The sequence below is a fragment of the Glycine soja genome, chromosome 18, assembly GCF_004193775.1.
Source record: "Glycine soja cultivar W05 chromosome 18, ASM419377v2, whole genome shotgun sequence".
Taxonomy (NCBI): Eukaryota; Viridiplantae; Streptophyta; class Magnoliopsida; order Fabales; family Fabaceae; genus Glycine; species Glycine soja.
Window position 1 is genome coordinate 49,106,868 of NC_041019.1, and position 71,338 is coordinate 49,178,205.

At 32.1% G+C, this 71,338-nt stretch overlaps 4 protein-coding genes and 1 pseudogene across 4 annotated transcripts; 4 read left to right on the top strand and 1 right to left on the bottom strand.

The window, feature by feature from the left end:
- Positions 1–16,576: 16,576 nt before the first annotated feature.
- Positions 16,577–19,264, bottom strand: LOC114395690 (annotated as a pseudogene).
- Positions 19,265–20,350: 1,086 nt separating this feature from the next.
- On the top strand, positions 20,351–25,070 carry LOC114396105 (protein LURP-one-related 15-like). The gene is made up of 4 exons (XM_028358005.1): positions 20,351–20,484; positions 21,156–21,334; positions 22,470–22,697; positions 24,818–25,070. The coding sequence occupies exons 1-4, from the start codon at positions 20,424–20,426 to the stop codon at positions 24,947–24,949; spliced, it is 600 nt and encodes a 199-aa protein (XP_028213806.1). The 5' UTR covers positions 20,351–20,423; the 3' UTR covers positions 24,950–25,070.
- Positions 25,071–30,324: 5,254 nt separating this feature from the next.
- Positions 30,325–33,632, top strand: LOC114397574 (protein LURP-one-related 10-like). Its single transcript, XM_028359674.1, has 3 exons — positions 30,325–30,846; positions 32,504–32,731; positions 33,257–33,632. Exons 1-3 carry the CDS (start codon positions 30,568–30,570, stop codon positions 33,398–33,400), a joined length of 651 nt encoding a protein of 216 aa, XP_028215475.1. The 5' UTR covers positions 30,325–30,567; the 3' UTR covers positions 33,401–33,632.
- A 987-nt stretch (positions 33,633–34,619) lies between these two features.
- On the top strand, positions 34,620–37,944 carry LOC114395089 (protein LURP-one-related 15-like). Its single transcript, XM_028356788.1, has 3 exons — positions 34,620–34,906; positions 35,172–35,405; positions 37,287–37,944. Exons 1-3 carry the CDS (start codon positions 34,706–34,708, stop codon positions 37,443–37,445), a joined length of 594 nt encoding a protein of 197 aa, XP_028212589.1. The 5' UTR covers positions 34,620–34,705; the 3' UTR covers positions 37,446–37,944.
- A 6,437-nt stretch (positions 37,945–44,381) lies between these two features.
- LOC114395090 (protein LURP-one-related 15-like) lies at positions 44,382–45,641 on the top strand. The gene is made up of 3 exons (XM_028356789.1): positions 44,382–44,609; positions 44,877–45,110; positions 45,249–45,641. The coding sequence occupies exons 1-3, from the start codon at positions 44,415–44,417 to the stop codon at positions 45,408–45,410; spliced, it is 591 nt and encodes a 196-aa protein (XP_028212590.1). The 5' UTR covers positions 44,382–44,414; the 3' UTR covers positions 45,411–45,641.
- The last annotated feature ends 25,697 nt before the right edge of the window (positions 45,642–71,338 follow it).

A 71,338-nucleotide genomic window follows, 5' to 3' on the forward strand; every position in this document is an offset into this window, starting at 1 on the left:
CATCATTATCATGTTGATATATTTAATACTTTCATAAATTATCAGTGAAAGAGTTGAATAGTAGATTTAATGAGCAAGCAACTAAGCTTCTAAAATTGAGCACAACTTTAGATCCTAAAGATGCATTCAAGTCATTTAATGCTAGAGACATTTATACTCTTATTGAGAAATTCTACTTTTTAGATTTTTCTAACGAGGAAAAGATTCAATTGGAATATGAATTGTGACATTATGAATTTGACTTGCCAAAAGATGTCAACTTCATGAGTTTGTTCACTATTAGTGAATTATGCCAAAAATTAGCTAGAGACTGGGAAATCAATTTGTTATCCTTTGGTTGACAAATTACTACAACTTGTTTTGACTCTTCCAGTGTCACCAACAACCATAGAACTTGCTTTTTCAGTTATGAAAATTATAAAAACAAGGTTACCCAACAAGATGAAAGATGATTTTTTTCACTGATTACATGATTGTTTACATTGAAAAAGAGATTGTTAAAAATTTACCACAAATATAACAATTGATTGTTTTACATCTATGGAAAAAAGACAGGCACAACTTCAGAAGTGAAGGTTTATGTTCAATCATTTTATATCTTTTATAATATTAACTATAGTTATATATTGTCTTGATCCTTTTCAAATTCTTTGCATGTTGGTTAATTTTTTATTGACATTATTCAAAGTTCATTTTTTGATGATAATGAGAAAAGTGACTTATTGTTGGTCTTGTATTTGATAGGTTAATCTCTTTTTTCAAAGATAAGGAATACTACTTTTTCTTGAGAAGGATGCTACTATTATTTCGCTACTTTCTCGTACTTTTTTCTATTGATCAATTGATATTTGCATACCTATCACTCTTGCTGGTTAGTATCTTTTATACTTAATACAATTATATATTTCTTCTGCTCCTAGAAAATATGTTAAATTTCTTACATATATTTTGCATGCGAAAATTTAGTTGTTTTTTTTTAAGTTATGTTATTTTTTTTTTTAAGTTAGCTCCCCTTAAATTAAATTCGTGACTTCCTCCCTGGTTAAGGATTCTATATTAACTCGTAATATGATCAAAATAATATGTACAATTGTGATATGGGTAAAATAGCATATATAAATAAGAAATAATTCTCCGTTATAAACTAATTTTTGGATTTTTTTATAATAATTAATTTTTGAAATTGAATTAGATTTAAATTTAATTTATAAGAATTTGTTCATTCTTGACTTGCTCGCGCCATCATGACGATATGATGGTGCCAGTTACTAAACCATAATTCTTTGTTCCAAACTTTGGAAGAAGAAAAAGCTATATTCACACTACAGGGTAGATTATATGAATTTGGGGTTCAATTAGATCCGCACGTTCCCAACTTTATGAAGGCTTATGATTGAAATGTTGCCGATACAAAAGCAGGCCAAAGTTTCCTCCAATTTGTTTACAGTGCAATACTGTTGTAAAAACGTTGTTATTATTGGAGTTATTATTGTTTTTTTAGCAATTGAAGTTAATATTGTAACAATAACTATTTACCCCAGAGAAACACTATTGAAAATCAATAGTGAATATTCTTGATCACGTGACTTTTGATAAGAGTAAAACTAGTCACAAGATGTGGTCAGTAGTGTTCTCCTTTCAAAATATAATTACTTCCCACTTATTAATTAAACTAGTTTTAATTATTCTTTGGCTCCACTATTTGACACTGTGCTTACAAGTGACATGCCCATTAAACAGAGTCCAATGCCACCATACCTACTTTCTTGTTCAACTCCCTATTTTGGTTAACACCAAATAAAGCACTAATCTCATTTGTTAGTTAACTATTTCTTTTTAGAGTGTGATGTCAAGTGTAGCTTACAAAATTGACGTGTCTGGGATTATATATTTGTAAATCCCAAAAGGCCTTCCAAAATCTTACTCTCTTTTTATATATTCCTATACTTTTATATTATAATCTAATAATTACTTTTCATATATCATATATCTATATTTTATACTATAGTATATTCGGTTAATATTGTCTTCTTCTACTCACATCATTATCAATGTCCTGGTGGAGTGGAAAGCCATGTCAATGGGCTGCATCCACATATTATATATCAATACCATCCAGCCAAAAAGCTAGCCTTTATTGTTGGACCTAGAAAGTGTTAACTACATGGCTAATAAACATAATGAATATGTTAGTCATAATTAATATACTACAAGGTTTGGCCATACCATTGCAGTGTGATGCTGCATTCTCTATGATTGGCTTTTTATTATCTAATTTTGCCAAATGTCATGACTTGGGTGGTTCCAAAAATCCAAAAATGTGTGATTTGAGCCTCATGCAGGACCCAAAGGAATAAATTTTACGGACACACTAATCTTTTGTTTTCACACATAACATGTCTTGTTGGAAAAAAATGCCCCACTAATGCCTTTTTACACTTACTATGGGGTCTTTCTTCAAACCAAAAGAGTGGCACCATGTTAATACCTATGCATGCTGTGGAATAGCACAAACTTTTTCTAAATCAAACCATTTTGTAGAGCTAGCTAGTTATAAAACAAATCTATAGGGGTCTAGGAATCATAAAGCTCATATATGTGTCTCTATATTGTTTCTACATGGCTCTTTTTTGACCTCTCTCTACCTTCCATCATAGGTTGCTACATATAGGCATTGCTGCTTCCTGTTTCTGTCTAATAGGTTACTGGAGATTTTCTTGACTATCCTAACTTACTATGAATTGCTTGCTATATTTTTGTTGATGTGAAAATTTAGGAAATTGGCACACTCAGGAGCTAAATATATCTATGCAAACCCCTTAAAAAAACTTTTGCTCTCTTAAAATATTTTGAGATTCAATTTTGGTCCCTATAAAAATTTAGTATATAAATTTTATATTTACCAAAAATAATATGATTTTAGTCCCCTACTATCAAGACCTAAAAATACGTGTTTATGTGAAAATAAAGAAACTAATTTTTTTAAAAAAAATTGTAACTAAATCCAATTTAAAGAAGGATCAAAACTAATATCATCCAAACTTTTTGATATAAAAAATGCTAGAGGATACAATCGAACTTCGCCTCCTCATGACCTTTGGTATGGTGACTCATGGACAAAACTCAAGTGGTGGAATTCCAAAATTTGATACCCTGAATCTCTTCTATCTGATTCTAAAACGTGTTGCATTATCATGAGTTGGCCAAAGAAATAAAAATCTTTCAAGTTGTTGACATTTTGAGAGAAAGAGAGATGTCATTTTCGATCTGCCAAAGTAAATTAAAGAAATCATGTTTCCCTCCCTAAGGTGGGGAACAAACGTTTGGAGCCTTGAAGTTACATTATTATTTTTTCTTCTTTATATATAGCTCCAAGAAAAAGATGAGATTTGATGCATAATCACACTTCAGAGCTTAATACATTCTTCCTTAAACTTATGAGTGAAACACTACATATGGGAATTTGGAAGTTGCTCTTTTCTTTGTACATTAATTCTTCCGTATGAGTTATGAAAGAAAAACTTCTGTGGTCTTCTCATGGGAATGGACTAACCAGGAAAGAGACATGGAAATCCAAAGTTAGCATAGTAAAAAATACATTCAGTAAAATCACGAAGCTTTAAAACCTTAACCATTTTTATCCTCCTTAGAAAGAAGACAAAGAAAAAGAAATCATATAAGAAATTAAATAATAAGCTAATTGCCTCATTATTATTATGTCCTTATGCTCCATAAACTCGCTATTCTATACGAGATATTTTGAATAATTCAATTCAAAAAAAGCAGCAGTTAGCTTGTTGATTGGAAAAGAATATTCCTGACCACAAAAACAAGAAAACAAAAAAAGCTAGCTATCAAGTGATTGATTAATATTGAAACAAAGAAAATTTTTCCACTATGCAAGTACTTTAGATTGTTTGTCAAATCATGGGTTTTGTAAGCATGATAAGCTCATTGTGGATACCATGCACAAGAGCGCTATCTGCAGTTCCATGTACTATAGTACTAGTTAAAGTCACTTTCAAACATAATTGGTGGAACAATAGTGCTAACAATAGAACATTTTGTAATTGTGCCAATTCTTAATCATAATAATAAGGTGCATTTGATGAAGTAATCAACTTCCAATTGCTCAAATGTTCTATGGAGGGAGTTAACCTTACCCTTTTTTTCTCCTTATTTATAGTAATTTTTTTAAGAAAAGAAGTGTCGCCAAACTTGAGACAGCAACATTTGTGATCATGACACACAATTTGGGCATGTTATGTGGCAATCAGCTGTCTGAATGTGTGGACATGAAAATATTATGCTAACAACCTCGTGCTAAAGAATGGCTCATCATATATTGTCCACTTCTCAATGAGGGGAAGAATATGGTTCAGAAAGATTGGTCTATTTCTAAATCCTCCTTCTCCCCACATATTTACTACCTTTCTCATTCCAAATCGATATCAACATAGACAATGACACATAATGTAAAAAAATAAAAATAAAATAAAGGTAAGGGTTTATTATATTATTGTGATTTTCTATATATACGAGTAAGATTCTTGTGATTTTTCATACATATGCATGCTGCAATGTTATTTTCCTATTAGACTAGGCGTGCTGCAACTGGTGAAAATTGCACTAGACCAACACATACATTTGGCAGTTATGATGGTTAAAGAAAGTTTAGCTTTACTACTCACTCGGTTATGTGTATATCATGGTGAGATATGAAAATGACAAGGTTTTCTATTTTGGCCACATATGTATTTAATTGATGATAATCTATAATAGTCGTAGTCTTGAAATTCCAATAAAGAGTGCGGCAAAGAGATTTGTACTTTATAGTGGGATTTCAAGTCTCTTTGCCGCACTTTTTTCTAGGATTTCAAGATTATGACTTCTATAGTTTATCATCAATTAAATATAGGGTCTAGAGAAAGGCTTGACCCGAATGTGCACGATTAGCAGAAGACCTTTAACAATCCTTTGCAGTTTTTCGCGAACGCTTCCATTTTAGCATTAGTGAGCTCGCGACATGCATGGAGCTTGAGGATCTGGTCTTAGAAAATCTCGTAGCATAGTGCAAGCTTAGCACGAGCACGTCGTCACAGTGAATCTGGTCTTGGAGGCTTTGACAGAGAGGTGACCTTGGTTCCTCTCATGACGGCTTGGGAATCCTAGAGGGGAGTCGAAGAGTGAAAATGCAGAGCACAAGAGAGCACAGGGAGCTAGACATCAAATATTAAAAAAAAAAAAACATAAAACTTTTTAAGACGATTTTTTTACAAAACCGTCTTAAAATGACAGTCTTCTAAGATGATTTTTGTAAAATTGTCTTCGTTCAAAACTTTCGTATTTATAAAATTGTCACTGCCTATATACGAGAATCGTCTTAATTTTGGTATTGTAGAAAATATTTTTTTCTAGTAGTGACTTTCTCTTTTAATAAATTTAAAAATTAGAAAATGTTCTAGATTTGAAGTGTAACTCTTGTGTGTGTACGCTTTTCCTTTAGTTCAATGAACAGAAATTAATGATCTTGTACGATGAGTTCTACTATCCAACCCCCTTGGGCCCCCCTCTATTTTTTCTTCTGTTTTTTTTTTATTATTATTACGAGTTAAATGCTATATAGCCTTTGACTAACTCGCCCTTTTCTTTTTCTGTTTATTTTAGTGTGTGTATTTATTTATACATGGTTGGATCCTTCAACCTCAACTTCAGTTCAAACCTTCCCAAGGAAGCTTTGACCTTTAACAATAATAAAATAAATTTCTATTTTGAGTGAATCTCATATAAAATCTAATTAAATTCAAGTCTCTAATTTGATGAATCCCTTGCAAATGGTTTTTATTTATTCCAAATTATTCCCTAGCTGAGATTTAGAGAAAAATCTCTCAAAGTTTTGAAATTTATTTAAAGGATTAACTTTTTCCAATACACATTGTTTCATATACACAAAAATGATGAGAATATAATGAAACACTTGACCAAAATTTACATAATTATCTGTTAACCATATTATACTACGTCAATAAATGATTAATTTATTTTTCTAATATATTATTTGTGTTTGTCTTCCTTGTCCTAAGTATACATGTTCAATATGGTTTAATAATAATTTTATGCCATGGTGTAGTTCAGGTATGGTGTAGTTCAGGTGGTATCAGTATAATAATTAAATTAGATTTGGCATAGTGGGAATATATTTATAAAAAGTACAATTCTCGCACGAATACAAGATTTACAGACAAAACCAATAAAAAACTTAAACTAATATTAAAATAATTTGATCACAGTTTTTATTAAAATAGATTTTACTATTATTTTAAGAATTCAATTTCCATTCATATAAATTCTTTACACAATCAATTAAAAACCATTCTTAATAATTGATATGACTTTTAAATTTAACTTAATAGAAAATGGTTCAATTAAGTGATTTGTACGAGATTTTAAATTCAAGTGTTATTGTTGACATTAATTAGTCACCGAAAGAAAAAAATATGACTTTTAAATTAATTATTATAAAAATTAAAATTAAACAACAACATAATTTTTATGATATATTTTAATTAAATCTTTATTTTAATATATCAGAAACTCTTGATTAGTTGTGTACACTTCAAAAAAAAAAATTGTCTGTAAATCTTGTTGCCACCCTAATTTTGGAGCACTTCGTGGGATATATGAGTAATTCATTGTGTATTGGCCGAGTGATCAAGTGGTGTGTGGTCCTGTTATTTATGACTTGTGACAAGCTGTTTGGGTTAAAAACTCAGGCCCCGCACCCAACTAAAGCTTTTTTCATTTCTTGTTCCCATCTCCCATTCCCACCTTTAAAAACACTCTCAATTCCCTCTTTTGTTATACATGAGTAAGCTTGAAGCACCAAAGTTGCAGTCGGGGGAGTCACAGATTAAATTCACCGCTTCTTTAACCTTTGTGTTTCTCTTTCTCATACCATTTTTTCTTTCCCTATAGCTCCTTTAATTTTCTTGTGAGAGTCAGAAAAGTATCACTATATCAAGTGACATGATCATCAGAATTGAATTAGGTGCATGTTGTGCAAGATGGAGAAGCAGGGCACGTGCAATACTAACTCATGAACACTACACGGGGCGTGAACTCGGAGAATCATATTCTCTTCTGCTTCATTTCACCAACAAGAGAGATCCTATTAGTTAGTTCTTCATGTGCCCCTCTTCCCCATCATGACAACAGCACCTTATATATATTGCATTTGGAAATGTTGAAGGATGAGGTTTTGCTTGGCTTCTGCTCAAAATTCAGCACCGAGTTTTAATGGTTTATGCTCCATATTGAAGGTGAGTAGTTGTTTATCATTAACATATTCTTCATCTTTCCCCCCTTTATTCAACACTAGCATGTCTTCCACTCCACGCATGATGAGATTGACAACACTATTAATTAGTATTTGAAATCAGTGTAAAGGATATATAATAAGTGTGCATAGATTTGGTGACGTTTAAGATTAGAAAAATAATAATTATATATGTTATTTTAAGTTTTCTTAGAAATATTGGGAAAGAAAAAGAACATAATTTCTATATAAATATTATGGTGGATAAACATTGAAGTGAACTATTTTAATTGTGTTTAGTCAAAGAACATGACATATTAAGCATGTATATTAATCAAAATGATGAAGGGTGTTAGTGTGAGTCACATTCTAATTCGTAGGTTTCCCTTTCTTTCTTCCCCCCAATCACTCAACGCACAAAAGAATTTTCTTTGATGTGGAAACTAAACCCAAATCTTGCATAAAGATCACCATGCAAGACTATATATCATGATGTAAAAAACTTATTTGGCTTCAGTTTCATCTTACTTTGTGTCAACTGAAAAGGTCATTCTCAATGAAGCACTAGCTAATGTTAATGACCTTGCCTCGACCTCAATTTCTTATGCTTTTATTGTAGAAATTGACCAAAGTGGTATATGAGTCGGTGCCCGGTTTATCCTTCCGCAAAAGAAAAAGCTCATTTGTTGGGCGCACTTAGGAAGTATTGACATAGTGGCATGCTTTTTCATGGGTTAATGAATTTTAGAAAAAAATTCTAGCACATGTTGCCCTATAATTTTACACCGTTAATTTATGTGCATAGAAAAAAATTTGATCGTTTTGCATGCATATGCAATCATTGTGATGTCAATTGAAATGAAGCCTTTGAACAAGACAAAATGAGGAGAAGGAATTTTAACTTTTGTTTTTGTAATATACCTATAGGAAGTGAACAGGGTTAAAAAGAAATGCAGTTATTCCATTCCACTACTAGTTATTGTGTTTATTTCCGCAATATGGCAAATGCATGCCTAGTTTGTAGTAGCTAGGTTTTTGTCAAGCCTCAGGTTCTTCTTGCTTATAATTGTATTAGTGGTGCTTAATTTTTTTTTTTTTTCTGGTATCATCTATGGCTTGAACTTGCAATCTTTATATGCAATTATGGTTGCAATATTTGCAATTAGAGAGATCTCAATTATACTTCATCAACTCCAATTACTGGTAAATTTTTACAATTTTGGTAGTCACAGTGGTGGATAGTTAACACCTTGTCATAAATTCAGTTATGGAACTTAAGGTTATCCAGTTATTCACTATATCTTCATATTAATTAATTTGTTTATTTGAATTTTGCTTGTTGAGACAATTATAGAAACTCCATCATGAGAGACGGGCAAGATTTTTTTGGCAATACAAGCGAGAAACTTACCAAAATTACATAAAATATAACTTCAATATCACTTTTTGAAATGCAAGTATGATATAATTATCCCAACTTCATCAGTTTTCTAACTAGTAAGCATCTAAAACTGTCTACTGGGTAGTTGGATAGTATGATATTCTGTGATCATAGTCTGCATATTCTTCACATGAAATTAAGAAATAAAAATTACTTGAGCATATTTACCAAACTCATTATTAATAATTATGTAACAAGAATTGATGGTGATGTTCAAAAAAGAAAAAAAAAAGAAGAAAAGGAAATGAACAAAACAATAATGTGTCCAACAGACAGCACATGTAAATGGCATAGTGAGGAGTCCCCATATCATGCTTTGGCCTTACCCTTTCCGTATACCTACTTAAAGGATCTCTCTTTAATTAACCACACAAAAAGGCTTTTGAAAATTTTGGAAATATGTGGTGGTATTTATGTATGTGCTTTGATACCCTATTAATTGTTTCAGTGACTGCCCGTTTTGTTTGCATAAATAGCATCTTAGGAAACATGGGGTCGTGGATACAGCTGAGATGGGATAAGACTCGAGAGTTTTAGCATAATTATTTGCTCATATTAATTGAGATGCCAATTTATGATAATATTCATTAACTCACTCTCATTTTGGAACACAATAGGACCATTCCATTTCCATTAAACCCTAAATTTAACTTCATTTTATGAGCCTTTATTGCTACATTAATGTCACATGATGCTTAAGTCTGCTAATTAGTGATTGACTCGCATGCTTCTGTGGGAAAATATCAATCAAATTTCCTTTTTTAAAATGTAAGAAAATTTGTTTTTTAATTACTTGCCTCGTCCTAGACTGTAATTGTGTTCTAAGAGTTTTCATATTCATACTAATAATTAAGATACGTGGGCCTTGTAATAAAGTAGTTTAGTTTCTTTACACCGACAAGCCCTACCTTCAAATGAGAAACCCAAATTAATTACATTTATTTTCTTTTCTACATCTTTTCTTGGCTTTCTGTGTTTTAGATTGTGGCAAGCATCTTGTTAAGTTTAAAAGTAGCGAAAAAAACGGGTTCAAGTTAAATTAAGTCATACCTTAAATGTGTTTTTTGGTTTAATTACTTATTAAACTCGAAGTTTAAACTTTACTTTCTTGATATAGTTATTACCTTTCTATCTGTTTAAAAGTTTAAGTTCTAAGTTGACCTAAAAATGTAATCAAATGTACGTCTATTTTATAAAGATTTAAAAATACACATCAATTAATTTTATTTTGAATAAGCTAATAGGTTTACGTCTTTGTGTAAATAAATGGACTTCAATTTTTTTAATCAGTTAATAAATATATCATTTCAATATTTATCTAATTAATAGGTTTGAGTGACCTAAAGTCTTATTATTAAATGTTTTACAATAATATTGAACTAGTCAATAGTTATATAAAAATTATCCCGTCGTTGCTACATGTTGACTGAACAATTTTTCAGTTTTTTTGTTCACCCAATTGCTTCTTTTTTTTTTTCTTTGCTTTTCCTTCAATAACAGTACATTTGCACGGGGACCAACGCTAGTTTATAAAATAACTCAAGGTAAAACAAGTTTAATATATGGAGCTTCAGTTTTATCAAAAATAAAAATAAATATGGGACTTCAGTCATAAGCTTTTATGAGAGGGTTAACCTACTCTCATCCGTAGTTGCAAGTCTATAATTTAGTACATATTGGGTCTCACTTAGTACATATAGGCATATCTAGTAAGTAGGTTTGTCAATATATTTATGTCAAACTATAAAAGGAAAGTCTTTCTATGCTTTACAGATAGGTTTAACTAAGTAAATAATAATAATTTATTACATTATACTTTGAAGTATTTTTTATATATACTTATTGACTTTTCGAAATTTTTAATTAAGTATTAGCTTACGCGAAAACTTAAGTCTCTTAGCTTATTTTAAAATAAGCCAATTAACGAAATAAAAAAAAAAGTAAACTTATTAGCTTTTTCAAAATTTATTAAATTTTTTAATATATTTTTGGTTAAATTAACCTGTTAAATGGGCTGTCTTAAAAAAATTTATATATTAAGTAAGTTAGATTTAAATTTTTAATTTAAAGATATAAATAAAATTCATTTAAGATATGCCATTTTACTTGAACATTTTCACTCCTTATCCTTAGAGGTCTCAAGAGACAAACATTTTAACTCCTAATTAAGAGTTTTCTTTGAAAGAAAAAGAAAATAAGCGAATCGCGAGACAATCGTGGGTATATAGTTCTTATTATAAATTCATTAGAGTTGATTTAATAATAAAGAATTTGAGTAGTGAACAAGAAATTTTAATTTTAAACTTCAGTATACATAAAAAGAAAAAAGAATATACATATTGCTTGTCATGGTAGAATCTATACATCATTCTATACCTAATGAGCTTTCAAGTCATATTTAATTGTCTCCGAAAATTCTATTTCCAATTACTCGATCAGTTTTAGCACCCTTTTAACAGAGAGTTAATATTTCCACAAGGTAATATATTAACAAAAATCTTCCCATGAACTAACTACGAGGATTTAAAGAGGATTTCGACATAACTTTAGGCCTACATTTGGAGAACCTCTCTAGTCTATCCCTCCAATCTCTCTCCCACCATTAGAATGATATTTATTCGATCTCCAATGAATGTTCTATCTAAAACCTCTTCTTCCTGAATTCTCATAGTCAATTCACAACAAATCTTAATTATTTATATATTACTACACACAACCTTTTCAAGAAAGTTTAATTGGACGCTTAAATTCCAAGTTCTTTGCAAATAAATGAAAATAATTTTTCGGTGAAATCCTCTTGAATGAGAAGTGGGAACATACATTAACTAAATTATTATTAGCTGAAATTTATTAAAAATTATAAAATTTTATAACATTTTTTTTTTAACAAATTTCTATCTTTTGTAATTTTCTATAAATTTTAACCAGTAATTTTAAGGAAATATACTAGAATGTGTCATTAGCATTCTACCGGGCATTAACCAAAATGTTTTTTTTACATATATATATATATATATATATATATATATATATATATATATATATATATATATATATATATATATAAACATGGATCTTTGTGCCTTAGTTGTGGCATGTGTAAAAATTATTCATTTTTTTATTTTGCATGTAATATGAGTTCTTTTTATTTTTAATAATTTTTACCAAATACTCTTATCAAACCTTATGCACATATGTTCGCTCTTCTGCTATGCTAATCGGCAAATGTACCAAGTCGTACAAGTAATATAAAATGATAAGAACCAAATATCGAATCCACAGGAAATTTGTTTCACTCAGAAAATATATGTTCAATCGCAAACATTTGTACACCATTAAAAACAAAGTAAATGTCAAGTTGGATTTTTGTGTAGAAATCTAGTTAAATACAAACAAAAATATCTAGAGATTGAGAAGTAAAAACAGTCAAGTTAAAAGCATCGGGTCGTTCTACTGAATCTACTTTGATGTTGCTATGTATTTTTCTCTATTTAATGTTATCTTAGTGTTCTTATGTTGAAAGATTACCCAAACCAAGATCCCTCGAGTGAATGAGTCTAACTCTATTTAAGATTACAGCATAATAAGGACTAAATCACTGCACTCTATTCCTATGCATACAGTTTTGTAGCTTGCTCTATCAAGTTCTAAGGTTTTAAAGCACTTCCCAGTACTATACATACAAATGGGTGATCAAGCCACAAGCATGCAAAAATAAGCATAGATAGAAGCAATGAACACATAAAAACAACATTAAATAGATAATAGAAGAATTTTACATCAAAGGTTCAACAGAACTCCCCAACAAGAGGTTTAGGCTTCCATCACAAGTAATGAACTTTCAGCACAAAGGATGGATTTTGAGGGAAGAAAATGGCTAAAAATGGTTGAGGATGTCTCCTTCAACCTCTAGAACCCTAATCTCACTCCTCTAACCTAAACTCTCTTGGAGGCTTGTTTCTGTCGCTCTAGCTTCTCCCTTGGCTCTATTTTTTGACTTCTCTCTTAGTTTCCGTCAACTTCAGTGTTTTAAAAGCTCCTTGACGTTTCAAATTCTGAAGGCTCGCTTAGCGAGATTGGCTCGTTAAGCGCGAGTTAGTGAAATTTGGCTTAGCGATCTGAGCGCGAAAGAGACAAACGACTCACTGGGCGAGCACATCTCTGACTGATCCTCTTCTAAGGTTTCCCATCACGCTAAGCAAGTTGTGTGCCTCGCTTAGCGGATGTCACTCGCTAAGCGCATATGCCTCGCTTAGTGAGACACCAGCTGCAAGAACCTTCTCTTCTTTTGGCCTGAAACTGAAGTGGTTTCAACATTAATTCACAAGATGAGAGTATCTATTGTATAAAATTAAACTAAACATGAAAATATGTATAATTTCTACAAAAAGAACCATAAATTGGGGGGGGGGAGGCTAATTTCATGTAATTATTCAATGCAAAAGTTAGTTGTAAATAACGACTAACAAACTCCCTCAAATTTACAGTTTTGTTTGTCCTCAAGCAAAGAAATAACAATTTACTTGTCCTCAAGTGACAGAATTCACAATGGTTACTCAAAAATGTGTTTGTTTCAAAACATTCAATCACATGACATAAGTGGCAAGCAATACTTCAACCAACAGCTCTTCATAAAGATGTGCAGAATTTCAAAGATATGAACATGATCATTAAGCAGCCCAAGTGAAATAAGCTAGCAAGCAAGACAAGTATTATGGAAGGTTCATCAAGCATAATCCTCACGGTCATTGTTTCACTCATAAGCACAAGTGTTTAAGGCAATTCTTCAAATCAACAACAAACACAAGTCTCAACTTTTGCATTTCATCTCATGCCATACGATCACAAACACACAATTTGAATTTGAAGGACTTTCTTGGCTTATAATGAGGTTGGGCTATAAACAATTCATAGTTTTTCTATGATGCAAAAACTTCGGTTCTAGGAGAGCATTCATCCTTAGATAAACTCTTTCCTTTTATTCCTAGCTTCTATTGAAATGCCACCAACATATAAGACACTTAACTTAAGTAAAAACACACACAAACTTTTATTCTTGAAGCTTCTCTCTTTTTTATATTTTATTTTAGCATTTTTTACTTACTGCTTCTTGACACAATTTTTCTGTGTGGTTGTTACTTGTCCTACCATAATTATCATCACCCAATATCTTCCCCCAAATTTGGGACAAATTTGCTTTGAACCATGATGCTCTCCTACAACCTAAAGAAAGGTCGATGGAGATTATAATTCAACAGGCTTAAGGTTCAACTCAATTAATCATATTTAAGCTCAACATTGGTGCAAAGGATTCATCATTCATGAACAGGGTAAGCTGTTAGGCTAAGTGGCTAATTCAATCAATCACAACCTTCATCATTTCCAAAATCATGCATTCATTCAGTATTCAGAGATTCATGAAAAAATCGGTACCCAATGCTAGTCGTTCTCTCACAATTAAGGTTCACACAACTTATCGGGTTATGACTAATGATTACCTTCACAATTTACCTGTCAAACATACTAACATTTTCACTCACGCCCCTAATTCATGTTTTCTTCTCTTCTAATTACTCTATACTTATTCAAAGCACGTGATCTAACATCGCAATTCACTTACATCATGCAATCAACCAATTTCAAAACCAATCACAAACACCAAAATTTCAAACCAAAACAATCCACTATGCATATAAATGTAAATTGTTTTAAAAACTGTAAAGTTTGCTAAATAAGTAAATAAACTAAACTAATATTGAAATTTAAAAATTGTATCTAAAAAACAGAAAAATAAATGAAGTTCTATCTTCAGTCATCCTGTGTTGGTGTGGGCTCATCATGAGGTGAAGAGGGATCATCCTGGGCTGACAATGATGTGTGCTAAGCTGGAGTGGGCCAAGGATCCTAGGTGCTCTACGCCACCTCCATATCAGTTGCATAATTTGTGTCTGTAGCGCCATCTTCTTCCTCAGTAGCCTCCACAAGTGGTGAGGCAGTAGGGGTGACCTCTGGTGTCTCCTTCATAGTGGCCTTGGGTGATGCCTCCGGCTCTGGATGCGGCTCCTGGGCTGTAGGAGCCTCACCTCCCCCCCAGAGGAGAAGACTAGACTCCTGGTCAGGCCACCTGAGCCCTGAAATCTTCCATGCTCATAATGGGCTGATGCTAAGCCAGGTCGTGAATGCTCTACATCACCAGGCATAAGCCATGGTGAAGACTCTACAACATCGGCACTAAAAATCTTTGTGCTTTGAGCGGAGGTGCCGGAGTGTGCTGGAGGTGCAGGAGTGGGAGTTGGTGGTGCTAGAGCTGGAGCAGGGGGAGCAGAAGAAAAAGCATCAGGTCCTCGAGCCCAAGTCTTATGGGTCCCCAAAAATATGATCGTGGGATCATCCAGGTTCCAATAATTCTTCAGGATATATGCCAAATTAATGGCAGAGCTCAAGGACTCAAAAGTGAGTGAGTTAGGGACCACTCCTCTGGCGATGCATAGGGTTGTAATGAGTGCAGGGAAGCCTAGCCAAGAGGAGTTGGACTGAGCCATCTGTGAGATCTCTCCAGAGATGATGGAGTCCAAGTCCATGTCCATCTTCATCACCAACCCGTATACCAACCTCGCCCTGTATATAAAGATCGGACGTATGAGAGGGGGGGGGGGGGGAGGTTGGAGTATGATAACACACTCCAGGTCTGCGCCAATGTGGTAAGATCCTTCCTCAGGTGCTTTCAGGGTGCTCCCTCAACATTCAATACAAAACCTCGCCCTAGAATACACAATCTGACGGCGAGCTCCTGAGGGTCTGGGTGTGAATGGCAGAACCTGGAGTAAGCGAAGTACCTCTCCCTTGGCTCCAAAACCACCAGGGTCTCCCAGAATGTTAAGCGTCTCAGCATCGAACTTTATCAGCTTGCCCCTCACTCTGACCTGCCTCAGGGACTTATCCTCTGGATCGAACAAATTAGCATAGAATTCCTTGACCAAGGCCACATCAATGCGATCATCAAGCTGCCTCGTCAAGGCCTTTTAACGCTCCATGCGGAACTCATCGTACTCCATGACAGATAGAGTGACGTTCCTCTCCAGAAGGATGTTCCGGGAGTGAACGTTCTGCTTGTAACGCTCCCAAGCAACCTCAGAAATAAATATGGTCGTGTCATATGGTTCCCGAGGTCAGGAGGCAGTTGCTTTTCTCTTCCTAGAGGCCATCTACATCAAAAGAATCACAGGAATTGAAATTAGACAAGTTTTATTCAAAACTAAAAACACAAAAATAAAATAGAAAAATGAACAATTTAATCCAGTATAAAAAATTTCTAATTTAATGGGAGGCAACCCAGTCTTTTTTCGGTATAAAAAGAAAACTTGTCTAAAAAATGATCTAATTTTCTAAAAAATGATCTAATTTCAATTTTCTAATGACAATTTGTAATGACAATTTTCTAATTTCAATTTTCTAATTCTAATTTTGGTATAAAAAAGAAAACTTGTATAAAAATTTTATAATTTAATGGGAGGCAACACCAATGACAATTTAATCCAGTATAAAAATTCTAATTTAGTCGCTAAATGTATAAAATGTGACAATTACTTTGTGTTGTACAACTTAAAGTTCAAATCGGTTCTTGAACTTTAATACCAAATGACAAAATGATCCCATGAAACTTAACAACATAACATAATGGTCGCACTTTTTAGACATCTAGGGATTAAACCGTAATTTTCGTTCTTTTAAAGACTAAATTGTCACTGATTTACCCATTCAGGAATCATTATAGCCATTTACCCATAAAAGATATATTAAGATATAGCAATACGTTTAGAGTAAGGATATTGGCTTCTACTAAAAAGAGTTGTATACTCGTATTCAATACAAAATTCAAATTTAATATCACAAACTTTACAGCAATGAAATAACTTGAACAAGGACAAAAATAAGTTAGCAGACAAGCTCAAAATCAATGAACAATTGGAAGACCTGGGTAACCCTGCAAACACATTTGAGTTGGACTTTGTCAGATTAAGATACAAGACATAGTGAGTGTCTTCCAATATTTTGGTTGCAATGAGAAGTTGTGGAACTCCTTATAAGAGAGCAGAAGAAAGAATATAGCCTTTCCAGGCTTGTCTTCAGATGGCTTTCCAGGAGGCCAACCAAAAGTTCCTCCGCATATTCTTGGTCATCTCTGGGAATTGAATGACAGCCATCGATTGAATTTGATCTTCCAAGGATTTCTCTAATGCCATTTCTAGAAATATCCCCAAATAATTTTTCTCTTGATGCATTGAGTGTGACCATCCTCCTGATGCAGAGGATTAGAGATAAACCTTGAACCGTCAAGACTCGCCCTGATATCATCCAGCTCTAATTGCATTGGACCAACTGCCTCTTGTGAACTTGTCTTAAAGTCATGAATCTGACTACAACCAAGATTGTGCATTTGACTGAGGAGTTATCACCTTTCCCACAGGAGCACCAAATAAGTTTTTTTTTTGGGGTCACCATGTGATTTGATAGCATCTTTGCATCCCTCATAAATTCTATACACTCTTTAATGAATACATCATCACCACCAAGAACCTTTAATCTGAATAATCACCTAAATCCTCCATCAAAACTAATTATATTCTGAACATGAAATCCCGGGTTACATCAAAACTTGTGAATACAAAGGTTTTATGTTGAGTTGTGAAAGGAGCTACCTCATGAATGTTACTCAAATATGGCTTATACACGAAGCATGAAATTAAACAATTAGAGATTTGCTTTCCACATGCGGGTTGAAGATTTCATGTCTCTTTAGTTTGTTAACTGCTGATATGGTTTAGCTCTTCAACCAATAAGAGAGCCTAAATGTTTCAATAACATATCTATCACCTGGACCAGTTTAACAACTGAGATTAATTTGGGCCCAACAAGCGAGAAAATGTGGTTTCTGAATACCCAACTTTACATCCTGAGTTAAAAAGAAGTGCTTCCCAAGTACTGGACCCAGGAACAAAACTTTTTGCAACCATTTTCTTGGTCAATTCCATCGCTTCAGTAAAACAAGTCCTTTTGGCACACAGATGAAGTATGATGTCATCAAATGTTGAAGATCTAGGAAATAAACACTTCTTCAACATTTCCTCCAACAAAAGACAAGCTTCACCAATCTCACCTATCCCAACCAAACCATCAAGCACGATCCTGTATGTATGCAAGTTGTGCCCTACACCCTTCCACCCCATCTCCTTCATTAGCCCCCTTGCCTTAACTAAGTCCCCTGCTACACACAAGGCACCCAATATAGTATTGTAAGTAACCACATTCGGTTTGCATTCTAACTCCTCCATAGAAGCAACAATCTGAAGCGCCTTGTCTACCTTATTCTGCTTACACAGACCATTTATATACACATTATAAGTATAAACATCAGGAATGAGTCCAATTACAAGCATTTCATCAAATAGTTCACCTAGCATCACATACTCCCCTTCTGCTACAATCCCACTCAAGACCATAGTATAAGAAACAATATCAGGATTAATTCCATCCTGTTTCTGCTGGTTCAGAATGTGGAAAGAATCCATGCCCCTCCCTTCCTTCACCAAGAACCTAATCATGTTTGTATAATCCATGACACCAGGACAAAATCCTAGTTTCCTCATATCCCTCCAAACAACCAAAGCCTCAACACTGGTCAAATCCTTTTGCTCACACAATGCAGATATTATCAAAGAACATATCTTCTCATCCAAACCACACCCATCTTCTATCATACAATTCAGCATCTTAACGGCATAACCCACCTTCTTAATTCTAAACAAGGCCCTGATCAAAACCCGGAAAGTCGATTCCTCGACATGAATATTCATATGCTGGCTCTTCAGCAAGATCCGTGGAACCATCTCGAGACACTCCCTCTTCCTACAAAGCAGTGAGAGAACCAAGTTCAATGAGCAAACAGTTGGTGTGCACCTGAACCTGGGGATTCTGAAGAACAAATCAACAGCATCTTGGACCCTGTCAGCAAGACCATTGAACCTAATAAGGTACACCAGGATGGACTCGGGTGTTTCAAACTTCTCCAAGTGTTTAAGGTGGTCGAGGACAGGAGCAATGTCCTGCAACTGAGAGGTGCTGGTTAGGGTTTTGAGGAGTCAAGGTGTAAGCTTTTGGAGTTGGGTCAATGCTATAGGCTTTGAAGGAGTCAAGGAGAGTGGAGAGGAGAAAAGGGTAGGGAAGGTTGGGTCTTTGGGGATGTTGGGAAGAATCCATTTCTAGGGTTGCTTGTTTGAGATTTTTCATGGCTTGTTCTTCACCGAAGTTGTGGTGCCATGAAGTCTTGTAAGGAGAGTGTGGCCATTTCTTGAATTTTCTTAGGTATTTGTTGCCTCTCTTGGATAAAGGGGGTCTCACCATTTGGATTTGACGAGGAACAGAGCAAGAACGGACAAGAATTAGCAAAATCAGAGGTTACGTTACAAACCAAAACCATAAACAGAAATTGGCTTAGACAAAATCATAGCCGTACGATTATATGATTCCTGATTATATGATTCCTGGTCCAGGAATCATATAAATCCTGGTGTGTGTATGTATCTCAGTATCCACGTAATGCACGGATAATATTAAAAATTAAAATCAGATAAATAAGTAAATTAATTTATTAATAACGATACCATATTATTTTAATTATTCATAATTTGTTTTAAAATATTGAATTTAATTTAGAAATAAATATATTAAAAATTATAAAGTAAAAGAAATAAAGAGTTAAGAAAAATTCATAAAAACACTGTTGTTGTTGGAAAAAATTTCAAAAATGTTATATCATTAAAAAATGATAGCTAAAAATTTTATCACTCAAAATAAATATTTTAATTTATATAGAGAGGATTTTAATTATAAAATTTTACATACATATACATATAAATATTTATTTATTATATATTTTAATTATATTGAAAACAAATATCTTAGGCAATCAACAACCTTACTAGAAAATACTTCTGTTGACTTTTGTTTTTGAATTATGTTCATCAAAATGTTTTAGTTATCTTTTAATATTTTTTATTAAGTAAAAAATTTATTTGAGTATTTAATAAATAAAATTTTTTAAATAGCTTTTTAATAGATTTTAACGTTTTTTTAAATGTTACTTAAAATAATATTTTTTAAAATATCAAGGAGTTTATAATCTTTTTTTTTTCTTTTTTATACTCAACATATTTATCAAAAAAATTTATTATATTTTTTTTAAAAAAATAAATCATAATTTTTTTTTTATTATTTTATATTTTTAGTTATTTTAACATATAATTTTATCAAAGTAATAAATCAATTTTTTAACCTTCAAACTACCATCTTCTAACTTTGAGTGAGCATGTGATCAATACAATAATAATAGGACATGTTCCTAGCTTGTTCCTGATTGAACTTACTCAGACGTAAAAAATACATGTAAGTCCAAAAGTGCGGTTTAAACGAGTCATCGTAAGAAGTAGATCCTTGCCCGCTAAGAAACCTCCCTACAACATGGTTGACCATTTCAGACACCATAATAACATATAATTACAAAGCTTCAGCACCCAAAAATATCTGATATGATTCTACAGAAACATTAACAAAGAACCACATTTCCAAATTAAACTCATTTTCTGCCACTCTTCAAACTTCAACGATATCATGGCAAACCAATCACCACCCTTTGGCACCCCCCTCATTGGCCTTCAGTACTGTGCCCCAGGTATGTACGAACCCCTATGCTTTTTGCTTGGTAGCGACAATTGGTGCATGCTCAACAACAAATATTTTTAAAATAATGTTGTTTTTGGGGCTCTAAATTAAGTCCATATACATATTATATAGTTGCAACTTGCCTCTCTCTTCTCTGATTTAATTTCTCATTCTTAGCATAGTTCATATGGATTTTGGCACTATTTTTTTTACCTGACACTTAAGCTTTTTTCAATATATCCATCGAGTATAAAATTATTAAATTTGATACGTGAATAACATAACAGCTAACTAATTAATTAATGGATATAAGGTAGGTTTTTATGATCTATCTTAAATATTAGATTTAGACCTAATTTAACTTAAAAGTTATCTCATAAAACTAAAATTCGTAACACTAATTAATGAATTTAAGGTAGGTTTTTATGATCTATCTTAAATATTAGATTTAGACCTAATTTAACTTAAAAGTTATCTCATAAAACTAAAATTCGCAACACTCATTTAAGTCTATCTTTCTCTATTAATTAATTGCTTTGTCTTAAACTATCTCATCTTTTCTTCATTATTAATTACAATACATCTTGTTCAGCTAGGTTTAAGTCGTGTTTAGATGCATTATATGGTCATTCAGTATCATGATATGTGGTTTATTAGTTAATTATATAACTGCCATTGCAGATCCCGTTGATCTGATAATCACAAAGGAAAGGACTATACGTGATAACTTCACTGTTACAGATGTTAAAGGCAACATCGTGTTCACTGTTCAGAGTTCTCTCGTTACCTTTGTAACACCCCGCCAACACCTCTTCTTATTAGATGCTGATGGAAACCCCCTTGTGCATCTACGCAGAGCGGTTAATTCATCAACTATTCCCATCTTCATTTTCTTCTTCTTCTTCTGTGAATTATGATGTTTTCACTCTATTTTTTTTTATTTTTTTTATCAACAAAGGTTAATTATTAATTTTTGTTGACAAAAGAGATCAAACTCGAGATCTTTTTTTGTCTTAACCATCCAACCAATCTTATATCTCAATTTTATTTCCCCTTATTATTGTTATTAAATTAGACAATCTCATCGTCAAGCCCGACTATATACTCTTGTTCGAGTTAATTTTTAGTTTTGTTTGCAATTCATGTTTCACCTTGTCCTACTAGTTGTTGTCTTCAAAGGCCATGAAAGCTTCTTCATTAGAGGAGAGAAGTGAAACTCAACTTTGGTTTTGTTGCTACCATTTCACATAATTTGGCAAAAATTGCTACAATTTGGTTCTGTTTGCTGTGGCCTCCCACTATGTCACTGTCCTTCTGTTGGTTTTCTTGCCACCTTCAATGACATTATTCACTTATCTCACCTTGGGATCCACTATTTGAGTTTGAGTGTAGCATATGCTTCGTTCTGTCCAAGGAATGGATCTTGCTGCTCTTAGTGTCTTTCCCTTGTTTGATGGTACTTGCAGACGTTGTTGTTGCTGCGCTAATTCGATTAAGATGCATATTCTCCATTGGTTTTAAGTTGTGTGAACGCCAATTTCCCAGTTATTTGCTTCTTTATTGTTTTGTTGTTGATGAGTCTCACTTGGCTTTATTTTTTTCCCTTTTGTCTTTGCTAGTTGGTTAAGCATGTTTACTTCTATTTAGTGGTTAAGTATTGAGTTGTGCCTTTTACTAATGGTTAAGCATTTCTCATGATTTCAGCTTTTGCCTTATGGTAGTTAAACAGCAATCTCATATTGAATATGTGTGCTTCTACTAATTAAGTGGTTAAACTTTGAGATAGACTTTGTGCTTGGTGGTTAAGCTTTTGCCTCATGACTTTAATAATTTCAGTTTCTACCTGGTATGGTAATTGTGAATACCTTCCAACTTGTGGAGACATTAGAGACATAGGTGTTTAGAAATTAGTTATTTTCCTATCCTCTGTATAAGTCATGTAAATGTGCTGACATATATTTGATACTACTTGAAACATTTTTATTTATCATACAGCTACTGGCAGCAAATGATAATTGGAAAGCATTTAGAGGCAGAAGTACTGAATCCAAGGATCTGATCTTTATTCGAAAGCCATCCTCATTTTTTCAGCTAAGGGAGAAATTAAATGTGTTCTTGGCAAATAATACCACTGAAGTATGTGACTTCAAGGTCAAAGCAACTCGGATCGGATACCGATCTTGGAATGTTTACATCGGCGAGTCCGACATTGTTGTTGCCCAGGTAATTTATTTTTAACATTTATTAGCTCTGTTCTTATATATACACACACACACATATATATATATATATATACTTTATTATTTATTGTTTTTTATAACATTCTCTTCTAATTATTTGTTTTCTATAATACTCTTAATTAATTACACTTTCTATTTTAGGATTGGAAAATAGAAGAATTCATGATAATTAATTATGTGAAAAAAACAATTAAGTGAAGAGATAAATGAAAGATAAATTTAGAAGAATAATATAAATTATTGATAATTTTAATGTGATTAATTTTTTTTTTAAAGATATAAATTAGTGGAAAGATTGTTATATACAAAGATGGAGGTAGTAATGATTATTTTGATGGTAAAGAAAAGAATATCATGATTAGGTTGCTGACATTACTTATATTTGTATCTCTTTTTACATTTTAAAAAATATAAAATTAATTTTTTATCAATAAATATTAATAATTAATTTGTTAATTTTTATTAATGGAAGAAATTAAATTTGTAACCATTTTTTAATTTTTTTTTATTTTTTTTAACCACTCAACCAACCAGAAAAATAGTAAATGACACATTTTTTAGTTGAGTTTGATTTAGATGTGTAAAACTAAAAAGGCATGTGGTCAACAAAAAAATTTAAAGAAAAGAAAAAGATAGAAAACTAATATCCATTTTTTTTCCATTCATGTAACTTTGACTAATTTTTTTTAAAAAAAAATTACACTAACTACTTTTATGATTTGATGAAATTATATAAATATTTTTGAATAATCTTAATTTTTTTTAAAACTATACATTGACACCTTCTTATACAATAACCTCCCTAATTGTTTGAAAACGTTACACGACCTCCATTAAGGATATTAGTGTAATGATTAAAAAAATAGGAAAAAATTCTATAACTTCACAATATTTTATAGCTAATTAGTATAATTTACTCAAAATCTCATTAAATAAAGATAGCAATTTAACTATGATTTATTGTAAATTAACTAAAAAAAGTATCTTGAATATGATTTAATTACAAAAGTTAGTATGTATGACAACATCCAATGACAGCATAAAACACTTACACCGATAATTTATTTTATTTAAGTTCTAAAATATAATATAAATTGACAAAACCTACAAACTAAATAATAATGTCATTATGTTTTTGTTTTTGTAAACGTCATGATGACAGTGTGAATGCTATAGTTTATGGATAGTTTTGGATTCCCCAAATGACTCAATGATTTTGAGTAATATTTTTAGGTTCAATTGATATGTTAGTCTTTAAATTATTTGGAAGTCTATGTAAATAAATATCTATATTTTAAAAATTTATAATAAATAGATCTCAGAATTTATAAATTGTTCTAATTTAATCTGTAGATTGGGATTTCGATAAAATTAATTGGACTCAGTAAAATATAGTAATAATTTGGAAGGACTATTCTTTATCTTTGTTAAAGTATAAATGATTATTTGAAAAAAAAAATCCATATATAATTAGACTAGCTATATTGATTTAGAGCATTTTTAACTGTGTTTCTTCAATAAGAGCGTTTGTATGAGTTTTTTTTTTTATTAATGAAAATATTTTTAAGGATTATTTTTAACCTTATTTCGTTCAAACTATCATTTCAAATTATTTAGTTCTAAATTAAATTTTAATATTTTGAAAATAAATTATTAATAATTAAAAATAACATTCTATCACAATATAAATTATTTATCACAAATTTAAAATACAATTTATGTGTTAAAAAATGATTTCTTACAAATTTTAATCATAATATAATTTATTTACTCAAATATTAGTTTTCAAATAAGTTTATATACTTTACCAGGAATAAAGAATATTTTGTCTAAGTCTAACGGAATCTCAACACAAAAGTCTAATATAAAAAAATCATGTATAATTTTGGGGTTCAATTGAAAAATTAAAGAGTATTTTTGAAAACAAAATAAATAATTCAAAGAGATTTTTTTTATTGATAAATGTTAATAGTTATTTGTTACTTTTTATTAGTTGGAGATTTCAACCTTCCCTCTTTTACTGTTAGGCCCAACTTTATATCTATGATAAATAAAGGAGAACAAAGTTGAAAATAAAATTTATGGAAATGATTGTTATTGCAGATAAATAAGAAGCCTGACACTATGTTTAGCAGAGAGAGAGAGAAGTACATGGTCACTGTGTGCCCGAACATCGATTATGCTTTCATTGTGTCGCTAATTGTGACTCTACTACCACGACATGAGCAAATGTAGTTCACCTTAAGCCTTTAACCTTACTTTCTGGTGGATGGTAGTTAATATCTCAATTTCTTCAACATGTGTATTCAGATTTTATGTTTTTGTGTGTATTCGATTCTTTCATTTATTTTTCCTTCATCTATTTTGAATCATATGGCAATACTTCAATCCAAAAACACCTTTATGCATGATCCACCTCAATTTTACTTAATTTAATATTAACAACTTAATAAACCTCATGAGAATATGAAGGAAATTTTAAAAAAAAAAACTTTAAGCAAAATTAGCAAATTAAACTAGTATTGGAATTTTTTTTAAAAAAATATGTACTTAGAAGTTAGTGGCACTGTGGCAGGCACATTGCCCCCACTCTCCATGATAAAAATATGGGTCCTTTTCTTTGGATCACAGTTCCCTAAAACAATCATAAACTTTACGGGTATTCAAATCAAAGGAATTGAACATATACCTGATGTGCACTTTGCACTAAGCATCGCCAAATTACTGTCCACACAAATCTGATCTAGACTTGATTTTTATCCACAGGCATTCATTTCATGACGCGTATACTAATGTACTATGCTTACGTACTAAGCAAGCATGTGTTTCATGTTTTTTAATTACCTTTGCTTTTTGAACTATGTCTCGTAAAATATCTAACACATTTTAGTTGAACAACTTAAGTTAATCATTATGGTAATTAAATCATATACATGTCATGCTTGATGATCAGAGAAAATCTGGCAGAAGTACTGTTCACCATGGTGGGTTCGGCTTTCGTTCGATCTTCACTCCCTTCAACATTAATTATTTTCTCTCAATTAAAAAAACAAAAGCAATAACAACAATTCCATGTCCTTGTTAATTAATTCACGATCTAGTTGATACAAGTTTAAGAGCTAAAATTCGTATACATGTACCTAGCTCTCATGCCTCGAGTGATGCGATTAATTGAACAAAGGAGGCTGATCACACCAAGAGCAGTGTCGTTTAATCATAAATTTCAGAATAATATATAAAACTTATTTTATTTTATTTTATGGAATTATAAGATTATTCAGTGATTGAAAAGTGAGAGAAAATTCATGGTTCAAGTTTTTCTCACTAATAAATTTATATTTATTGATAAAATAAAATTATTTTTCAGAGAAATATATATCAATCTTATTCAAGATAATACTAAATATAAATATCTCTTAACTAAGAGATTTAAATTTTTGTTGATTATACAACGAGAGACCTGTCACTTTTATTAGATCCAACCTTCCATTAATTATAAAATAAATTTTATGACATAACTGTATTTTATGTGTTGCTTTAACTAAATTACATGTTAGTATGAACATTTGCAGAAGTTCCTACTTTCTTGTGACTAGCTATGAGAAACGGAAGCATCACATGCATTGAATATATACTCTGTTTTTTTTCTTCAAAAACAGATATACTATTGCTTAATGCTTAATTTAAAGAACAAAGTATAATCAATTGGCTCAAGTGGGACAAAGTATGTTTTCCGAAGGATAAATTAAGGTGGTCTCGTTATCAAGAACATGGAGTTGTTCAATTTAAGTTTGCAATCCAAATGGAAGTGGAGGTTCATCGCTGAACAGGACTTCTTTGGCTCCCTTTGCTGAAATTCATATGGCTCTTTACACTGTCCTGAGCTACCAACTCGAAATTGGGTAAATTCATCTCAATGGTAGTGAGACATTCACTGCACCAACGACTGCTGGCAATAATGGTCGTTATAGTAGTTTGACATTCTCGTCGAGAGTTTGATGTTATTAAATTTGGTATTATTAAAGTTAATAAATTTCTATTTGATAATAGCACGCTAAATGAATATATGTTGGATGTTAAACACATAGAAAATAATAAAAAATGACTTACATTTTGGTCTAATTTTTTTAACTTGCTAACTCGTTGACTCGGTGGTAAACTCGAGAGTCTACAGAGTTTATAGAGTTTACTCAGAGTCTACTAAAAAAAGAGTTTACTCAAGAGTCAACTCGCAGAGTACAAATAGACTCGTAAACTCGTAAGAATTAGCGAGTTAACTCGAAAGTTTGATAACTCTGATCATCATGAAGACCGTCCAAGGTGGAAGTGGGATTGGTGTGGATCATTGTTTGTACGGGAAGAGGAACAATGGATTCAGCTGTCTGCCATGATTCAACATGTGAGGCTAAACCCATTAATGATAGATAAGTGGATCTTCCTGTTGGAAAAAGATAAAGATATTTTAGTGGTTGTTGCCCATAATCATCTCATCTCCCTCTATATTCAATCTCAAGAAGTGTCTATCAATATTCATAACAAATTCTGGGAGAGTGAAGCACCCTCTAAGGTATTAGTTTTCTCTTGGAGACTATTATTAGACACACTACCTTCATGTGAACTGCTTCACAAACAATAGATTTAGATTCAAAACTTGGATGTTTCGTGTTATTTCAACAATAAAGTATTAAAGTATAAATGTGAGGTAAAGTCTTATATTTAGTAGAAATGAAAAAGTAAAGCATTATATAAGTGAGAAGAAAACTCATAAACATAAGCCTAAGGTTTTGAGTTGAAGTGTAGTGTCAAGTTTACTTATGTGATGTACTCATGGTTCCATTAGTATAAATCTCTTTGGTGTTTATTTTTTTTTATTGTATAACAATTAGTATTAGAGCTGATAGTTCAACTTGTTGATCAACTCGATCGTGTAAGATGACAGCGGTAGATCCTTGACTTGTGGATCCTTTGTATCGAAATTCTTTTTAGCAGTTATTCAGGCGGCGTGTCTCTAGGTAGAGTGACGGTACAAGTATATAGAACATGTGAACTCTAATAATTACCATGAAATACTAGTAGATGATAATGGCTTACACTCATCATGTGAAAAAGACTTACACTTGAAGGAGGGATTAGTAGAGTACAAGTGTGATCACATTGAATAAAAATGAAAAAAATTGAATATCATATAAGTCAAGAAAAAATTCATAAATCTAAACATTAAAGTGTTAAATTAAGGTAAAATGTCAAATTCATTTATATAATTATTGATGGTTAATTTATATATACAATGCTCCCTGGGGAAATTATAAGTAGCTTTATGATCAATTTGGCCTAGTTATCAAAGGAAGGAAATTCTGAAGACGAAAGCATTTGCTATGGCATGGCACCTGCTGGTGAATATGGAACACTAGGAACAACATAGCTTTTCGGGAACAGCATTTTGATGGGATAAAATTCTTGGAAGATATCAAGATCATCTCATGACAGTGGTTCTCGTACAAACAAATTAGTGATCTTTTTCTCTCCTTGGTGTATCAATCCCTTGCTTTGTTTTATTTCATATAGTTAGAATCTGACGGGGATATATTTTTTGGGATCTTTAAGTCATTTTAGTCTGTATAGTGGATAGACACTTTCTTCGGATGTACTACTACAGCTGAACTTGTACAAACTTGCTAATTAGATGTAATATAATTATTTTTTACGTCTTCCAAGAAAAACACGTATAGCATAGCTGCCATCCCTACATGTCATATAGTTTTTTTTTTGGTTTGTTGACTAGTGCTCTTTAAGATATTAATTAAAAAATAATTTTTATTATATAAATTATAAAAAAGTCATAAATAATATAATTTTATGTCTTCAAATAAAAATATTTCTATTATAAATTTCTTAATCAACTAGTTAGTATTTTTGTTTTTTATTGTTGGTTAGTCACGAATGACAGACACATGGATAACATGCATACAAATTATAAACTACCAGAGCTGATATTACGAAACCAATTATCTTATCATGGATAACATGCATACAAATTTGGTGCAAGTTGCACCAAATTTGTTATACCATTATCTTATCATGGTTTCTGTTGAATGACTACAGAATCTTAATGTTGGGTGACTCTCAGATATTATGAACAAAATACGTCTTGTAAGACCTAAAAAACCATTTTGAAAGTTAAATTTAATTTGTTTCTAATAAATAAATGATGTACATGATAACTATTCGTCTATTCCTCGATATTTAAGAAATAAAATCATAATAATTTAATATAGTGATATTTTTTTATAGAATAAAATTGTGATATTAGAATTAGAATAATTTACAATCATATATCATATTTTAAAATATAATTAAATATAGTAGAGTTTGATTTTAATCCACATGATAGTTATTAAAGAAATTTATGTTATTAATAATTAAATGATATTTTAAATATAAATAATGTAAAAGTTATAATTTCGAACAATACAACAATTCAAGAGTGGTTGGAAATATAAAATATAATTATACTATGAATACATTTTAATTAACTTTTTTGATAGTTAATACAACAATTTTCATGTAGTGCGCACCCAAACACTGTTGACTCATGCGTTAGAATAACGCAGAATGACAAAAACACAAATTAAATTCAAATATCTGTTTTATCCGATTTGCATTTACATTAAAAATAGCATAGAATATTTTATTATTTATTATTAAAATTATAAAGAAGATTTAAATTATCGTATAAGAGATTAGTGTTATATTTTTTTTGCTATTATATATATATATATATATATATATATATATATATATATGATCATATGGTGATAGTGTAAATTTTACACTCTCAATCATAAATCATTATCAATATAATTTTAAGGATTGTTATTATAAAAATTGATAAATTTATTATAAATGATAAATTATGATTAAATAATATTATAAATTTATTTTAGACTTATAGTAAATAATTTATTTTATATATATATATATATATATATATATATATATATATATATATTAGACTTAAAAACAGTTAGTAAGATTGATAATTATAAAAAGCAATTGACCAAGTGAGAAAAATAATAAAAATAGAAAAACTAATCAAACACAAAGTTAATAAAAGTAAAGACGCATGATAGCATTACTTCAAATACGAGATAAATTAAGTCATAACTAGATATAACACTGTAATCAGGAGAAGAATAAAAAAAAGTTGTAGAATCTAGATGCAATCTCTTAAAGTCAACAGTTAATTTTATTAAAAAAGAAAAGACGACCAACATTAATTTCAACATATAGTAGTAAAAGACAAGATAATATATGTTTAAATATAGGCTTGGTGATGATAATTTTGGTGAAGATAAAATAGAATCTCATGCATTTCAAAGTCACCAAATTTGCTTAAACACGTGTTGATCGCTGGTGCTGGGTCACTTTTTTTTTCTCTCTCACAAACACATTTTATCTTTCATTACTCTCTCATTTTTTACTGTTTCTCCAAGGGATTGGTCTCTAGCTAATTTAATTTTGATCCACCCAATATGGAAATGAAATGTTATGTCACTCCTTAAATAATTAACTAGTTGGAAAAAGATTATTCTAAAGGATCAAATTCACATAGAAAATAAATACCATCTTATCCAACACACAGAGAAGGAAAAAGCCGAAAAAGCATTCCATAGGAATACACGTTAAATTATATACACAGCTCTTTAAATTTCCAAACTTCAAAGCAGCTTCGTAGATCCTCAATCATGTCTTCTATATAAGTACAAACCTTCACCCATCTCACATATCACAACACTGTCACAAAGGAAAAGTACTTTTTTTTTAAAAAAAATTATCTTATTTGAGTGTGATCGATGGCATACCCAAACCCTTATCCGGCGCAACCGTATCCCTCCACCTCCGTGCCGATGCCGGCGGTGCCCACCGCCGTGATCGGCCCCCAGTTCTGTGCGCCCTACCCGCTGGATCTGGCGGTGGTGAAGAAGGTGATGACGCTCTCCGACGGTAACTTTGTGGTCACCGACGTCAACGGCAACGTCGTCTTCAAAGTTAAGGGATCGCTCATGACCCTCCGTGACCGCCGCATCCTCGTCGACGCCGCCGGCAACCCCCTCGTCACCCTACGCCGGAAGGTTTGTTATCTACTCTCTCTCACGCACACGTGTTCATTTAATTTTGGGTATAGTTAAATTGCATAGTCCACACGCTTCATACGCGTGTATAGCTAGTTTTTTTTTTTCAAATACTTCTTGATCTCTTCTCTAAGTTTGTTTAAATTTATACGATAAAATAAATATTATTAGTACATAATTTATATATACGAAATATTGCTAAAGGTTTTCAAAGTTTTTTTTCTCGAGAAAAGTATTCATGAAAATAGTTTAAATTCTGTCAACGGTTACTTGTAAAATAAATATACTGTTAAATAATCGTTAATATGATCTTTTAGTTAATTATTATAAAATATAATAAGTTTATTATATATAATTTGTGATCGAACGATTATATATATTTTATATGTATTGTCACCACACTAATTAATTATATTCTTATAAAAACTATATTTACCTCAATTAAAGAGACAAATAAGAGTTAAAACTTTAAATTTGTACTTTGTTTCATTTCACTCGACCAACCTTGTAATTAAATTATCAAACCTTTTTTGAATGAAGTATGAAAATACTTTTTTGTTTTAATTTTTTGATTTATTAGAGAAAAGTAATTTTGACCAATTTAAAATTTGATCAAGAAATAAATAAAAATGAATTTGGTCGAGAGATCAATAAAATATGAGAAGAAAGTAAGTAAAAATACTTAAAATAGGAACTAGTTGGATGATACGAATGTTTTTGGGTGAAACCATTGTACGGATAACATGAATGTTTTCTACTTTTGGCAACATTGTAAATTGTTCTTTCACTTTGTCTTCAATTACGGATTTGGTCCTTCTATAATTTAATTTACAAATTTAGTCTCTTATTCTTATAAATCCCTGTAAAATTGGTCTTGTAAGTCCGATTTGGACGTGAACCATTAACCTCAAATTGTCTACGTGTCAATGTCACGTGTCAATGTTTGAGTGGTTCCATGTAAATGCTTTATTTTTTTAGATAAAATTATATTTTTGGTTTTCCAATTTTATTTCAATTTCGATTTTGGTCCCTCTATAATTTAATTCACATATTTGATCCTCCAGTTTTATAAATCCCTTTATAAATTGGTCTTGCAAAATTGGTCTTTTGAATGATTTAATCATTGATGCTAGAGATATGGTAGGTCTCGATAAATCTTGTACTTCTTTTTCATCGCAAGTTTTTCCCTCACCTGAAATTCAGAGAAAAATTACTCTTTGTCTCTCTCCCACTTCCGGGGTTGTTCAACTTGGAAAAGTGACACATGAATTCCAATCTGGGTTTGAAATTTTCAGATCTCTTGCTTTAACAGGTTCTATGATAATCCCTCCCCCCCTTTTTTTTCTTTTTTTGTTCTTGCATGTGATATTATGTGTATATGACTGCTTAAGTGACCTATGTATGACAATGATATTTTTGTTTGAAATTTGAAATACAATTTCTCCAATGAAATTTGATTGGATTTATAAAACTGAGGGACAAAATGTATGAATTAAATTATGGACTGACGCTACTCTTCCTAGAAAACCCGCTTTAATTATGGACTGCTATAACTGTTCTATTAATTTCTTAATTGTAAAATTGCTTTTATGCCCCATAATTCACAATCTATAATTATTGGGTCTGATGTTAAATGTAAATTGTGCTAATGATGCAGATAATGACCGCGCATGATCGATGGCAAGCTTTCAGGGGTGAAAGCACAGAGGCCAAAGATCTAATCTTTACTCTGAAGCGTTCGTCCCTTATCCAGTTTAAGACCAAATTAGATGTGTTTTTGGCCAATAACACAAAAGAAGATGTTTGTGACTTTAAGGTCAAAGGTAGTTGGTTGGAACGATCTTGCGTTGTTTATGCTGGTGAATCTAACAACATCGTAGCCCAGGTAAAACGATCTCCTCTGTTTATATAACCAAAACAATCTCTCTTTTTCTTTTTTTTTTTTTTTTATGAAAAACATAATAGGTTTTAATTAAGAATTTAATGCCTATGCTGATGGTATAATATCATTTAATTATTACTTTAATATAATAATTAAAAAAAATTAAGAAACTTATCATATATCTATGCTGATGGTATAATATCATTTAATTATTACTTTAATATAATAATTAAAAAAATTAAGAATCATATATGGATTGTATTTTTTTCTTTGATTAACTTCTTTCAATTAATTATAGCTTTCAGTATTTAGTCTAAGAATTTAATTAGAATATACTTCACAATAGACTATTGGTAAGATTGTTAATTTTTAGAATAACATTTTTTAATTAATTAACAATGTGAAAATTTACACTAATAGTAATATAATAAAATTAAACTTCCTGGTACCTTTGTTTTTGTTTATACGGATCAATAAAATAATATAAGAAAATTAAACTCAAAATATTTTGTGGGAATGTTATTGCAGATGCATAAAAAGCACACGGTTCAGAGTATTTTGATTGGGAAAGACCAATTCATGGTCACAGTGTATCCCAACATTGATTATGCGTTCGTTGTGGCACTAATTGTTATTCTTGACGAGATTAACGAAGATGAGAAAGAAGATTAGAGAAATGCTACACATTCAGCAAATCGTGTTGTACTTTTTATCGACGGTGGCATATTTCCACTGAAGCTATTGTGTTTGTTTAGGTGTTTCGTCTTTCTAATTTATGAGTAAATAAAAATATTTAAATTCGAGCTGCATTCAAAAACATATTATGTCATTTGTGTGGATTCAATTTCAATTTTCAACCACGAAGCAGCCAGATTTGGTATTACCTGGCCTATGATTAAGGTAAGTTTTATTGGCCATAAAGTAATAATCAAGTTGCTTCATAGTAAGATACTTAAAATTAGGGTTTTGTCATTGAGTTTTCCTTTTCTGTTTACTATATTAAGATTATCAATAATCAATATTAATTTAAAATAAATTTATGACAAATGTTAATAATTGTCTTTAGGACATTAATTAAGGAATTAAAAGAAGATATTTTTTTTTATTGAGACACGCCAAAATTATAAAGTGATTTTATGCTGATAGATAATTTGATCCGTCCGGTGTTATTTTTTTATTATTGGAAATAGAAAAATATCATCCATTAAGTTCATCCCTCTAAAAAATTGTTGGTGTATGATCGAGTATATCTCTATCCTCATGTATTTGTTCAATGCGAAACCTCTTTACAAAACAATCAATCAACTTTGTAGCATGCTGAGTATATATATAACCGTGTAGGAATTAATGTCATCTATATATAGCTCCGCTATAACCACGAGTAATCAATCGTAGTACAGAATGATAATAAAAAAATCGTAAAGCATGATTTTATATTATATATTAATTAGGGGATATAAGACTAGTTTAACCAATGAAGAGAGAAAGAAGGTAAAAAAAGCTAATGAATTTGAATTCTTTCAACCAATATATTTAATAAAACTAACAAATTAACAACTATAAATAAAAGAAAAAAGCCAATAACATGCATCAAATCAAGTCTTCTCAGCTGGGTTCAAGTCCTTTAATTTCTTACTCACCCACCGTACACTATCAGAGTTATGTGGGCTTCAATTCATTAGGCACCACATTCTTCACATACGTCAGTGTCACCATATGCTGGTGTCTTGCACCAACCAAAACTAAATTGTGTGTGTTTATATATAGGCTTGAGTTTGACTTAGTCCTCCATGACTACGTATAAACGCGTGTATCCGTAGATTATACCGTACCTTGCAAGTTGCTGCTACTTGCTTGATATTGTAGAACATAAATATTTGGTTTATATACACATATGTACAGAACATCCTCTATAACTTAGCTTATACAATATACACAACAAAAGGCTCGGTTTCGCACAGCACACTTCCCTCTCCAATGGAAAATCAATTCCCAGTTATCAGTGATTCCTACTGTGTTCCTTATCTTATCAATCTACGAATCAATACAGAAAAAGGTATCACTTACGACGCAAACAATGTCTGTCACTTTTATATCAAAGATAAATTATTCACACTTCACAAGCGACGTGTCCTGTGTGATAATCAAGGAAACCCCATCGTCACTCTATACAAGAAGGTTTGGCTACTGAGGCATCTTATGCTCGTTGATTTCCTTCAATAAGTTAGTTAGTTAATTATGTTTATTGATTCAATATTCCCTGCAAAATATTTCTTTAAAATATTCTTTTTAGCTACTAAATTGTCCATATATATTCTTCTACTTATTGATTTCCCTCAATTAGTTCATTAACTGTATTAATTCAATATTTCCAGCAATTTTTTTTATATTGCTACTCAATTATCCATATATATTGTTCTTATTCTTAATTTTTTTAATGTAGAGAATGACATTGCATGGGCGATGCCAAGTTTTTAGGGGTAATAAAAGCAAAGATTCCTCTCAATTGCTCTTTTCAGTGAAGAGATCAGCAATGATACCGAGTGGGATGATTAACTTAGAGGTCTTCCTCGCTAACAACCAAAGAGAAAGTGCCTGTGACTTTAGAGTCAACGTTTGTAGAGATAAAAGATCATGCACTGTTTATGCCGGTGAATCTCCTAGAATTGTTGCCACGGTATGTACTGCGTTAATTCTTGTGTGTTTTATATATACACAAGCACACAATACACATAAACTTAAGTGCCTTTTTTATATAGCAGAATTAGGAAATTAAATAAAAGAATTCGAAGTTCTTGAACAGACAAGAGAAACCCCATTGTTACTCTATAGAAGAAGATTTGGCTACTGAGGCATCTTATACTCATTGATTTCCTTCTATAAGTTAGTTAGTTAATTAGGTTTATTGATTCAATATTCCCAGCAAAATCTTTAAATTTTCGTAATATATGATTATTTATATATATATATATATATATATATATATATATATATATATATTAATTAGGAGATATAAGACTAGTTTAGTGGTTAAGAGGAGAATGAAGAGAGAAAGAAGGTAATGAATTTGAATTTTTTCAACCAATATATTTAATAAAACTAATAAATTAACAATTATAAATAAAAGAAAAAAAGCCAATAACATGCATCAAGTCAAGTCTTCTCTGGGTTCAAGTCCTTTAATTTCTTACTCATCCACTGTACACTATCACAGTTATGTGGGCTTCAATTCATTAGGCACCACATTCTTCACATACGTCAGTGTCACCATATGCTGGTGTCTTGCACCAACCAAAACTAAATTGTGTGTGTTTATATATAGGCTTGAGTTTGACTTAGTCCTCCATGACTACGTATAAACACATGTATCCGTAGATTATACCGTACCTTGCAAGTTGCTGCTGCTTGCTTGATATTGTAGAACATAAATATTTGGTTTATATACACATATGTACAGAACATCCTCTATAACTTAGCTTATACAATATACACAACAAAAGGCTCGGTTTCGCACAGCACACTTCCCTCTCCAATGGAAAATCATCAATTCCCAGTTATCAGTGTGATTCCTACTGTGTTCCTTATCCTATCAATCTACAAATCAATACAAAAAAAGGTAAGCTTGATTTCCTTCAATAAGTTAGTTAGTTAATTGAAGCCCACATAACTGTGATAGTGTACAGTGGATGAGTAAGAAATTAAAGGACTTGAACCCAGAGAACACTTGACTTGATGCATGTTATTGGCTTTTTTCTTTTATTTATAATTGTTAATTTGTTAATTTTATTAAATATATTGGTTGAAAGAATTCAAATTCATTACCTTATTTTACCTTCTTTCTCTCTTCATTGGTTAAACTAGTCTTATATCTCCTAATAATTAATATATATATATATATATATATATATATATATATATAAATCATGTTTTACGAAAATTTTTAAAAGATTTTGCTGAAAATATGGAATCAATAAATCTAATTAACTAACTAACTTATTGAAGGAAACCAATAAGTATAAGATGCCTCGGCAGCCAAACCTTCTTGTATAGAGTGGCATTGGAAGCAACGAGCTCGACAAATCTCAATTCCATTTTGTTGCTAAGACGTTCTTCCATTTCATAAAAGAAAGCTTGATTGCGTGTGTTCTTTGCAACTGCTTGATCACCAAGGAAAAAACAGGCTCTGATACCAATTGATATAGTAGAACTAGGAAATCAAATAAGAGAATTCGAAATTCTTGAACAAACAAAGGAACTCAATGAGCATGGTGGTCATTCTTTTCATTATTAGAGAAAGAAATTATAAGAAGGAAAATGCTTACAAATCCTTGCTTGAAAATGCTTCCTAACTGCTAATTGCTACTTATAGTTTCTAACCACTAACTGCCTAATAACTTGCCAAATGATAAAAATTAACAAAATCAAATTTAACGAACTCTGGACATGTCAACCAGCTCCTAACTACCTTCCTAAGCCTGAAACACTTTTTGATAAATCTGAATGAATATAATTAGTACACTGCATCTGTTTAATTTCTTTCTTTCTCTCTCTCTTGCAGATGGATAATAATGACGGCTTCAATGTTTTGGTCTATCCCCATGCGGACTACGCATTCATAGTGGCACTACTTATGATTGTTAGCGAGATGAAACATTATTTTGACGAAATGGTGTATTTGGCCGCCGGAATGGCACCACTTGGAGTTGGTATGAATTAAAGGAGCTCCCAAGTAATTTTACTCAATTATGGACCTAATTAAAATTAAATCATGGGCTTGATTTCTGTTATAGAATAGATAGGGTTTGGTTTTCATTTTCAGAGGAATGTTTATTTCCACCTCATTGCATGAATTTGAGAGAACAAAAAAGCGTTAACAAACTCTGGTTGGATGGATGATGCCAAATAACATTTGCATCTTCAATGAGCCACTACCATCAAAGAGGTTCCTTGCTACACTATCTTGAACACGAACACTCTATCATGCAAATTCCCTAATCAAATCATCTATCTTCTTTGTGGGTAGGTCTTGTATCATACAAGCATAGTTTTAAATTGCAATCGCGGTGGCGGTTTCTAGTTACATTGTAGTGAGTCAGAAAACTTTTATATTACAAGTAACTGTAGGAAAATATGAAAAATATGACTGATGCGATCATAATTGTGATTGCAGTTGTTGCATTGTGATGAGTTAATATATTTTGACATTACGACCGCAATTATGATTGTAGAACCCCATTTAAAACCATGCATACAAGTATCAGCACTGTAAGTCACAATGTAATTTAAATGATTTATTAATTTTTGGATAGTGTCGCAACCTATCCTTCGGCAGGAGAGCGACGTGAGGGCTCACGGGTGCATCTTCCATGGGAGGAAGATGTGCGAAGTCGCCACCAACGTTTATTCGAGGAAAACGTCTGAAAAACCGGAAAGGTGTGGTCTACGAACTTTAAGTGTGAAAGGTTCGGGAGTTGTATTTACGCATGGGGAAGGTATTAACACCCCACGCGTCCGTCACAAAGGACGACAACCTTTAATCGAGTATGCAAAGATGTCTTCAAATTGTTTTATTTTCCCTTTTTTATGTTTTTTTGTCTTTTTGTATTTTTTATCTTTTTGTGGTCGACAATGGTGTTTCCCTTACTCCTACGTATTCCTCAATTGTGATAAGGAAATCAGACCTACGTAGTTCTTTCAAAAGGGACAAATCAAGTGATTCTTTTTACTTGGAAGGGGGTCATTTAAGGCGTTGGACCTTAAAATGATCCATTTTACTTGGTGAGAAAGCTAAGGCGTTGGACCTCTAACCATCTCATGAGGTCGACAAAAGCGGGGCTTTTGCTCCTACGTATCCTCCATCGAAGAGGAAATCAGACCTACGTAGTTCTCGCAAAAGCGGTAAAATTATATGTTGATTTTATACTTTTGAACGGTCCATGTTAACCGATAAAAGCAAAGAGGATCGTTTAAGGCGTTGGACCTTAAAACGGTTTTTAGTGATTTTTTGTGGACAAAGCTTGATTTGTGAGTTGATTTTAGCCTTAGTTTCACTTTGGTTATTAGTCAATTGATCCAAGGAAACTTTCAAAGAAAAACGCCCGATTGATTTTTTTGATTATTTTATTCAAAGATATTTTGATTATTTTATTATTATTTTTCAAGATATATTGATTATTTTATTATTATTTTGCTTTTTTTCTTGTTTAACCGAGATTACAGCGTGAATGATCAGTTAGATTTTGTTTTAACAGTGATTAAACGAGATTACAACGCAAATGATCGGTTGAAATTCATTTTATCATTTATTAGGTGAGAAAACAGCTTAAATAAACGGTTAAAGCACATTAAAAATGGAAGAAAAGAAAAATGAAAGTAAGTGAAATTAAAGTGAAAGTACACAAAACAAGTAGGGACCACTAAAGGTGCATAGAATGAATTGAAAGATTCGATTTCGGGAACTTACCGGTTGAAGACCGAAGAAGGACGAAGAACGGTGAAGAACGATGAAGAATTTTCACAGAATCACTTACGAAAGCATTACGGAAGCACTTCGACTCGATTTTTCTTCACGAAAACGTGTTTTTTGCCCAAAATAGCCAAAATGCATAGCTAAGGGGTGATGAGTATCTTTTGAAACAGCCCCCTCCCCTATTTATAGGGAAAAAGAGAGGTGCTTGCCGCCCAGAGACTTAATGAGGAAGATTTTTAAGCGCACCCGAATTACTAAGTTCACCCCATTTTCGTATTTTACGAAAAAGTTACGGAAGCCTTATGGAAGTGTTTCGGATTTGATTTTCATCTTTTTTTCTCTTTCCTTTCATCAATGTAAGTGAAATATGCTTACCCCAGGTTTTAAGAAATTTTACGGAAGCCTTGGAAATCATTTTTCAAAAATGTGGAGGAGCTTGCCGTCCAGTTGCTTTCTCCTTAAGCAATCCAACTTCCAAAATGTTCCGTAAGGGTCTAGACTCAAATTGCTATTTACACCCCTATCTTGATAAGTTCACCCCCCCATTTTTGTGTTTTTGGCTGCTTTCTTTCCGGAATGTTGTGAAACTTTACGGATTACGCAACAATGCTCTTTTTGACTTCCGAAATGTTGCAGAACTTCACAGATTGCGCAACAATATTTCTTTTTTACTTCCAGAATGTTGCGGAACTTTACAGATTACCTAACGATGGAGGTTAAGTACCTCGAGGCGGTCAAGCGAAGGTTGCATGCCACCAAACAATGGTCCCCGAACAAAATTAGGGTATGATAGATAGATATTAAATTGCATCTAAATTGTGGAATGTCTAAAACATCAAGAAATTTATGCCTTTTTTGAGATTCGGGTTTCCTGTTTCCTTAACCGTAGTCACATCAAAAGCAACTAGGCACTATGATATGTAGTGGTTCTTTTCAAGGTTTCGCATTGAATATATACATTACCAATCATGTGATTGAGATGTTCACTAACATTGTTCGAGTGAGATCAAGAAAGGGATGTGAATTTCAGCTTAATTCAAATCTTCAAATCTAACTCAGAGAATGCCGATTGCTCCTTCCATACATTATCTTTAGTTAATATTAAACTTGTTTTCATCGCATAGGGCCAGCTGGTTATAATCGCACCCTTCAACAGTTGCATTCTTGTGCTAGTAGTTGTCAGCCCGTGTAAAGCGCGCTCCCCCGAACAGATTTCTGTGTTTCAAAAAGTTTTGCATATGTTCTAGTTTGCGTATGAAAATTTTTCTTGAAAACTCATTTGGTTACACCCAAAAGTATGTTTGCATATGAAAATTTTATTTAAAAACTCGGTCTTCTAGAAGTAACACAGTAGTTATTTATTAAACTTAAGTTTACAAACTTCAATTCAAATATATGCAATAAAGCAATGGAGATTTTTATAGTGGTCTAAGAGCTCAAAGTCAGAAGACAAAGGGAAACAACGCCTCATATATAATGGCAAACCCTCTTAGTTTTTCTAAAAGTTTGATATTTTTTTCTCTCTGTTATCTGAGTAATATATCGCCTTTATTTTATGCGTTCCTTTGGGGAATGACTTATAACTAATTATAAAACAATAAGAATATTAAACATAGGTTATATCTATAAATCGTTTACCATATATTTTTAGGTAGGGAAATAAGGCATATTGAATCTGTCAGTTTTTTGGATCTCTAAACATAATATATGACCAAAATTAGATACTGTCTACGGAAGATTAGCGATACCTTGAGTTTTGTTGGGTTACTGTGAATTAAGCTTATCTGAACTATGAATACATAAAGCTACAATTTTTTTCATCCTTTAAGAGAAATGCATAATGCGGAGCCAGTGGAAGGGGAATAATCTCCAAGGCATGCGCACTTCAGAAGATTGATTTTATCCCTCCAAGTTATACCTAGAATAAAGTTAAATATTAAAAATTAAAATATTACATCCTTTAGAAGTAAATTTTCATTTGATAATAAATTAGACATAAATTGATACTTGCACAACTCGTGAGACTCGACAACGCTTCTATTTTTATTTATAGCGAACAATACTTATATTTAGTAGTACTAATTATACTTCACTCGATCAGTGAACTTGTCATCCGAAGGGCATAAAAATTGAATCTTTTTATACTCCTTAAAATCCTTTCTCAAAAGAGTATTTGGTTCAAAAGATATAATACATGTATAATAATTCTTACAACAATTTATACAACATGATTTTTTTGTCTATATTTCTATTCTATCATTTATCATCTTTCAAAATTTTCTCTCTCCTTTCACTTTTCTCTCTTTATCTCTCTTTATTGTAAGATTTGTTATACTAATTATTGTACAAATATCATTTCTTTTCGTTCAATTAGGCAAAATGACATCAAGGTAAATTGCTTGGGTATAGGCCGAATAAGGTCAAGAGAGCAAGACTAAAACTTCCCACACTTTCATCATTATTTTCTGCTACACCGCATTGCATTCCAGAAATTCAATCAGCAATGCAAAATCTGGAAGTAATAGTGGAAGTACAGGAAACAACATTCAAGAATGAGTTTTATTCATAAGATCCAAAAAGTACACGCAACTTTTCAAGTTACAAGTTTACACTAGCTTAAGAGGGAGATTAATTTTTACTATATATATATATATATATATATATATATATATATATATATATATATATATATATATATATATATATATGAGCTTAAACAACCAAATTAGCTCAAAAGTTAAATTGTTTTTTATTCGGAAATTGCTGAGTGGGATCTGAAAAGTACAATTATTATTTAAATGAACTTTAGTGAATAATAATTAATAGAGCAAATGATTTTTATACACCACATTTTTTAAGGAAAATAATTTTTGTTCTTATTTTTAGTCAAATGTTGTTAAGGTCTTTATTCATTCATACCAATAAATTTGGTCTTTTAACTTTATTTCAGAAAACATGTAGATTTAGTTCATCCAATTTTAAGAATTTATCATAGTTTTTTAAATTAAGAGTTACTAAATCCGCATGTATTTTAAAGTTTGAAGAAAATCAAATTCATTAAGATGAAAATAAAAGACTATATCACATTTGACTAAAAGTATATGAACTAAAAAGCATTTTATTTTCTTTATTTAAATACTTATTGTTTCTATTTATATGTCTTCTTATCACATCATATAACTTATTGTACCACTATCTTTTTTTTTTATCTCTCCTAATATGTGTTGAATAACATTTGAGGTATCTAAAAATCATTTTTTAAATAATAATGACTAAGGTGGCTCTTTTGTAACAAATTAGAGAAAAATTATATTTGAAAATTCAATCTTTTCAAATTACTTAATCAACACTTATCAATCTTTTCTATCTCTCTTCTTATCTCATTGTATTATATATATATATAATACTTATATTTTTTCTCTCTCTTATAGGTGTCACATGGTATTTTAGGTGTTCAAGTATCATTTTTCTGTAAGAAAATGGATAATAGTTAAAGCACATGATGGTCCGGCAATGGAAGTGATTAATTGAAAAGATTGATTGTATGGTTGAGGGCGATTCTATGAGGTATATAAAAGTGAAAATTATATAAAGAAGAAAAGTGAATGTGTTTAGTCGTAGTTAATGAAGTATAAAATGTATCCTATAAAATAGAAATATTTCATCCCAAAAATGTGAATGTGTATGTTGTTTTTAGTTTGATGCCTCAAAAGTTATCAAAGCACAATAAAGACCATGTGTGTTTTTGGATGAGAGTTGGTAAAATAAATTTTGTAAAATAAATTTTGAAGTGATATAATTTATATTTAAATGTTTTATTATATAATCAAGTAAGGATTAAAATTCAGTACAAAATTTTGGATTCAACGCAAAAGTTAATGAAAGTTGTTTCGATCCATAATAAATTTTGAATTTTTCTCTAATGTAAAATCAAACATGTAAAAATATATCAAAAATTCATTATGAACTCAAAATCATTTCTGAACACCAAACCAAATACCTTTAGTTGTCAAAAAGCATTGGCTCGTTTACATAGTTGAAAATAGAGGTATTCACTATGAGGATTGATTCGATTTTTAAATAAAAGGTCATCCAAACGAAGTATAAAATAAAAATACAGATTGGCTTAGTTTGGTTTAAATATAACATCAAATTCAAACTAAATTAAACCAATTTTTACAGTTTGATTTAGTACAGTTTCACTTTTTTTTAATATATTATCATAGTTTAGATTTATAAACTAAACTTGTGATTATTATATATTATATATGCTATATTATTTTAAAATGATATTTATTTTATTGAATTTTATTTAACACATTTTAATTATAAGATATTATTTTCTCTTCTATTTAGCAATGAAGTTACCAACTCTTTTTGTAATAATAATAATTTTTATATCACTTAATATTTAACACTGCTTTTTACCAATATTAGTACATCTTTTTTTTAACATGTAAATATATATATATATATATATATATATATATATATATATCTTGATTATGATACAAAGAAAAATAATATATAAATTATTTAATACTTATTCTTATTTATCACAATAAAAATTAATATAATTATAATATGCAGTTTGTTTGATTTTTTTTATAACAAGATTTAAAAATTAAATCAAAATGTAAAAAATATGTAATTTTTTGGATTTTTTTTTATTTTTGCAGTTTTTTTATGTAAGCAATTTTGGGTTTATTTGAATCGATTTGGTGATTTATAAGCAATTTAATTCGGTTTAAAATACTCTGGTTGAAGACAATTAGTTTCGTCACAGTAGTAGGTACACCATTACCGATTAACCCGCAATGAGGTTGCTACACAGTAAAAGAAAGGAGGCATGCATGTGAACTTTTTTAACAACTTTGCTTTCTTCTTTACTTCATTCAATTTTGTTCTCACATTTTAATTCATTCTCTTTCCTAACAACCTAAAACAATGGGAACGTCGGTGTCGCTATGTGTTTGAGATTGACCACTCGTACTCGTGTTTAACGCGTGTATCTATAGATAATGATTGGTTTTTTTACTTTTTACGCGGGTATGTATGCTCCTTTACTTGGTCAGTATATTTCTAAGAACATAATGATTGGTTTTTTACTTTTACACGTATATATATGTACGGAATAATGAACATGCTTTATAAACTAGCATATAAATTAAACCACAAGAGACTCCGTTTCGTTCCATAACATATCTCCCTCTCCAAATGGCATTCCCAGTTATCAGCAGTGACTACTGTGCTCCTTACGCTATCAATCTTCAAATCAATACAAAAACAGGTTTCACGTACGACGCAAACAATGCCTGTCGCTTTTATATCGAAGATAAATTATTCACACTTCACAAGCGACGTGTCTTGTGTGATAATCAAGGAAACCCCATTGTCACTCTATACAAGAAGGTTTGGCTACTGAGGCATCTTATACTCATTGATTTCCTTCAATAAGTTAGTTAGTTAATTAGGTTTATTGATTCGATATTCCCAGCAAAATCTTTTTAAAATTTTCGTTTTAGCTACTAAATTATCCATCTATATTCTTCTACTTATTGATTTCCCTCAACTAATTAGTTCATTAACTGTATTAATTCAATATTTCCAGCAATTTTTTTATATAAGCTACTAAATTATCCATATATATTGTTATTATTCTTAATTTTTTTTATGTAGAGAATGACATTGCATGGGCGATGCCAAGTTTTTAGGGGTTATAAAAGCAAAGATTTCTCTCAATTGCTCTTTTCAGTGAAGAGATCATCAATGATACCGAGTGGGATGGTTAACTTAGAGGTCTTCCTCGCTAACAACCAAAGAGAAAGTGCCTGTGACTTTAGAGTCAACGTTTGTAGAGATAAAAGATCATGCACTGTTTATGCCGGTGAATCTCCTAGAATTGTTGCCACGGTATGTACTGCGTTAATTCTTGTGTGTTTTATATATACACAAGCACACAATACACATAAACTTAACTGCCTTTTTGATAAATCTGAATGAATATAATTAGTACACTGCATCTGTTTAATTTCTTTCTCTCTCTCGCAGATGGAGAATAATGGCGGCTTCAATGTTTTGGTCGATCCCTATGTGGACTACGCATTCATAGTGGCACTACTTATGATTGTTAGCGAGATGAAACATTATTTTGATGAAATGGTGAATTTGGCCGCCGGAATGACAATTGCATTGGGTAGTAGTATGACTTAACAGAGCTCCAAAACAATTTTACTCAATTATGGACCTAATTAAAATTAAATCATGGGCTTGATTTCTGTTAGAATAGATAGGGTTTGACTTTTGTTTTTAGAGGAATGTTTATTTCCACTTCAGTACCTTAGATCTAAGTTTTGTTGTACCAGTACAAGTATCATTTCTTAAAACAAATGCTTGAAAACAATCTTTCTAAGGTAATTAAAACTTGTCGGGTTATAACCCTTACATCATCATTTGCATATTATCCATCTTTCCTTTTATGAATTTCAATATATAATTTCCCACAATTCGGTAGCTTTTTAGTTTCCAACGACAAAGATGTATAAAGGTTATGTTAACATTAGTATAAGTTTTTAAACAGTATAGGTTTTCATACAGTGTAACTACCATCGCGTTTCTTCTTATGGAATTAGCTTTAGAGCCACTGATTTGCGAAATTACTTGTTTCTTTGGATTTTTTTTTTTTATAAAGTTCCTATTGACAAAACAATTACAATTTCACAAAGTAATCAAATAAGAAAGCTAATATTTTATTTAGAAGGGGTTATAAAACCTATGCAAATCAAAGTAATATTAGTCTTTTTTTTAAACTCAAATTTGGAATGTTTGGAGTAATTTTTAGATTTAATTTAAAAAAATAAACTAATTTTTAAAATATAATTAATTTTAAATAAACTCATTTTGAAAGTTTCATATCATATTAAAATAATTTAAGAGTGTTTTTTTTATGATAGTGACTACAATGATGATGATAATGATGTCAACAATAACAATTACGATGATAGTGGTGATAGTAGTGGAGGTGACATTAGTGGTGGTGACGATGTCGATGATGGTATCAGTCAATGGTGCGGTGGAGACATGGGCAATGGTGATAGAGAGGTCATATTGGTGGTGGTGGTAGTGGTAACAATGTTAGTAACGATGGTGGTTGCTGCGTTGTTGATGATGGTTGTAGTGGCAGCGCTAGTGATAGATGTAATATTGTTGGTAGTGATTATGGTGGTGTCAATAACGGCAACGGTGACATTGATGGTGGTGGTGGGGATAATAATGCTAGTGATGATGCTGATGTCGGTGGTGACAATGGTGGCAATGACGATATTTTGTTTGGAATGAGAGCGTTAAAGGATATTTTGTTGATTATATTGATAGAAGAGCTTGTGCTCTTAAATAGAATACAAGATAATCTAAAAAAAAAACTCCTAAATTGTCTATTCCTATAATTAAGGGTCAATGATTCCTGGTCATGAATACAAAATATGCAGTTAATCAAATATCCTAATTATGGGATTTAAATCCTATCTATAAAAGGAAATAAAATATATAATGGGTTTCTGACACTCCCCCTCTAGTTGGTGAGTGGATGTTATCCATTCCGAACTTGCTAACAATGGATTGAAATGTAGGTCCACTTAATCCTTTTGTTAGAACATCTGTTGGCTGATTTGTTGGGGATACAAATGTTGTACAAATTGTCCCATTAAGTGTTTGTCTACTTCAACATGCTTGGTCCTATCATGTTGCATTAGATTATGTGCAATGTTTATTGCCGACTTGTTATCATAGTATAGTGTAATAGGTCCACTCAATCTTTAGGTCATCCAAAATTATTTTCAGCCACAGAAGTTCACAAATTCCTAAGGCCATAGCCCAGAATTCTGCTTCTGCACTTGACCATGCAACAACGTCTTGTTTTTTGCTCCTCTAAGTTACTAAGTTTCCTCCAAGAAAAGTGTAGCGTTCGAAGGTGGATCTTCTGTCATCTATAGATCCAACATAGTCAGCTTATGTATAGGCCTCCAAAGTCATTTCCTCCCCTTTTTTAAATAAAAATCCCTTTCCAGGAGTACCTTTCAAGTACTGTAGAATGCAGTAAACAACTCTAAGATGATTTTTTTTGGGATTATGCATGAACTAACCACTCCTACTGCATAAGCTATGTCTGGTCTGGTATGAGACAAATAGATTAATTTTCCAACTAGTTTTTGATAGGATTCTCTGTCCACAGTTGCATCTTCAACATATTCACTTAGCCTGTGACTCTACTCAATAGGAGTTTCTATTGGTTTGCATCCCAATTTATCAGTTTCAGATAATAAATCCAACACATAATTTTGTTGGGAGATGAAAATAACATGACAAGAATGTGCCACCTCAAGCCCAATAAAGTATTTTAATCTGCCTAAATCTTTAATCTCAAACTCTCTTATCAGACACCCTTTTAGGATGTCTATTTTTGCTTGGTCATTCCCTGTTACAACTATAAAAAAACTACGTACCCCATTGCCCAGAGGCTCTTCGCTATGCAAAGGTATGGGGGAGGGATGTTGTACGCAGCCTTACCCTTGCATATGCAAAGAGGCTGTTTCCGGATTCGAACCCATGACCAACAAGTCACCAAGGCACAACTTTACCGCTGCACCAGGGCTCGCCCTCTATTCCCTGTTACAACTATATCATCCACATAGACAATTAGTGTAGTAACTCCCCCTAAAGCTGAATGCTTAATGAACAAAGCGAGATCTCCTTGACTTCGTTTATACCTCATTGCCTTTATCACCGTAGCAAACCTGCCAATCCAAGCCCTAGGGGACTATTTTAATCCATAGAGAGCCTTCCTTAGCTTACAACCTTTTTTTCTTTCTCAAAGTTAAACCTAGGTGGGACCTCCATGTAAATTTCGTCTTCAAGGTTGCCATGTAGGAAAGCATTCTTGACATCAAGTTGCTACAAATTCCATCTATAGTTAGCTACTAGAGATAACAATATTCTAATAGTGTTCATTTTTGCAACAAGAGAAAAAGTTTAAAGGTAGTTAATCCCATATGTTTGAGTATACCCCTTAGCTACTAACCTTGCCTTATACCTTTCTAGTGTCCCATCTGCCTTATATTTAATAGTGAATTCCCATTTACAGCCAACATGTTTCTTTTCTTTAGCAAGTTCTACCAACTCCCAAGTTTCATTTTTCTCTAGTGCATCCATTTCAACTTTCATAGCTTCTCTCCACTCTTTGCTATCCAATGCTTCATTAGCAGTTTTTGGGATAGTGATAGTGTTGAAATGAGTAAGAAAACTTCTATGAGTGTTGGATAGTTTATCATATGACATGAAGTGAGGCAATGGATACCTTGGCCTCTGTGTACATATTTTAACACCCTTCCTTATTTCAATCGAAAAATCCTCAACATCAGTGGGCATATTTTGCTCCTCCAAAACAATCCCATCAGTTTCAAATTCAGGGAGTATATTTTGCTCTTTCAAGACAGTCTCATTAGTTTAAGTTTCAGGTATTAGTTCAGAATATGGAACTTAGGCAGTTTGGATAATAGGTTTTGTCCTACACGTGTAAACTTGTAGTGGACAAGCAGCACTTGGAGTCTATGTTTCGGTTGTCTTTGGACTCATAGCAGGGGCAAGGGGAGTGTGTATAGAACTGGAAGAAATGTGTATAGGACTTGACTCATGTATATTGGATTCACTTGGGGAGATAAATGAAAGATTCTTGACCAGATCATTCTTATCTTTCATGCATGATTTATCACCTTGAAGATAAGGAAAAGAAACATTTTCAACAAAAGTGACATCAATAGACACAAAGACCTTTTTTGTGGCATGATGATAACACATGTATCCCTTTTGGGTAGGAGAGTAACCAACAAATATGCATTTGATAGCTCGGGGATCAAGTTTTCCTTAATAAGGAGAATGAACATGGACAAAGGACATGCACCCAAAGATTCTAGGAACAGGGTTATTTGAAGTTTTGAAGTGTGGGTAAAAATTGGAGAACAGTTGAATGAGACTATTGTTTTGAAGAGTCTGAGAGGGTAAACGATTAATCAAGTAGGCGGCTGCAAGGACAGCCTCACCCCAATACTGTTTTGGAACATTTGTGTGGAATAAAGATGCTCGAGTAACAGCTAGAAGATGCCTATTTTTTTGGTCAACCACCCCATTTTGTTGTGTGGTGTGGACACATGATGATTCATAAATAATTCCATGTTCATTGAAGAAGGAAGACATTGTTTGGTTATAATAATCTTTGACACTATCATAATAGAATCGTTTGATGACTGTCCCAAACTAGTTTCTTATCATCTGAAAAAAATTTGGAATATTTGACAGACTTCACTTTTCTGTTTCAAGAGATGCACCCAGGATACCCAAGTATAATCATCAATAAAAATGACAAACAAGTAGGCCCCAGATATATTTGGAATGTTGGATGGACCCCAAACATTACTATGTACCAAGGAAAAAGGAACTCGCATTCTTTTATTACTAATAGGAAAGCTAACATGTTTGTGTTTTGCAAATTCACAATTATCCCAATGAAACACTTCTATGTCTAGTCCTTGAAACAAGCTGGGAAACATAATTTTTAGAGTACTAAATGAAGGGTGACCTAAATGATAGTTACATAACAAGATGTCTTTATTGTGGGAAGGAAGTGACTCTGATAACAAAGACAATGGAAGTTAACTCTTAGTGCTGCATGTCCCACGACCTTACTCAAGAAGGTAGAACCCATTTTCTTCCTTAACAAATCCAATCATCTTCCCCATTCCTTGATCCTGAAATTTGCAAAGTGTGGGAGAAGATGTCACTAAACATTGTAAGTTTATGAATAAAAAGAAATTTGACAGATAATTTAGGCCCATGTAAAACATCTCTCAAAATTAAATTTTGACTTAGGAGAATGTCTCCCTTTCCAGCAATTGTAACAAATGTGCCATCTGCAGTTGCAATTTTTTTATTGTTGGGACAAGGTCTATATGAGATGAATTCAATACAAGAATGGGTCATGTGATTCGTAGCTCCAGAATCAACAACCCATGTCCCTTGTGCAGTATATTGTAGGACACTAAGAGCATAGGCTTGGGAAGTACCTGAGAATGCCAAGGAAGAACTACCTGTATTTTTTAGTTTGACTAAAGTCTCTAGGAATTCCTTCAATTTTTTAATTTCTTCTGTATTATAATCTGTAAGGGGCTTGGAAGGATTGTCTGCTGCAGCACCTGACTGAGCTAGGTGGGCTTGTGTTGGTTCTCCTCATTGAGTACCTTTGGTGGTCCAATTCCACTTCTGATTTGGAGGCTTACCATAAAGTTTCCAGCATCTGTCTTGGGTGTGTCTTGGCTTCTTACAAAAGGTACACCATAAAGAATCTTTGTTCTTCCCTTTGTCGATCTCCATCTTGGGGGCTACACCTCCAAGTTGATTGGTCTGCCATTGATCAATCTTCTTCCTCTTTTTGCAATTAAGGTAGAACTTTCAGTGGATTAGGGCTTCATCATCACCCCTCCTTACGTGATTCTTCTGCTCGGAAGGCAGCCATGGTTTCATTGAGTGAGGATAACTCCTTTCCTAGAACCAGAATTCTTATAGGATCAAACTCACTATTTAGCCTTGTCAAGAACTTATAGATTATGCCCTTCTCCTTGTAACGTTTGAGTAAATCAGCATCTTTTGTGCATGTTGCTTCAAATAGTTCATAATGGTCTAACTCAAGCCAAAGCGTCTATAGAGTCTGGGCATATTCACTAACGGATCGGTCTCCTTGTTTGGTAGTCGTGATCTTCATCTTAATTTCATAAATTTAAGCAGCATCACCAACCTTGGAATAGTTTTGTTCACAGCTATCCCACACATCCTTGGTGGTCTTGATGAACATGCAAGCATCGCTCACCTCTGGCCCATGGAATTCTATAGCCACAACATCACTGCTACATCTGCTTTATCCCATGTACCAAAGGTATTGGCTGTGGATTTTGGGGCATCTTTCCCAGTAAGATGATTCAATTTTCACTTCCCTTTTAGAAAGGTTTGGACAAAGTGAGATCATTTGAGGTGGTTTTTGCCATTGAGATGAAGGTTGGGTTAAATATTTTGCAGCTCAATAGTGTTGGTATTTTCGACTTCGGTGGGGTTATTGGTTGTTGTAGACATTCTTAGTTTTGTTGGGTGAGATTCAAAGGCATAGAGGGTGTTTTAGGGCCGAAAAAAGGCAATATAAGTCGTCAAAGGGAGAGGAAGACGGCAATGCAGGCCGTACAACAGAAGAAAAAATGTGTGGCAGTGTAGGCCACATGTTTACATAGGCTCCCACAGATTTTTGAGCGCTAATTCCAAGTCAAAGGATAATTTTATGATTATATTGATATAAGAGCATGTGCTCTTAAATAGAATACATGGTAATCTAAAAAGGGGAACTCCTAATGCTCATCATTGTACCCGCTGCCAATTCTTATAATTAAGGGTCAATGATTCCTGGTCATATATAGAAAATATCCAGTTGATCAAATCTCCTAATTACGGGATTTAAATCCTATATATAAAAGGAAATAAAATATATGGTGAGATTTGACAGGGAGATATTGTAAGAAATGAATCTATTTAATAAATATGAAAGAGATATTTATTAATTTCTCTAGTTCTTTATATAAGAAATAAAGTACATTTTTACTTCACAAAAAAAATAATGCATTTTTTTGTCTAAGTAATAATTGATATTTGATGATTCTCTTCTCTTTTTTTTACCTTTATATGAATCATTATCATAAAAAAAATACAAGAAACATATGATCACTTACTAATGTATTGATTTTTATTTTTATTTAATATATATTTTTAATTTATTATTAAGTCTATTAACGAGATATCATCATTTCCTATGAAGGTGGATGCATACTTCAAATATCTTCTTAATAAATATTGTTCAATTGTTCAGTTTCATTAAATAAAAGTAAATACAATTAAGATAAAATTATGACATAAGTTAGATAGAAAAAATCAACGAAAATTGTCATATTCTCTAATAGACGTTTGTGCCTATTTTTGGTGTTAAATAAAAAAATTCAAATAAAAACACTCAATCCCTATTAACAATACAAGTCACACTTATTGGTGGAAAAAATATCCATTAAATTATGTATAGTGTCATTAAATATTAATACTTGTACTTACTAAAATCTGGAATTGGTCGACGTCAGGGTGGACGTGGCCAAGGTGAGTTTCATGATCTCGCAGGTTGGACTGAGAGTATCCTTTTTAAGGAGAACAAGAGGGGAGACTTGCAAAACAAATGATTCTAACGCTCAAGTAAGTATGTGAGTTAGGTGAGAGTGAGTGATGAAAAGGATGAGATAGAACCTGGTACTTGTAGAGTGGAGTGGGAGCTGCAGGTCCTTGTTTGTAAGGACTGTTACGATTTTGTGACAATCCTTACAGATAATTACTAGTTTGTAGATAATAGCTAATAGATGATTGTAGCTTATAGATCATGTGTACCTTATAAATAATTGAATACCTGACACGTGATAAGAATGTTACAACATATTCAAATAATGAAGTGGTTAGAGATAATTTGTCGGTTTAGGAGTCTGGCTACTAAGGACGAGACGTTCATGCTCCTGTGACAGGGCTGACATGGAGGATTGACGTGTGTATTGGAGTGTCACGTAGCTTGTCACATATATTTTGTAGACCTCGAACATTACAATACTATTACTTTAATCATTTGTTTTTATGAGTATTTTTAGAATAAAATTTAAATTATGACATTATCAATTAAAATTAACTAAGTTACCTATTTTTAATGGTCTGTTTGAATTAGTCATATGTTTCTCATATAAAGATTATGTTTGGTAAGATATTTCACCAAGTTTTTAACTTTTTTATATTTTCTTCAATTTTTATCCTTAATATATCTTATTGAATCATAAGTGTTTGATAAAAATATCGGTTGAAGTAGTTGATAAATGTAATATTACATAAAAGGTAAAAATAATAAAATTTTACCTTAAATAAAAAATGTTTAAGGACAAAAAGGAAGTAAATATAAAAAGTTAGGAACTATAGAAGCTAGCGTTTTAAAAATATTATTTTAAGTAGCATTTTAAAAAAACACTAAAAACTACTTAAAAACTTAGTTTACTAAACTGTCAAACAAGCTTTTTAATTAATAAAAAAAGATAGAAGTTAACTTGAAATATTTTGTTAAAAAAATCATAGTATTTTGATTGGGGTGAACCTATTGCTCCCTTTGTTTCAAAATAATTTTGTCACAAAAAAATAAATCAGGTTACATAGCAAGATAAATGTGTTTGTCAATCGCACATCCTTAGATCCTTCAAAAAGACTCATCTTTTCCTGCAAAACCTGAAACTCAAGCGAGAGTACAAAATGTCAAAACCTTTAATATTGTATCAAACAAATCCTAAGATTTCTATAATGTCCTATGAAAACATAAAAAAAAATATTAATTAAAAATTAAAATAGATTGGCAATGAGAAGCATCGGACAAATATGAAGAAAAAAATGTAAGCAGTCAACTAAGAAAAAGATCCCAACAATTTCATTGTTTCTTCTTCTGTTCAATTATGATAACAAAATTATTAAAAGAAAGAAATAAATTAGATCTATCATTTTTCTATTAGATAACAAAAAGAGAGACAAAATAAAAGAACAATTTGCAAATATAAAAAATCAATTAGTAAATCTGAAACATCTATGTCTTTATCATCCATTGATCTTGTATGACGATAAAGGCTTCTTAGACAAATCTAGTTTTTTGTTTCTCTCCAATGCATAATGTTTCCATCTTTCTCTCCCTTTACTCATGTGCACAACATAATGCTAATAGGTTAAATAAGTGAATCTCAACGGAAAAATTATTAAAAAAACATCAAGTTAGTTGAAAGGAATATGTTAGTGTTACCAAAAGAGTCGAATAGGAGAGGATCAAAAGAGAATGAAATGACATCATATCATAAAAAAATGAAAGCATACCATAGAGTTGGGAAGAAGAAGAGGAATAAGAGGTGTGAAAATGGGAGAGGAAGAGTGTATGGTATGAACTTTCATTTGCAATTTGAATTTAAACGAAAAATAATGAAAGTGTACATAAGTCATTGCACCAAAATTTAATTTTTTTAATTGTGACATCAATTTAATTAATATTGATATACTTATAAATTGATTTAATTATGACATCGATTTTAGTAAAAGTGTTCTAAATTATTTTTAAAAAAATTATTAAAAATTTGATTGCTATCAATCAATTTTAACAATCATTATAATTATAATTATTATTATTATTATTATATTTATATATTGTGAAATTTTTTTAGATATTTTAAATATAATTAAGGATGTATGAATTATTATAATAACGATGACAAAATTACAATAGAATAGAATTATAATATAACTATAAGTATTCAAGGTATTTTAAATACAATTAAGGATGTAACTTCATAAAAAATTAGTGGTTTGAATTGATAGTCATTAATTATAAAATATGTTTTATAATAATTATTAATTACTTTAATTACAATAATATAAAAAAATTTCTGTTATAAATTCTATAATTTGCTAGATCTCTTCTCCTGTTATAGAATTGGTGAGGATTAGAGATTTAAAAGGATATATGTGATCGTGTAATTATATTCCTACCAATTTATTTAATAATTAGAGGTTGAATATGACTTTTTTATTTTTTATTTTCATAATTTTTTATTGATTTAATTTGAACTTTATAGAATTAGTATTTATAATATATTAGTCAATTATAAAATTAGATGATTACGACGATTATAAATTAATTCATATATTGTAATCAATTAATAATTAATTTGTTTAATTATGTCATTTGGATTGGTACTCATTAACTATATATAAATCAATTTTTTAATTTAAAATTAAAATTAACAAAGAATTAATTACTTACAATTCTGAAAAATGACATGTGTCAATATTCCTTTCAAAAAATATTGTTGTATGTATTTATTATATTACTATAATATTAACTATATAAATCAATTTTTAATTTAAAATTAAAATTAAAAAAGAATGATTTGCTTACAATTCTAAAAAATACAGCGTGCCCATATTCCTTTTAGAAAATATTCTTGTACTATATCTATTATAGATTAATGATATGCAACCAAACTTAAATTAATAATAATACGGTTATTTTAGGTTTTCTTATTATGTATAAAAAAAACATCTAAGACAACAATTATCAACAATAGAGGAAACAATAAACATTATTTTGAAAGAATTATTAGCAATATTATTAATGTAAATTAGATTAAAATAAGTTGCACTACACAAGATCCATCCTCCATAAGCTGCGTGATTAACAGCATTATAGTATGCACGCGGTGCATGCACATGCACATGCACGATAACATAGCTGCGCGCGCACAATACGAGTGCTCTCCGTCTATAACAACAACCCTAGGGATCATTTTGCGTTCTTGTTTTTTGAGGAGAAATTCTCTGATCCGAGATCTCTTTTAACACTGGCATATCACTGAATGTGAACTCCGAAAACCCCGACATTTCTTTGTCACCATTATGGATGTTCGATTCCCTTTCTCTCCGGCTGAGGTCGCCAAAGTCCGCATGGTTCAGTTTGGAATTCTCATTCCTGACGAGATTGTTATTTATATGATTATTTCTCTGTGTCGGAAATTCTCAAATCGAAATGGAATAGTCTTTCTTTCCAGTTTTATGGTTTGGTTAATTTATTGTCCCCCCATACTATGATGCACGAATACCATACGCATACAATATGATAAATATACAACTACAATTATGCAAATTTAAATTAAGAATATACTTCTTGAACAATGTGTTTGGATGAGGAAATTAAAATGGAAAAAGTAATTATCCGGTTTAAAATCTCCCCTAAATAATCTATTTTGATGCTCATTTAGAATTAATTTAAAATTATGGCATTTTAAAATGAAATTTGTTTTTGACTGTAAACTTAGAGATTTAAATTCTTTTAAAGATGAAGGAATTCTAAAATTCCTAGTGATTTTAGAGAGATGAACGCTTGCTCGCTCTCGAGTTGCGTTGTTCGCTCTCACTCTCACATGCTCTCAATGTCACATTGTTTGCTTGCTCTCGTAGATCCTCACTCTTGGCCTCTCCTCCATTACCGCGGTAGATCTATTCGATGGTGGTGACTTCTCAGATCTAATCAACATCTTTGTGGTTGTTGTAGCAACGATGTCTTCGTTGTCAATCAAGCAACAACGATGAATTCTCATATCTATTTGACGCTGTCGTGCGGTACTGTCTCTACGGCAACACGATCGTGGGATACTGTCTCTAATGCAACGCGGTTGTCATTCTCATCGATTGCTGCTATTGCTTGCTACGTGGAGGCTTGGCAAGGCTAAGACGTGGAGGGTATGAGAGCGATCTGGTTTGTAGGATTCTGTTGGTTTGCGGGTTTCTGAAGTCCAAGACGGGGCAGTGGGCTGGTGATGGAGACGATGGTCCAAGGGATAGAGAGATAATTTGGTAAAGTAAAGATAAAAAAAAATAAAAATTCTTTATCCAAACAAGAAATTTTTACCATGAAAGAATTTTAATTAAAGCAATTGAAATTTCTAAAATTTAAAATTCTCTACAATTCCCAAATCTCTCATCGAAACAATTGCTGCTGGTTGATTGGTTTGTGAATTGGAATTGAGTCTTTCGTTCCAGTTTTATGATTTTTTTAATCATGAAGCAATTGCTGCTTGTTGATTTGTTTGTGAATTTGTTTGTTCTTGTGAGTTTTTCAGAGGCAAATGTCTGTGGTGCAAATCGAGCACAGTGAGACAACGAAGAGAGGGAAGCCGAAGTTCGGAGGATTGAAGGACCCTTGGCTTGGAACTATTGACAGAAAGCTTAAGTGTGAGACTTGTAGGGGAAGTATGGCTAGCTGAGTGCCCGGGCCATTTTGGCCACTTGGAGCTTGCCAAGCCAATGTTTCATATTGGGTTTTTGAAGACGGTCTTTGTTAGGAAACGAGAAATGCTCCTTAGATTTCGAGGAACAAAGGACCTCCTAAGAATAAGAAGAAGGATAAGAGGATGATAATTTTCTGCTTATCATTCATGACCTCAGTACAGCTATATGGGAAAACACTAGGGCACTAAAAGCATAGCACTACTCCTAACAGAATTATTCTCATTGTCTGGAGGCTAGGGCATCACAGCTCATTCCTTTCACACGAAATCTGCCAAATACTTGGGTGGGTTGCTTTTCCTTTAGGGCCTCATGTTCCCTTGCCAATCAGTCTTAGCTATAATGCGTTGTGCTTGCTTCAACTGCTCTAAAATTCTAGCTAATGAGGTACTTTGCATAATATTGATCGAATAAAGATAGAAGGAAGGAGCTAGAGTGAAAATTGTTATCTGAATTATTGTTTATACTTATAAGTTTAGGAGAGTGAAATGTTATGTGTGTTTTTAAATTGATTACGTTTTATGCTGGATGATCACAAGTTCAAGCTAGCCTTAAGAATCCGGAATCCCAAAAATAGGATGAGAAAGATTCTGGATGCCTGCAAAAACAAAAGCAAGTGTGAAGGGGGAGATGATATTGACATTCATGGTAAAGATATCGGGGAGCTGGTTAAAAAGAGTCGTGGTGGCTGCGGTGCTCAGCAGCCAAGGATTACTATTGAGGGATGAAAATAAATGCAGAGTACAAAGCTGAGAGGAAGAAAAGTGATGACCAAGAACAGCTTCCTGAACCCTTTGAAAAAAAAACAGACTCTTTCTGCAGAAAGGGTGATTGATCTAAATTCTGAATTTATCGTACGAGCACTTTTTTATTTTATGTTTACTGTTACATACAGGAACTGATGTAGTTTGTGACTTGTTATATCTGTTGATGGTTCTTAGTGTTCTGAAAAGGATAAGTGACGAGGACTGTCAGTTATTGGGCTTTAATCCTAAGTATGCTCGTCCTGACCGGATGATTTTACAAGTTCTTCCAATTCCTCCTCAAACTGCTAGGCCTTCTGTAATGATGGACACATCCTCAAACTGCTAGTTGTATTTCATAAATTAATTTTATTTATTTATAATTTGAATTTTTTTTTTGTGTTTCTTATTTTATTAAAAAATATATTTTAAATCTATTATCATAATTGAATTCAATTACATGTTGATATGTTTCTTACATAATATATTTAATCACATCTCATATCTTAATTTGAATAAAAATACATAAAATTAATAAATAATGATTTTAATTTAATTATAAAAATAACATAAATAATATACAAAATTATTATACTACTATATTAAAAAAAATGGTCTCATTTAGTTATGAGCTCTATGCCATCACACCTCCAAACAAGACCTAGGACCTGACTATTGAATCAAAGTCAGACCTCCTGAATTGATATAAAGATCGCAGGGTAAGACAAACTTGAGTTCAATTATTACATGTTGATTAAAAACAAGAGTCCCCCAATCCAACAGAAACTACAATCATAAGTTACATACAAACCCCATTTTTCAGGAGTCAATCACCCACATTTGTCAACAAACTAGCTTATATGAATTCTGACTAAAACATTTACAAATCCATAAAGGTGAGAATAGCAAGCAAAACAGGAATTAAAAACAATTCTGTGGAAACTGATATTTACACACATTTACAAAGATGACATAATTATTTGCAGAAACTGCTATCCAGCGTAGATACCAACTGATGCATCTACAGCACCAGCAGCAAGCAATCCTTGGTATATATGGATGGAAATTGAGGCAGCTTACAGAACCAATTTTCTGGGCCATTAGGGTAGGATAGTATCGAATGGTGCCTAGCTGATCACCCTCCAGACTAAAGACTTTAATCAGTTGTTTCGCTGAACCACTGGCAATAATTGGGGCATATATGTCTATCTACCGCTAAAGCTGTGAGTGAACACCCTATGAGCTTCAATAGTAAGATAGGCACTGCTATGATTTCTTATATCAAGAAATTGGATATCTCCAGCCTGAGACATAATTGCGTCATCCATTTTAAATCAAATTCATATATCATAATCACTGGATTTCTACCAAGTTCTAGGAATTACAAGTCATTGAATAAAAAAAAATATGAAATCAGCAAGATGTTTTTTTTACATAAGAAACCCTTCAATAAACCCCATTAGAGATGCTCTTACCTTTCCTTGGTCTGATCCTGGTTGAATTAAAGCCAATCCCACAACTTCTTTTACTCTTTGTCTATGAAGGCTTAATTCAGAGGCGAGCCTAAGAAGCATCATTGTCATTAGTGATTACTGAGACACTGAATGTTAAGAGCCTCATAAAACTTGAGAATTGAAATACTACTACTGTCTACTAGTATTCATCAAGGTAGTAGTTAAAGTCTAAATTCATAATTAGATGCATGCAGTTAACCATTTCAAAAGAATATCATATAGAAATAAAATAATATTATGTTGTTCAGTCGTGTCAATTAAAGAGAACTAATAACCATGTTCGTATTTGCATCATGATTGAAGAAATTCATGAGGTGCTTACATTTCAGGTGTTCTGACATCATAAAGTCTGACAGAACCATCAACGACACCAGCTGCAAATTGTCTCCCGTGAACTTGAGATGCTGCCTGAAACACATGATAAAATTTGTTTATAAATCAAGGAATTAATTTTGTTTGTAAAGAACATTATTTTGACTTGGTTAAAGATTGTAAAGAACACTATCTTCCATAGTTCTTCAAAGGGAGAATGTTTGAAGAAGAATTGTCCATATGAGAAGGTAACCTAGCTAACTTATAATTTTCAAAAATGGTATGCCCTAACCTTGTGTTTGGATTAGGAATTTCAAAATTTCAGGGAATTTGAAATACCTAAAATTTGAATTGTTTTGATTTTAATTTCTTTCATTTTTTAAATGTTTTGTTTGGATAAATCAATTCAAATTTCTTGAATTTTAATTTTTTTATTTGGATAGAGCAATTCAATTTACTCCATATGCAAAACTTCAATTTTATATTTTAAATAGATAAAATTTTAATACTAAACTTTATACAAAACAAACACAATCTAATTTTGAAATATTAATTAAAAAATATGTTTCAATTTTTAATAATTTAAAAATACAAAATATTGATAATTTTAATTAAGGTTGTTTTGTTTGACCCGAACCAATGATATTTTTAAATCGACATTAACCAAGGCTATTTTTCGGTCGACATCAAATAGGATTTATTTGTCAAAGTATGTCGAGAATATTTGTCTGTTGACATCAGCCGGGGCTATTTTTTGGCTAACGTTGGTTGAGTCTATTTTTTAGTCGGTGTTGGCTAGGTTTTTTACCAACGTCATCTAGGGTTTGTTTGGCTAATATCGGTTAGGGTCTTTTCGAACGACATTGACTAAGGCTATTTTTAGCCAACGTCATCCTAAAAAATCCTAGTAGACGTTGATAAAAAAATCTATCCAATATCGAATAAAAAATAGTTTGGTCGATGCCGACCAATAGAACCTACCCAATGTCGGCCAAAAAACATCATTGGTCAACGTTGACCGAAAAATCTCTAGTCGAAGTTGACTAAAAAATAGTCCTGACCAATGTCACACAAAAAACCCTACCCAACATCGGTTATAAAATAGTCTTGGCTGATGTTGGCTAAAAAATAATTCTAACTGATGTTGACCGAAAAAAATTTAGTGGATGTCGATGGTAAGAACTTAGTCGATGTCGACTAAAAATAGTCATACTCGTTGTCAGTCAAAAATACCTAGTTGGTGTTAGCAGAAAAAACTCTAACCAACATCAACCAAAAAACCTAGCTAATGTGGTTAAAAAATAGTTTTGGCTGATGTCAGCCAGAAAACCCTAGTCGATGTCAACAAAAAAAATCCTAATCGATGTCGACTAAGAAAATCTAGTTGACATCAGTCAAAACACCCTAACTAACATCGGCTGAAAAATAACCCTAGCCGATATTGGCTAAAAAATAGCTTTGGTTGATGTTGGCTGAAAAAACCTAGTTGACGCCGACTGAAAAATCCTAGCAGATGTCTACTCAAGAGTTAGTCATGACCAATGTCAATAGAAAAAATATAGCCAACGTCGACAAAAAAAATCATTGATCAACTCAACTGAAAAAATCTGGATGACAACGGCCAAAAAAATCCTTGGCCGACGTTAGCAAAAAATTCTCATGACTGATGTCAGTGAGAAAATAACCCTAACCAACATCATCTAAAAAAAATCTTAGCCAATATTGACAAAAAAATAGCTTTGGTTGACATCATACAAAAAAATTCTGACCGAAAAAACCTCGTCCAATTAATGTTAGTGAAAAACAACTTATGTCAATGTCGGTCGTAAAAACTTTGGTCACCCATAATTGCGAGTGTTGAGCGAGAAAAAGTCGCGAGCAAGAATGAACATCTCTGAAAAAAAATTCAAATTCTATATTTTTTGAGAGAATTTGAAATCTCATCGTTTTAATCAATCAAAATGATTCATAAAAATATTAAAAATTAAATTTCCTTTCAAATCTTTTATCCAAACAAACTATTTTATCATGAATCATTTTAAATTCCTTAAAAAATGAATTCCCCTACTGAATTGCTCCATCCAAACATAGGGGCATTCAAAGAATTGAACTCTAGAGCATAATAGTTAATAGAATGCTATAGCAGCATTGCAAAGCTGGACCACCATAGAAGTCATTTTTTCCAGTATTAACTCAAAAGTAAAGCCGTTAAAGTCCAATTTTGAGGTCCACGGACAAAAAAATTATTTGTTAGTTTTTATACAAACAAAAAAGGTCTCATACGTGGGCAAAAAATCACATATGTTAACAAAAAAGACTTACATATAACTCTTGTTTAAAGTAACAAAATTTATCTTAAAATTTGTTTAAGTTCTCCCTAAACATTGAGCCGACCCTTTGGTTCAAGACCACAAAAGAATTAGAATATGATTGCGGTTCTATAGAGATAGCCTGATAGGATATGGAAACCCACTTTTACCCATTATAACAGTGTTGTTTGGAGCTTTATTAGCCCAAATGTCTTAGAATACAACTTTGCACATGTCTCTTAAAGTACCAAATCTGCTTAGCTATCATGCCAAAATAATTAAATCAATCATAAAAATTACCACCACAAACCACATAACACGTATGTAAGACTTACCAACGCTGAGAAATCTGATGATGAAGGTATAGAATTAACAAGCTGCTCTTTATCAAGATCCCATAGCATAATAGATGATATCTCACCCGATGCATACTGGAATGCATAAATGTCACATGGATCAAAACGGGAAAAAAATCATCACAATATAAGGGATGAATTAGAGTTTATATTTTAGGTTAAGAATAATAAAATAAGAATCATATACCAGATAACCACATTGCACTTGCCAATCAACAACTGCATTCAGACTCGTCGCACCAGTTTCATGACCATGAATTGAAGGAAATGCTGTGACAAGTTTTTGTTCACCCTTCAGAGTATAACCTTTCCAAATCCCAATGTTTTCATAAGCTGCATCATAAGATTCCCTAATATTGAATACTCTGACAATAATTTGAGGACAAAAAACATAGCATTAAATAGTAGAAAAAGCTGTCATCAAGCTCATTTAGAAGGCAGAGCTTAGAAATTCCTTTGTCAGGAAAATCATGATTATCAAAACTGTTAAGCAGTGTTGCCACCTCATAGTTCCATATACTGTAGAAAACTCCAAAAAAACATTAGCCAACAACAAAAATCCAAATGGGGAAATACAAAGACTAACCGCAACAAAATTTCATCAAAACCAGAAAAATATTCCGACCTAGTCAAAACACAGAATTCCTATTGTCTATAAAGTTATGCTAAGAATTATGGTAGTTTAGTTGCCAAAGTCTCTATATATCATGATAAGAGTAATGATACTCATTTGATGAAAAAGTAATGATACTCATTTGATCTCATTTCACTCACTCTCTTACAACTCACTTCTATAATTCACCCTAATTTTCTTTTATATCTCTATTTTTTCCATCACATCATATATCATATATATCATTTTCTCTTACTATGTTTTCTATTTCTCTCTTCCATCCACCCCAAAATGGGGTGCACATTTATAATTTCTCAATGAGTCTCAATATTTAAACATTCTTAAAATTCCAACTCCTAATAGACACACATTTTTCTTTCTATCTCTCTCCTCCTATTACATAATAATACCTATCATACCTATATTTGTCTCTATTCCATCTCTTATCTCTCTAGGTGTGTAATAGCATTTGAATATCTATTGATCTTTTTCCTTTCTCAATACTACCAACTCTAAACATCAACATGATTAGGAAATTTATAACTTCTAACAATTTGTTAAGCTAAATGAATTGTCCTAGCATTTTCAAAACACACAAAAAAGTACTATCATGCTCAGCTTCATAACCAGTAGTGAATCCAGAATTTTTTTCCAGTGGCGTAAAAAATAGTCTAATATTTTCTCAAACCAAAAATTATATAAGCTTTACTAAAAATGGTAATAAAAAATTAAAAATAGTAAAATTTTTAAAAAAATAAAGTAGATAAAATTAATATCAATTTATTTTCTCTTTTATCTTTATAACGATTCATATTTATCTTATTAAAAAATATCTTGTGAGAGCATCATCTTTTTTTTTACAAGGACAAAAAAAAATATTTATTCAATATATTTAAACAACAATTGTCCTATTATCCATAATGTAATTCTCATCTGCAGCTATAAGACAGAAAGGTTGCAGCAACGTGTCCCTTTTCGGACCGCAGGGGCAGATCATCGGCGGGAGGCTCCTCGCCGTGGGTACGGTGTTTGTGATTGTCGCGCCGTTCAACAACTGTCGTATCACCAACTTTCATCGGAGGAGGACACACAAAACAATTCTAGTAGTGACAGAGACATGCGGTCTCCACCGGTTTCTGGTGTGGATAGTGGGCACATTCTGACTAATTCATGTACGTACAGTTGTCACCTTCCTTTGGATGTCATTTGGGCTCCAACCCCTAAAGAAATTTAATTTATTTATCCAAATCCATAATTTTAAAAATGAAATAATTTGAATCGAAAACATTTGAAATTCTTAAAATTTAAAATTCTTTGCATGATCCAAACACACTCTTAATTAATCCCCGAGAAATTAAACATTAATCACTTTAGTCCCTAAATTGACTTATTTCATTAAAGTTTAGGAAATAATTTAAACAATATTTTAATATTTGAGGAACTATTTAGCACAATTTCTAACACTTGTGAAAGTAATTAAGTAGTTTTTTTTTACTTTACAAATCGCTTACAACGCATAGTAATACTTCAATGAAACTGAAGACTCGAATTAAATAACATGAAGTCATCAACCATATCCTTAAAGAACATGCTTAATTAAATAAAAAGGAAAAAAAATACATCCCAGATTTCTGGCATATTGCTATGTACAAAATAATTAGTGCCAATCAACTTCATATTACAAAAAAATAAATTGCAAGGCATTTACTAAAGAAAGCAATGAAGACAGAGTTCCAACACTATTCAACCCCAGCTTAGATAATCTTCCGTTCACTACCCTAGTATGAATAGTTTTTTCCTAGCATTTTGGTTCCCAAATATCTCCAATTTCCACTTTTAATATATTCCTTCGTAAAATATTCAGCAACTGCTCCAAAATAGCATGGGACTAGTGGCTTTGGAAATGGAAATAGTGGCTCCAAATATTCTGTTTTTGAAAAATCAGAAAGACCAAATAAAGAGAGAAAGGCTGTGGAAGAATGCAACTGACAGAACGAGTATAACGAAGATTATCAAATATCCTGCAGCTTGGAAAGAGAAGCAAAAGAGATTCAAAGAAGCTACAGAATACGACATAACTGTTCAATAACTTCTACAAAATCAAGAGTCCACTAAAAGAAACTGACAACAGCAACAATCAAACCCCCCATTTTATCCCCACCCATAAGAGAAAAAAAAACTCCACCCAAGTAAATTGAAATAAGCTCATAACTGAGAAATGCAAACATAAGCAAGAGGAAAATCATGAAAAATCCATCATATACAATCCACTTTCTTGCTTTATTTATTTTGACAGAAAGAAAATATTCATTTTTATAAAAGCAAAAGGCAGTTCTTCCAACAAAACCTGTGGATCCTCAATGGCAATAACACTTGGTTGTCCTATGTTTAAAAACCTGAGAAATGACCATGGGAAAAGTTTAATAACCTATAGGGGATAAATTATACAGCATAACTGAAAATAACATTATTTCACAAATATATCCAATTCTTAATTACCCTTTACTACTCTTCACAAAAAGGTGTCTGTCCCATTACAAGACATGCCAACATCTGAGGGGTTCAATTTGCTTCCATACAAATCAAAACAATGAACCTGATACTCAAAAAAGGAAATATAAACGAACACAATCAGAATGGTGATTACATATATTTCTTACTTTACATACCAGAGATGAATCATTTATCCAAACAAAGGGAAGCAGAATACAATTATTGCACATGTTTCTGTTTTTTACAATATTAGAAATTGCACAAATAACTTGCCAATCATGGAAGAGAGCCCATATAATAACAGCCTAGAACCAATAGAAACAGATGCAAAACTGTATTTCAGATTCAGAAGATACACACCTTTTTGTACTTAGTTTCTATGAGTGACCTATTTATTTTATATTTATAGTTTAAACTGAGGAAAACTATTGTTATTTATAAAGAAAAATAACTATTTTAATTTTGAAATTATAAGAAAATCAAATGGCTAAGTGCCTAAGAAAATTTATGGTCATATTACAAATTTCCCAATCAATCAAAATTCATAAAATTTAACATGTTTGAACATGCACTGGTATATTGCATACATTAAATTTTTACGCAAAACCACCTTACCTGCAGCAAAAAAAGCCTCTATTTGCAGACCAACCAGAAGGACGTGCAACAATCAGAACGTCATGTTTTGGTGCATCAATTAACCTGTGTATATGACACTCGAACAAGTTCATCAACAAGTTTCACTGAATTTATCTTTCAAGCAATGAAATAAAAGAATCCAATTTAGTTTTTACAAAACAATTTCCAAATAGCAGCCTGCAGTTGATAGATGTATACTATAGTGACTTGTTTCACACAATTTATTTTTTTCAAAGGATGGTTATAACAATACATTTTTTCCGAGCAGAGTTCCCCCACGATAAGTGTGAACAATAAAACTAGTACAATAACATGAACAATGAGTGGAAAGGGATTGGAGCATGTTCGGAAATCACTTTCTCAATATCAGCGTCTTAGAGCATGTTTGGAAATCAAATGGGATACCAATTGGGAAAGAGGGTTTTCAGTTTATGTAATATTTAAAGGTACAACCACAAACAATTCAAATACCAACAAGTAAACACAAAAGGGCACGATTTTCAATTATTTTGCTTCAAATCCTTTTTGCATATTCAACGATGACATTGTCATGGCAACTAAACAAGTCGATAATCACATATTCAACCATTACCAAAGAACAACTCAAAAACCCTTAATACTATAACATATTGTAGCATTACCAAAACATAACTCAAAAACTTCGACATCCTTACCTTTAGGAACACTCGAAAGGTGGCAACACCACTCAAAAGGGCACAACTTCGGCTACGTGGCGGTGGTGGGAGCAGCAAGTCCACTTCAGCTTCAAGTACTTTGGGGAAACACAATGTCAGGGTGGTAGCGGGACGGAGTTCACGATGGGATGAAGTAGTTCAGGCAACAGCGGGCGCGCTAGGTTTTTGGAGGGTACGAGAGGGTGTTTACCGCAAGAGTATATAAATTACAAAATTCACGACGGTGTTTAATGACATCGACTTTGTATCTGACTATTTCTGCGACGGTGTACCTACAAGCACCGTCTTTGATTACTTTCACCAAAACTACAACGACGAGATTATAGAGAAATATCGTTGTACAAGAAACGCGCCACATAAAAAACTTATATAATTACGTAAATGTCACCGTGTTGACAACTATGACGGGTTCTTTAACTCCGACGCAGAATGTGCGTCGTCAAATCATATTTTTCTAGTAGTGTGTGCTCCAATGCAAATTTTTCCCTCTCTTCTCTTCTGGCTAATACTTCTTTGCTATCATCCGTCGCAATTAAATTGGTTTTGGAAAGATGTGATCTAAAGTCCTAAAAGCTCCACCAGAAACTAAATGTGAATTATTTAATCCTAAGTCTGGAGAATTCATCTCAAGAAGCTGTAGGTTCAGCAATCGAAACGCCACTAGAGTTCAATGGTGTTGCAACCACCTTTTCAGTACCTGTTATGGACAGTACCCGTTCACCAAGATTTGCAATGCGTGGACATGATGGATCTTTTGCGTGGTAAATTACTTTTCTTTATTAACATTTTATGTACGTGAGATTTAATTTTTGTAATTTACTAAACTTAAATTCATGGAATCTAATAATTTGGTTGACAAAAAATACTCAAGCCCATGTCGCTAAAGGCTATATATAACAAATTTAATAAAATTTCTTTAAAACATATATTAGTAACAACCAAAAGCTTTTAACGACATTTTTATTTAGTGTTAGGTCAAAAAATGTTACTAAAGATCACATGTGTGGTAATGAGACAAATACCTAATAGTCAGTTTATGAATAGTTTAAGGGTTAACTAATATATACACATTTTTTTTAGCATGAGCACGTTAATGTCTAGATATTGTCTTAAAATATACAAACAATGTAGTTCTCATGTGCGTGCGTGTATGCACATACGAGGGAGATAGGACTGACACTAGTGCAAAATTTGGATTTAACACCAGGGATTTAACATCGGTTATTATTTCTAACATCAATTTCTTTTTCACGGCTGTTAAAATAAGCATTTAGCATCGATTATTATTTACCTGATGTTACAAGAAATATTTAACACGTCTTTGTTTACCTGATGTTATAATTCCTTTTGCACTATTGCGTCATGGCGGTTCACAGCAGCCATGGCAGACATCTATTTTTCCCTTTCCTTTTAGAAACCCTAATTAGTTTTATTTTAGGTACTGCTTGTTTCTCTGTCATACCACATTGTTGTAAGTGTTGCTTGTATCTCTCGGCATTTAGAGCTTTGACACACAGTTTTCCGGCAACTACCCTTAATCTTTGGTCTTTCTGTTTTGTGGCTTTTTCCCTTACTTTTGTTTCTTCCAAAATTTGGAATATTTGAGACTGTTGCTGTTCATTATAAAACTTTGTTAATTAATTACCTGCTGTCAATCTTTTGGAGGACAAGTTGAATATAATTTCCTTTTTGCCTATCTAATTGTATAATTTTGTTTGATGTGAGTCATCCAAGCCTTATTATTTTACTGATACTGTGTATAATGAAATGGTAAAATACCAATTAGGTGTGCTGCATGGGGTGGAACCGTACTTGATTGTTGTGCTCATGATTTAAAGGTGGCATACTAGCGTTAGTGTCCATAAATCACTTTTTGATTCAAACCTTTTTAGCCTTTAAAGATTCCTAATACGTTTGCTAGCCTATATATATTCATGCAATTGGGGACAATTCCGTTTTAGGAATTTCAGGAAAAGAAAAGAACATCAATAGCTACCAGAATTATTTTTAGGTGAAGGGGACTTAGGCAATCATTGATACAGTTTTAGCACAACATTGACAATAATAATGCATTGCTCTGTTCAGCTAAAAATTCTTTGAAATTTCCAGCTAGGTGTTAGCTAGTATCACTTTATCTTAGAGCTAGTATCTTATAAGGAATCTTTGTTGTAGTTAACTGAATCTTATTTCCTGAAGTAGTCTCAAGTCAATTCCTGTGCTTCTAGAATACATTGTGTGATATTCTTTTCTTCTTCTTGCGCATTACACATAAAAAAGGATTGCCTCTCTCGACGAGCACTGAACCAAGGCATAGCTACACTATCAAGCAACACCGCGATATTTTCTCTGGTTTGAATCTCTTCCCATTGATTTAATATAGTGCTCATTGGTTATATATCTTGATATTTATTAATTTGTTTTATATTGACATATTGATGGGTTTGGGGACAGAAAAGTAGTTTCAGAGGAATGTATCTTTTGGAACGAAACCTTTTTCCTCAGTTTTATATTGCTAATGTCTAATTCTCCACAAAATTTCATAGTCATTGAACTTCTAGAACTCATTTTAGACCCTTGAGTTCATTTTTAACTAAAGTTAATGCACTTTAAGGCCTCAAAAAACTTAGATTTTGAACCGAGATGAATTTTGGAGTGAAACCAGTTCCTACAATCTTGTTTTTAGGCATATAAAATCTGTTTTTAGGATTTAAGGATTTTCTCCCAAAGAATCTTAAGAGTTAACCTTGAAAACCACTTGGTTTGGAAGCCGTTTTCAACCCGAAACTTGAAGCGTACGCCATTTCCAAATTGCTTGGCGTTTTTGAGTCAAACCAAAAGCATTAGGTCACAATTAACCTATATAAAATCTGTTTTGTAATAGTGTGAGCTTGCACAGTGGTATGGCGACGAAGGTGTTGGGCTCAATAAGCAAAACATGAGTGTAAATTAAACTTGGATACTGTGGCACAGCGGAGATGTAAAATGAACACCGGTGACTATAAAAATTGAACACCAATGTTTTACATGGAAAATCCTCCAATACGAAGGGAAAAACCACAGGACAAACTCCAAAATTATTCCACTATATTAAATAATATTACAATATTCTCTCCACTTTCTTTCACACAAAAGAGATACAATATAGTGTTTCCTGTGAGAATCACTCCTATTCAAATACTGTATTTTTATAGTACCAAAGTGTTATAAAGTTGATACTCACCTTGGTGTATTTTTCCCACACTCTTAGGATTTATTCAACACTATTTTTTCCTCTCACTATGCTCTCACAACTCCCTAGAAGCTTTGTTTTTCTTCTACTTTTCTGCTTGATGCTTTCATTCATCTGCAAAGCCCTCTATTTATAGAAAGCAAAAGGTAGTGTGAACAATTGCACAACTTGTCCACAAAAACTGCATGATAAAAAAAACATTTTCAAAGCCTTTCAACAATAGTATGCAGCGCAAGCTACAAGGCTAAGGGAGACTAGTAAAAAAATTCTACAAGCGTGTAGGTGCATTAAATGCAGCATGACTTTGGCCGGACACAACAATTCTCTGCCTCCAGCCAAAGGGGAATATCTTCAATTGTTCACAAGCAATCCATTAGCTAGGCATAAAGTTGAAGCTTTTCATGTTCTACAACTTTTATCATCATATTTGCAAGGTTTTTATCAGTGTGAATCTTTTTCAACTTGAAGTGTTGTTCTTCCACTTCTTGCCACAACCAATGGTATCTTACATCAATGTGTTTTATGCAAGAGAGATACATCACATTCTTACTTAAATCCAAAGCACTTTGACGATCACAATGATAACATAACTTTCTTGCTTCATTCCCAACTATTGAAGAAATCTCTTCAACCAAAGCATCTTTTTTTCCTGCTTCAGTAGTTAATAAGGCTACACACTTCTGCAATTTAGATTGCCAAGATATAGCTCCCCCTGCAAAAGTAAACAGAATTCCTAAAGTAGATTTTCTACCATCCAGGTCACTTGCCATATCCACATTTGTATAACCTTCCAAAGTTGGTTCTGCTCCTCCAAAACATAAGCACTTATTACAGGTACCTTTCAGATACCTCAAAATCCACTTCATAGCTTCCCAATGGCCATTACCAAGATTAGAGAGAAACCTGCTAACCACTTCGACCGCATAAGCAATATCTAATCTTGTGCAGACCATTGCATGCATCAAACTCCCGATCGCTGAGGAGTACAGTATAGCAACCATAACTTCTTTTTCAACTATAATAGTAGGACAACTCATTTTGCTGAGCTTGAAATGATTGGCCAGTGGTGTGCTAACTGGCTCGACATTCTTCATATTGAATCTTTCTAAGACCTGTTCCACATACTGTTGTTGTGACAACCATAGTTTTCCAACTTTTCGATCTCGCAAAATCTACATACCTAGAATTTGCTTTGCAGAGCCAAGATTTTTCATATCAAAGGAATTTGACAACTTCTTCAAATCACCAATCATCTTCTTATCTTG

What these genes read in the sequence shown, in the direction of transcription:
- LOC114395090 (XM_028356789.1), top strand. Translation starts at nt 44,415, where the DNA reads ATGGCATTCCCAGTTATCAGCAGTGACTACTGTGCTCCTTACGCTATC. An exon ending in TTGTCACTCTATACAAGAAG is followed by an intron (nt 44,610 to 44,876) that starts GTTTGGCTACTG and finishes TTTTTTATGTAG; the next exon opens with AGAATGACATTGCATGGGCG. An exon ending in CTCCTAGAATTGTTGCCACG is followed by an intron (nt 45,111 to 45,248) that starts GTATGTACTGCG and finishes TCTCTCTCGCAG; the next exon opens with ATGGAGAATAATGGCGGCTT.
- LOC114395089 (XM_028356788.1), top strand. Translation starts at nt 34,706, where the DNA reads ATGGAAAATCAATTCCCAGTTATCAGTGATTCCTACTGTGTTCCTTAT. An exon ending in TCGTCACTCTATACAAGAAG is followed by an intron (nt 34,907 to 35,171) that starts GTTTGGCTACTG and finishes TTTTTAATGTAG; the next exon opens with AGAATGACATTGCATGGGCG. An exon ending in CTCCTAGAATTGTTGCCACG is followed by an intron (nt 35,406 to 37,286) that starts GTATGTACTGCG and finishes TCTCTCTTGCAG; the next exon opens with ATGGATAATAATGACGGCTT.
- LOC114396105 (XM_028358005.1), top strand. Translation starts at nt 20,424, where the DNA reads ATGGCAAACCAATCACCACCCTTTGGCACCCCCCTCATTGGCCTTCAG. An exon ending in TTGTGCATCTACGCAGAGCG is followed by an intron (nt 21,335 to 22,469) that starts GTTAATTCATCA and finishes TTTATCATACAG; the next exon opens with CTACTGGCAGCAAATGATAA. An exon ending in CCGACATTGTTGTTGCCCAG is followed by an intron (nt 22,698 to 24,817) that starts GTAATTTATTTT and finishes TTGTTATTGCAG; the next exon opens with ATAAATAAGAAGCCTGACAC.
- LOC114397574 (XM_028359674.1), top strand. Translation starts at nt 30,568, where the DNA reads ATGGCATACCCAAACCCTTATCCGGCGCAACCGTATCCCTCCACCTCC. An exon ending in TCGTCACCCTACGCCGGAAG is followed by an intron (nt 30,847 to 32,503) that starts GTTTGTTATCTA and finishes CTAATGATGCAG; the next exon opens with ATAATGACCGCGCATGATCG. An exon ending in CTAACAACATCGTAGCCCAG is followed by an intron (nt 32,732 to 33,256) that starts GTAAAACGATCT and finishes ATGTTATTGCAG; the next exon opens with ATGCATAAAAAGCACACGGT.